This window comes from Bufo gargarizans, chromosome 2 (assembly GCF_014858855.1).
Source record: "Bufo gargarizans isolate SCDJY-AF-19 chromosome 2, ASM1485885v1, whole genome shotgun sequence".
NCBI classification, from domain to species: Eukaryota; Metazoa; Chordata; class Amphibia; order Anura; family Bufonidae; genus Bufo; species Bufo gargarizans.
Genome location: NC_058081.1, coordinates 192617736 through 192689824, shown reverse-complemented (window position 1 = coordinate 192689824; position 72089 = coordinate 192617736). Strand labels below are relative to the sequence as shown.

General features: G+C 44.5%; 2 protein-coding genes across 3 annotated transcripts; one reads left to right on the top strand and one right to left on the bottom strand.

Moving 5' to 3' along the window:
- Positions 1–18355: 18355 nt before the first annotated feature.
- On the top strand, positions 18356–26216 carry ADPGK (ADP dependent glucokinase). 2 transcript variants are annotated; one of them, XM_044283361.1, is made up of 7 exons: positions 18356–18850; positions 19590–19815; positions 21874–21936; positions 22626–22746; positions 22833–23029; positions 23896–23994; positions 25420–26216. In XM_044283361.1, exons 1-7 carry the CDS (start codon positions 18624–18626, stop codon positions 25957–25959), a joined length of 1473 nt encoding a protein of 490 aa, XP_044139296.1. In that variant the 5' UTR covers positions 18356–18623; the 3' UTR covers positions 25960–26216. The 2 variants fall into 2 exon arrangements, with proteins under 2 accessions (XP_044139296.1, XP_044139295.1); XM_044283360.1 differs by having other exon boundaries at positions 25417–26216.
- Positions 26217–37126: 10910 nt separating this feature from the next.
- Positions 37127–63607, bottom strand: BBS4 (Bardet-Biedl syndrome 4). The gene is made up of 16 exons (XM_044283358.1): positions 63502–63607; positions 61427–61472; positions 58754–58833; positions 58123–58186; positions 56941–57052; positions 51923–51995; positions 51176–51229; positions 46353–46480; positions 44987–45041; positions 42645–42713; positions 42331–42483; positions 40529–40700; positions 40346–40415; positions 40101–40239; positions 38705–38912; positions 37127–38609 (listed from the first exon to the last, which is right to left on the bottom strand). The coding sequence occupies exons 1-16, from the start codon at positions 63523–63525 to the stop codon at positions 38518–38520; spliced, it is 1539 nt and encodes a 512-aa protein (XP_044139293.1). The 5' UTR covers positions 63526–63607; the 3' UTR covers positions 37127–38517.
- Positions 63608–72089: the final 8482 nt, after the last annotated feature.

Here is a 72089-nt window from a genome sequence, read left to right as displayed (position 1 = left end):
ATATGGATGTCGTTTTTTTTGCAAAATTTTACAGCTGAAAGTGAAAAATGTCATTTTTTTGCAAAAAAATCGTTACATTTTGATTAATAACAAAAAAAGTAAAAATGTCAGCAGCAATAAAATACCACCAAATGAAAGCTCTATTAGTGAGAAGAAAAGGAGGTAAAATTCATTTGGGTAGTAAGTTGCATGACCGAGCGATAAACGGTAAAAATAGTGTAGTGCAGAAGTGTAAAAAGTGGCCTGGTCATGAAGGGGGTTTTAGCTAGCGGGGTTGAAGTGGTTAATAATGATTTACAGTAATCGAGACGGGAATGGATCAGGGCAACAATGAGAGTTTTTGTTGTTTCCACAGTCAGAAAGGGGTGGATTCCAGAGAGGTTTTAGAGGTGCAGGCATCATGAGTGGGTGGGAGATTGAATATAGGGGGTAAAGGAAAATTTGGTGTCAAACATAACACCAGCCAGAGAGAAAGGAAGAAAACAAGATAGAATGGTGTCCTTAAGGCCGATAGATTGAAGCATGGTGAGGAGGAGATGGTGGTCTACACTGTCAATTGCTGCAGAGAGATCCAGGAGAAATAGTGTAAATTGCATTTAGCTGTCAGGGGATCATCTGTCACTTTGGTAAGGGAAGTTTCGTAGATTGTATGGTGCGAAAACCAGATTGTAATGGATCAAGGAGAGAGTTAGCGGAGAGATAGTGGATGAGGCGAGAGTAGACCAGGACTTTAGAGACGAAGGGAAGATTATTGATAGGTCTGTAGTTAGTTGCCCAGGACAGGTCAAGACAAGGTTTTTTTTTATCTAGTGGGTCTAGCTCCTGGTTCATTACAGTTTGCCTAGCCCATGAAGCCCTTTAAAGTATCACTGCATTTGGACGTGCATGAATATGTTGTAGAGTTAGACCTGCAAAAGGCTAAGTAACTGCAAAGTATTTGAGTGCTAGAGATCCACTGACTTCCTGGCAGTTACCCAGTAATCAACAAGCACAGATGCCACTAACGCCAATGCCATTCCAGCTCCAATGTCTGCAGCCGGCCCTGTTCTGCATCCGCCTACCCTGTAAAAGTACCATGTACAGAACAAAGTCTACTGGGGATTCCTAAACTATTGTGCTATTCAGTTTCAGCCAGGGATGGGATTCAGATTTTTAGCAACAGATTCCCTACTTGTCATGTGGGATGCCTGCAGTGTATTGCCAATTCAGGTTACAACGTGCTACAGAGGTTTGTACTATTTGAAACTACAGTATGACCTAGACAGTGGTAGGCCTCATGCACATGACCGTTGTTGTGTTCCGTGTCCGTTGTTCCGTTTTCCGTGATTTTCTGCAGACCCATTGACTTTCAATATGTCCGTTGAAAACTCGGATAATGCACCGTTTGTCACCGGCGTCCGTGATCCGTGTTTTCAGTCCGTCAAAAAAATAGGACCTATCCTATTTTTTTCACGGAAAACGGTTCACAGACCCATTCAAGTCAATGGGTCCGTGAAAAAACACGGATGCACACAAGATTGTCATCCGCGTCTGTGATCCGTGTCAATTTTTTTCCTATCATTTGCAAGGCAAACTTGACTTAGATTTTTTTTCACTTTCCTTCATGTCTGGTGGTCCTCCAAAAATCAAGGAAGACACACGAAAACAAAAACGGAAACGGATCACGGAACAATGGAACCCTGTTTTGCGGACCGTGAAAAAATACTGTCGTGTGCATGAGGCCTTAAAGGGAACCTGTCACCGGGATTTTGGGTATAGAGCTGAGGACATGGGTTGCTGGGTGGCCACTAGCACATCCACAATACCGAGTCCCCAATGCTCTGTGTGCTTTTATTGTGCAAAAAAACTGATTTGATACAAATGCAAATTAACATAAAAGAGTCATATCTTACTTGTGTGACCAGAGAAGAGTCATATTTTCAAGCTCTGACTCATCTCAGGTTGATTTGCATATGTATCAAATTGGTTTTTTTTTACACAATAAAAGCACACAGAGCTATGGGGACTGGGTATTGCGGATGTGCTAGTGGCCATCTAGCAACCCATGTCATCAGCTCTATACCCCAAATCCCGGTGACAGGTTCCCTTTAAGGATATGATGAGAGTTGTTATTTCACAAACTAGAAAGGCGGCAGAAATAATTTAGCTGCAGACGATAATAGTGATTATACCAATTATTTAAAACCAGTAATTCATAGGTCATGTCTTATTTGACTGGAGTTGTTCTTTCTTTTCTTCTCAAGAGTTTGTTGTCCAAATGTTTTTGGCTCCTAACTTTTTTAAATGTCTTTTCATTAAAATTGTTAACATATTTGCCACAAGACATTTGTGTATAGAATGATTTCCACTGTTATCCACAAGATGTATAAACAAATAATATAAGTAAGACAGAAGAACATAAATCCAGCTATTATCACACTGCATATTGAGGCTCAAAATGTAAACGTAATATGCCTCCCTCCCCCAAAAAGGCTCCTCACTTTTGCGGCATATCCTTACAAATATACTAGCTCTGAATACTGCACACACAATGTATCTCTGGATATAATACTGCCACATGAGAGAGTTGAAAACAGCCTCCTTTCCTCTTGCAAGAAAAATGTATCCTTTAACCTTTAACCTTTAACATGTTTGTCTATAAATTTCTTTCTAATCTCCTGAGACTACTCTCCCCTTAGCTTTCTTTGGTCCATGTTCAGTGTGGTACACACCATGATACCATACAGCAGAGTGACTACTTTTCACCCTTCAAATAGGCAGACAGACTGATTACAAATTTGAAGACACCTTTGATGCGAATTACAGGACACACCTTAGTTTAACATGCCCCTATGGCCAAATTATTTACAGTATTTTCGAGGGCCCCCCCCCCCCCCCCGAGTGATGTCCCCTTTAGTGGCTGATGTCGTCTTAAGTACCCCACACACAGAGACACTCCTAAGTGCCCCCCACACAAAGTGGTGCTCTCTAAGTGCCCCCACACAGTACAATGTCCCCTTAAGTGGTCCCCATATAGTAATGTCCCCTTCAGCCACCCCACAGAGTGATGCCTCCTTAAGAGGTCCCCCAGAGTGATGTCCCCTTATGTGGCTGTATAATACACTCTTGAGTTCCCACTCATAGTGATGTCCTTTTAGGTGCCACCTTACAGTGATGCTATTTTAAGTGCCCCCTCACAGTCACGCCTTCTTAAGTACCACATCACAGCAATGCGCTCTTAAGTGCCCCCTCACAGTGATTTTATCTTAAGTGCTCGCTTACAGTGATGTTCTCATAAGTGCCCCCTCAGATTGATTTCCTCTTAAAGGGGTTGTCCAAGTTATATTTATTGATGACCTATCCTCAGAATAGGTTATTTATATCAGATAGACGGGGGTCCGGCACCCCCGCCAATCAGCTGGTTGAAGAGAAGGCGCGTGCCGTGCCAGCGCTGCCTCCTATTCACTGTTTACCTTCTAGCCGTTGCATCTGCAGCGGTGAGCAGGTGTAATTACACCCAAGCCGTCCCATTCATTTCAATGGTACTGATCGCTCCTATACAGCGATCCGTACCATTGAAATGATTAGGACGGCTTGGGTGTAATTACACCTGCTCACCACTGCAGATGCAACGGCTAGAAGGTAAACAGTGAAGAGGATTCAGCGCTGGCACGGCGCGCGCCTTCTCTTCAAACAGCTAAATTGACGGGGGTGTTGGATAGATGAGGATAACCCATCAATAAATATAACTTGGACAACCCCTTTAAGTTCCTATCACAACGAGTGCAGTGATGCTCCCTTAAGTGATGTAATGCCCCCTTAAACAGTTTTTTCTGTCTCCAGATACTGATGACATTCAGTATACTCAGGATAGGTCATTTATATGTGATTGCTGAGGGTCTGACACCCTGCACCCCTATGGATCAGCTGTTCCCTGCAGCATTTGCGCAAGCGTACCACAGGAAATTGCCCGCGCTTACGTAGTGACTTCAGTGGGTATTGGGCTCACTGTAGGTATAGTACATGTATCTGGTGTAAGCATGCAGTGGGTGACATCATAGATGGTAGGTATGTGTCACTGAGGCTGCTACACTCAGTGATCTAAATCCCGGAGGTAAGTAGTGACCAGTGATGGTAGATCACTGAGTTGGTGGTAGCTGGAATTTGGGTCCGGGATTTAGGAGTGACTGAAGAGCTTGGGTGGGAAGGTCACTCCCATACTCCATCTCGGGTGTTACAGCCACACACACAGGTGTGATGGTGATTTTAAAAAGGACACTGAGAGGAAGACTACTGAACCAAACCTCTTGGCAATGAGGACTTGCTGGGAGAAAAACTGCAGCTGGTGAGAAGCCTGTATCACTGTGTGTTGTTATTTTATTTGGACTGTTCTGTTATTTGAAGAAAGCAAGCCTGAACTGTGCTGTGTGCCTAATAAACCCTGAAAAGAGACTGTTTGAGTGGTCCCGTCTCACATATGGTGGAGGATGCGGGCAATTGGTTGCTAGGAGCAACGACATGAAAACCTGTCAGTGGTGAATGTCGTGGGTTAAGGCAGCAGCAGGTTTGCAACAAGAATCTGTTGAAATGGAAGAGCTCCTCAAGCAGATGGTGCAGAGCAATCTGCAGCAGCGGCAGGCACTGGAGCAGCAGCAAAGAGCCCATGCAGAGGCTTTACAGGCTCAACGGCAGGCTAATGCACAGCAACACGAGACTAACCGTCTATTGACTGAGCAAATTGCGGCCCTCAGAGACGCTGTGACAGCACCACAAGTGGTGCATATGGCTGGGCAAGCTTCAGGTGGTGTGCGGAAAACTGTGCAGTCTGCTTTACAGAGAATGACAAATGAGGACGACGTGGAGGCTTATTTAACTGTCTTTGAACGTATTGCAGACAGAGAGAAACTGCCTGTAGATCAGTGGGCTGAGGTGCTGGCTCCATATTTGACTGGGGAGCCGCAGAAAGCATACTATGACCTGACCTTACAGGATTCGAGAGACTACCGCAAGTTAAAAGCGGAAATACTGGCTCGCATGGGAGTCAGTCCTGCACTCCAGGCCCAGCGGGTACAACAGTGGATCTTTTGCCAGGACAAACCACCGAGGTCACAGATGTTTGATCTGTTCCACTTGTTACGGAAGTGGTTGCAACCAGAGTCATCGTCCCCAGAGCAGATGGTGGAAAAAGTGGTAATGGATCGTTACCTGCACTCTCTTCCCGCGCCAGTACAACGCTGGGTTGCCCAGGGAGATCCCCAGAATGCTGACCAGCTGATAAACCTGGTTGAGAGGTACACTGCAGCGGAGAACCTCCTTGCAGGAGCTGAGAAAATAAAAATAATTCCCGGCAACCCCAAGGTTTATGCGGAACCCAGTAGGAGGGGGTTTAAACCCAGGGGAGAGCGGGGACAAGTGCCCGTGGAAACGAAAAAAGAATCACCAGAAACTGGTTCTAGACCTCCACCCCGCCGTCTTGTTTGTTGGAGGTGTCATAACCTGGGGCACATTGCGGCTCACTGTCCCATGACAAATGAACGTATGGATTGTGACATGGCACGATGGTGCTCCCTGTTTGCCCATCCCGCCTGCAGTGCCATCCAGTACCAGGCAACCGGGCCTCATATGTGCCAGGTGACTGTCAATGCTAGCCCTGTGATTGCACTACTAGACTCAGGAAGCCTTGTTACACTTGTTAGAGAAAATCTTGTTCCCATATTGCCGGCACCTGGACAGGGCATGGGGGTGATGTGTGTGCATGGGGATGTTAAGAACTATCCAGTTGCTCAGGTCACCATAGCCACTGAATGTGGGACTGTATTGCATACGGTGGGCATGGTGAAGAACTTATTGCATGCCATGATAATAGGGCGGGATCTTCCGTTGTTTTGGGAACTGTGGGGTAAAATGTCACCCAAACAAGTAAAATTTGCACCTGCTTATGATGTGTCTCATGTTGAGGAAATCACAAACCAGGCTATGCCTAGTGAACCAGCTGAGGTAGTTGAGGGATTTCCGCTATCTGTCTTGGTGGGAGACGAGAGTGAGACCGTAGAATCCGAGCAGACCGTACCCATTCTGGATATCCCGCAAGGGAATTTTGGGACGGCCCAGGCGCAAGATCCCACTCTAAAAGGGGCTTTAGCAAATGTGACTGTTCTAAATGGTGTTCCCCAAGAGCCGGGTGCTGACCACAGGTATCCGCATTTTGAAATGCACAATGACCTCTTATATCGGGTTACCAAAGCTCACGATGAGGTGATAGAACAGTTAGTGGTTCCCGGGCCCTATAGAAAAATGGTCCTAGAAATGGCTCATACTCATGTGTTAGGGGGTCACCTAGGTACAGATAAAACCCGCGAACGAATATTTCAGAGGTTCTATTGGCCGGGGTGTTATAAAGAAATAGACGAATACTGCAAATCCTGCCCTACATGCCAATTAAAGGCCCCGCGGTCTCATTTTAAAAGTCCGTTGGTGCCACTTCCTATTATTGAGATACCATTTGAAAGGATCGCCATGGACTTAGTGGGACTGTTAGACAAATCAGCTAGGGGACACCAGTATATTCTAGTAGTGCTGGATTATGCTACCCGGTATCCAGAGGCCGTGCCGTTACGAAACTCCTCCGCTAAAACTATTGCTCGGGAGCTGTTTCATATATGCACGAGAGTGGGACTCCCCAAAGAAATCTTGACTGACCAAGGGACCCCATTTATGTCCAGGGTCATGCTCGAGCTGTGCAAACTACTGAAAATTAAACAGTTAAAAACTTCAGTGTACCATCCCCAAACTGATGGCCTCGTAGAAAGGTTCAATAAAACCTTGAAAGCCATGTTGAAAAAGGCCATTGAGAAAGATGGCAAGGATTGGGATTGTTTGTTGCCATATCTGTTGTTTTCAATCTGGGAAGTTCCTCAAGCTTCTACAGGGTTCTCACCTTTTGAGTTGCTTTATGGTAGACACCCTCTGGGTTTGCTTGATGTAGCTAAGGAGACATGGGAGACTGAAGTTACTCCATACAGGAGTGTCATTGATCATGTGGTACAAATGCAAGAGAGAATTGCCAAGGTGATGCCCATAGTGAAGGAACATCTCCAAAGGGCCCAAGAAGCTCAGAGAAGTGTGTACAACCGTTCTGCCAGAATTAGAGAGTTCAAGCCAGGGGATCGGGTATTAATTCTCGTACCTACGGTTGAGAGCAAGTTATTGGCTAGATGGCAGGGACCTTTTGAGGTGATAGAAAAAGTTGGGGAAGTAAATTATAGAGTCCCTCAGCCAGGGAAAAGGAAACCAGTGCAGGTCTATCATGTAAACTTAATGAAACCTTGGAGAGAACGGGAGTCCTTGTCAGCTACGCTCTTATCTCCCACTGTTTCCGGTCCTGAGTTTGGGAAGGTGACAATTGCTAGTTCCTTATCACGTCCCCAAAGACAGGAAACTAAAGAGTTGTTGCAACGAAATACGGACATATTCTCTAGCTTACCAGGTTGCATTAATGTGGTGGAACATGATGTCATCACTGAACCCCACATAAGGGTTAAAGTAAAACCGTATCGCATCCCAGAAGCCCGTAGACAAGCAGTCTCAGAGGAGGTTCAGAGAATGTTACAATTAGGGGTAATTGAAAGGTCCAAAAGTGAATGGTCTAGCCCAATTGTGTTGGTCCCAAAACCAAATGGAAGCTGGCGCTTTTGTAATGACTTTCGGAAACTTAATGAAGTTTCCAAGATGGATGCTTACCCTATGCCTAGGGTGGATGAACTAGTTGAAAGGTTGGGTCCCGCCAGGTATATAACCACGTTAGACCTCACCAAAGGGTATTGGCAAATACCATTAGCAAAAGAGGCCCGAGAGAAAACAGCCTTTTCTACGTCAGAGGGATGTTTCCACTATGTTAGGATGCCATTTGGGTTGAAAGGGGCCCCTGCTACATTTCAAAGGGCAATGGATGACATTTTGCTTCCCCACAGGGAATATGCAGCAGCCTACTTAGATGACATTGTTATCTACAGCCTGGATTGGAAAACCCATTTAAGTAAAGTCCAGGCCGTTCTAGACTCACCCAGAGAAGCAGGGTTTACAGCCAACCCAGAGAAGTGTGCAATAGGTATGGAGCAGGCCAAATACTTGGGTTATGTTGTGGGAAGAGGCATGATTAAACCCCAGGCCAACAAGGTAGAAGCCATACAGAGTTGGCCCCGGCCTCTTACAAAAAAACAAGTGCAGGCCTTCTTAGGGATAGTCGGGTATTACCGGCGATTTGTCCCCAACTTTGCCAGTATTGCTGCTCCTTTGTCTGACCTCACGAAAGGGAAAAAGTCAGTTATGGTTCAGTGGTCCCCGGAGGCAGAAAAGGCGTTTGTAGAACTAAAGTCTGTTCTTTGTAGGCAACCAGTGCTAATAGCGCCAGATTTCTCCAAGGAATTTATAGTACAGACAGATGCATCAGAGGTGGGACTAGGGGCTGTTATGTCCCAGGAGGTTAACAGAGAAGAGCATCCTGTCATGTATCTAAGTAGGAAACTGAACCCCTGTGAGAGGAATTACTCGATTGTGGAACGGGAATGTCTGGCAATAAAATGGGCCCTAGAGTCCCTAAGGTATTACCTGCTAGGCAGAAAGTTCAGACTCGTCTCAGACCATGCCCCACTGAAGTGGATGAGTCAAAACAAGGGAAATAATGCTAGGGTAACAAGGTGGTTCCTGGCATTACAGGATTTTGACTATGTGGTGGAACACAGGCCAGGCAAATTGCACATCAATGCAGATGCCCTGTCAAGAGTCCATTGTTTGGTTATGGAAGGTGCCAAGCCCCCCGGCTTTAGGCAGAGGGGGGGGATATGTAAGCATGCAGTGGGTGACATCATAGATGGTAGGTATGTGTCACTGAGGCTGCTACACTCAGTGATGTAAATCCCGGAGGTAAGTAGTGACCAGTGATGGTAGATCACTGAGTTGGTGGTAGCTGGAATTTGGGTCCGGGATTTAGGAGTGACTGAAGAGCTTGGGTGGGAAGGTCACTCCCATACTCCATCTCGGGTGTTACCGCCACACACACAGGTGTGATGGTGATTTTAAAAAGGACACTCTGCCAGAGAGCAGGGTGTGTGGATGGTGGTCTGAGAGGAAGACTACTGAACCAAACCTCTTGGCAGTGAGGACTTGCTGGGAGAAAAACTGCAGCTGGTGAGAAGCCTGTATCACTGTGTGTTGTTATTTCATTTGGACTGTTCTGTTATTTGAAGAAAGCAAGCCTGTACTGTGCTGTGTGCCTAATAAACCCTGAAAAGAGACTGTTTGAGTGGTCCCGTCTCACACTGGACATTGACGGCACAGGATTTAGCTGAGGCAGATGCTGACATTGCAGGCGGAGTTGGAAGAAGACATCACAGAAGGAGGGGCAGACTGGAAGGCTCAAGGGGAGGTACTGAGTACAATTAAAGAGGCAGATTTGGGCACTTTTAAGAGGAGGGCTTGGGCTCTTGTTGCGCCTGGCTGAGGTAGGTTGGCGGCGTCCTTGTTCCAGTTTTTCGGAACCTGGGCGCCGCCTTCTTCCGGTAGTGACGCAGGGTTTCTCTGTCGCATCACTTCTGGGTATTTGGTTTCAACAAGTTTTTTTCATGTTTTTCTCGCGCAAATTTTATTCATTTTATTCGCATGTTTTCCTCCTGTTGGAGGATTTTTCAGTGACCTCTGCTTTTTAGGGATTTTAGTTAAATCTATAGATTTTTCCTCTGTGGGCGGGGGAGGCGGTTGGCTGATTCCTCCCATTCCCCTATTTAAGAAAGCAGTGTGCACCAGTTCGGTCTCTGGCTGCACATGCTTTTCAAGCTAGCTGCCAGAGTCCTGAGCTTGGTGTTGTTCCACTTGTAGTGTTTTTTCCTCCGATCCTTTTTTCATACCTGCCTCCGGTCTGTTGTTTTCTACCTTTCTTTTGAGATAGGCAATTTACAAATGTCTTATTTGCCCTTTTTTTTCCCCACAGTGATGTCATCTCTGCGGGATTTGGAAGGCAGGAAAGTGACTTCCAAGAGGAAACATCTAGCTTGCTACAATTGTAGCGCTCTGCTGGAGGACAGCTGTCCCTACTCCAGATGTGACAGCTGTTGTTCGAGGGTTCAGCCCTCTAGTGAACCTACGATGCAGGAGATGTATCAGTGGGTGAAGACCTATGAGGATGGCTCTATTAAGGGAGTCATAGGCCTGCTGGATGAGAGGCTTCCTATGCCAGCCCAGGCCCCTATGGAGAGACCTTCTGTGGTCTCCTTAGGTTCTTCCTCCTCGAATGAGGAGGAGCTGACTTCGTGTTTTTCCCCCCCTGAAAAGACAAAGAAATTGCTCAAGTCCATCTGGTCGGGGGACCATGATGTTGACCCGGGAGAGCCTTCCGATCCCGCTAGTCGGGCACCTCGTGTCTTCAAAGCGGATGAGACCCTCCTCTCTGTCATGCGTACAAAGCCGGAGAAAGGTCTGGTTTTAACAAAAAAGTTTAAATCCATGTTCCCAATGGCTAAACCCTTGGTGGATTCATGGGGGTCCATTCCCAAGGTGGACATGGCTATTGACAAGTTGTCCAAGCGCACTCTGGTCCCTGCAGACGATGGGTCTAGTCTGCAGGATCCCCTTGACAGGAAAGCAGAGTGCACCCTAAGACGGGGTTATACGGCAGCTGCGGCTTCCGCTTCCACAGCTATAGCGGCTTCCTCCGGTCTCACCTGAATCAAATTCAAGTCGACGTGGACCAGAGGGTTTCCCGGGACGACATATTGGCTGCCTTCAAGACTATAAACCTGGCTACAAACTTTTTGTGCGATACCGCACAGCAACAGTTGAAGCTAGCGGCCAAATCCATGGCCCTGGTGTCGGCGGCCCGTAGGCCTTTATGGCTTAAGCCTTGGGTCGCTGACAATTCCTCTAAATATAGTTTATGTGACCTCCCATTTGAGCCCAACCGTCTGTTCGGTTCGGAGTTGGATAAAATCATGGAGGGCCTTTCAGACAAGGGGAAGAGCCTTCCCCAGCAGTTCTTTCAAGGGCGGGGAAGACAATACCGTGGAGGTAGGTCTGGCCTGCAAGCAAGGTCTCGAGAGCGCAGCAAACGGGTTTGAGGTGCTCTCGTGGAGGAGCAAAAGATGGAAAATCCACCTCCTGACTACGGGCCTCTTTGAGGCTCTTGGATAAGTCCCATTACTCCTGCCGTCCTCCCAGAAACCTTCCCCATTCCTCTGCCTCATCTACCTGTCGGGGGTTGTCTCTCCCACTTCAGGGAAGAGTGGATCCGAGAGATCTTGGATCCCTGGGTTCTAAACATAATTTCAGAGGGATATCTAATCAACCTCTCCTCTATTCCTCAAGACAGGTTTGTCAAGACCAACCTTCTAAAAGCTACCAGGCAGGCGATCCTGGAGTCCCACATTCAGGACTACATCTGCAAGGGGGCTTTGGAGGAGGTTCCGGCAGGAGAACGGGGCCTAGGGATCTATTCACCAGTTTTTCTGGTTCCCAAAGCTTCAGGAGATCTCCGGATGATTATCGATCTGAGGTATTTCAATCGGTACATAAGGAAGGCGAAGTTTCGTATGGAAACTGTCAAGTCAGTAGTTAACGTATTTAATCCTGGGGACGTGTTGGCAACCCTGGACCTCAAGGATGCATATCTGCACATCCCGATCCATCCTGCTTCCAGGAAATATCTCAGGATCGCGGTCCAAGTTTCCGGGGTCGTCAGGCATCTTCAGTTTGTTGCCTTTCCCTTTGGCATTTCTTCTGCCCCTCACACTTTTACCAAGGTAGTGATTTCTGTGGTGGCAGCTTTGAGACTTCAAGGACTGACCATCATTCCTTATCTGGACGACTGGCTTTTGAAAGCCTGTTCTCTAACGGTCCTATGTCAACATCTTCAAGTAGCAATGTCCTTTCTGTTCCGTCTAGGTTAGATCATCAACTGGCAGAAGTCGAAAGTGAGCCCGTCGACTTCAGTAAGATATCTAGGCTTCATAATCAACTTCGCTGGGATGTCTCTCCAGTTGACCCCAGAAAGAAGATCCCAGATTTAGAACAGGGCAGAATTCCTTTCCGTTCCCCGGCGAGTCCCAGTCTGGACTCTCATGAAGATGTTGGGGCTCATGTCAGCGTCTGCGGAAGCAGTCCCTTGGGCTTTATGGCACCTCCGTCCTCTACAGTCGGAAGTCCTCTCCAAATGGGATGGCAGCCCTGCCGGGCTAAGCTCCCTGTGCTCCCTGTTTTGGCGAACTCTGTATTCCCTCAGATGGTAGTGCCATCTTTAAGACAGGAAGCCTATGACCCAGCCAACCTGGATCATATTGACAACATATGGGTCCCAAGTAGGCTGGGGCACTCACCTAGACGACACTCCCGTTCATGGAACCTGGTCTCCTCAGGAGCTGCTCCTCTCATCCAATCTTCGCGAGATTCGAGCAATCCAGCTAGCCCTCCTTCACTTCGCCCCTCAGGTCCGGGGCAAAGCGGTGAAAGTCCAGTCAGACAATATGAGTGCGGTACTGTACATCAACAAGCAGGGAGGCACAAGATCACTTCCCGTCCTATCAGAGATTGGGGTGATTCTGGATTGGGCAGAGTCGAACCTTTCCCACTTATCTGCAATCCACATTCGAGGCTCCCTCAATATGATAGCGGATCGGCTGAGCCGCGGTCTTCCAACAGTGGAGTGGTCTTTACATCCAGAGATATTTAAGCAGATAGTTCTCAAGTGGGGGAAGCCAGAGGTGGATCTCATGGCAACAAGGTTCAACGCCAAGGTGGAGAGGTTTTGCTCCCTTTACAGGGAGGACAACCCCCTGACGATAGTCAATATCCTGGAGGTTCAGGCTGGCTTACATCTTCCCTCCATTTTCCATGATTCCAAGGGTATTGATGAAAATTCGTCAGGATCAGGCCTCGGTGATAGCCATCATACCGTTTTGGCCGAAAAGATCCTGGTTTACCCAGCTCACTCAGATGAGTCGAGGACAATATTGGAGGCTCCCCCCGCAGCAGACCTTGGTATCGTGGGACACTCACCTCTGCTCAGATCTGCACAGATTCAACCTGACAGCCTGAAGGTTGATCAGTCCCTTCCCGGAGTAGAAGGACTTTCAGAGTCATTCCTGAGAACGCTGTCTCATTCTAGAGCGGACTCTACCAAGAGAGCCTACTCTTGTATTATGAGGATATTTTCATCCTGGTGTACCTCAAAGGAGGAGGCGTCTGCAGATCCGCCCCTCTCTGCTATCCTTCAGTTCCTGCAAGACGGCCTTGATAGGGGCCTTGCCCCTTCTACTCTGAGGGTTCAAGTTTCAGCCATCTCAGCTTGCCTCAACAGGCCTTTTTCTCAGGACTCGCTCATCAAACGGTTCCTTAAAGGAGCTGAAAGATTAAAGCCTAAAGTACTGAGACCTATTCCTCAATGGGATTTATCAGTAGTTCTCAGGGGGTTAGCATCTCCCCCCTTTGAACCGTTAGAGGAGGTGGATTTCAAGTTTGTCTCTTGGAAGCTTGTGTTTCTCCTTGCAGTGACTTCGGCCAAGAGGGTCTCTGAGCTTCAAGCTCTCTCAGCACATGAGCCCTATACGATCTTTTTACATGACCTGGTCCTTCGTAGATTTCTCCCGTATTTTAGACCTAAAGTTCCTTCCTTCCATAACATTAACCAGGCGATATCCCTCCCGGTTCTGTCAACATCTTCCACCTCCTCCGAGGAACCTTTTAGACATCCGCTGGACGTCTCGAGATGTCTCCGGATCTATATGGATAGATCAAAGGAGTTCAGGAAAGATGAAAATCTTCTAATCCTGTTTGCCAGTAAGTTTAAAGGCTGTAAAGCATCCAAACCTTCCATCAGTCGGTGAATTAAGGAGGCTATTAGGGAAGCCTTTGTTTCCCAATCTCTGGATCCTCCGGAGTTTGTAAAGGCCCACTCTACTAGAGCTGTGGCTACTTCTTTTGCCAAGAGGAGTCTTCTGCCTCTCGACACGTTTTGTAAAGCTGCCTCCTGGAGCTCTGAATCGACATTCATCTCCCATTATAGACTAGATGCTAGACTAGCTGAGTTTTCGGCCTTTGGGCAGACTATTCTTAGTTCTGCCAGGCAGGAAGGCCCTCCCTAGGGGTTTCTTCTTGCTATCTCCCCATCTGTGCTGCTGGTAGGACATAAGGGAATCGTTAAATTCTAACGATAATTTGTTTTCCCTTAGTCCTAACAGCAGCACACAAATATCCCACCCTAGTAAGTCTAGTTTTTTTCTTGCTATAAACACAGTGGGCTGGGGGTTGACTACCTCCTTTTAAGGGGATACTTAATTGTTTAAATTGAGTTATTATGCTTGGGCTCATTAAACATTCAGCCGGTCCTACCAGTCCACGGGGGGTGGTTAACCCCATCTGTGCTGCTGTTAGGACTAAGTGCAAACAAATTATCGCTAGAAATTAACGAGTATTCCTGGCATTGTGTTCCTGAATCCTGACCTCAGCTCTGCTCGTTTGATCTCGTTTCTGCTCATCCCCTGTTGATTGTCGTGATCTCCTGGTACTGACTTCCGGCTTGTGTTTGGACTCGCTCTTGTTGCTCTCTTGTACTGATTTGACTTCCAGGTATTTGACTTCGGCTAGTTTGACTTGCTTTGTGTTCGGTTTGTCCTGTCTTTTGTTTTCCCCTGCACTTACTTAAGTTAGGGACTGCCGCCCAGTTGCGCCCCGTAACCTAGGACGGATCGTGCAAAGTAGGTAGGGGCAGAGGTGTGGGTGGCAGTCAGGGGTGCATGCTTCCCTACCCCCGTCCGTGACACCTGGGGAAGAAGGTGTGGTAAGCACCAGAAACAACACAGACGTCATTTGATCCAAACAGAACACTTCAGATCAAACCACATGTTGCCAGTCTCACTGATCTCCTGCCACTTGTCGCGGGAATGTCTGTGACACTACCTTTTAGAGGAGCAGGAGGCTCCTGTATAGCAGCATCTCTAGGATGTAAAAGAGGGGTGGGGGGACACAGAGTCAGGGAGGTTTCTTTAAATCACAGTGACTCAGAACATCCTCCCCACCCCCTGACTCAGCGTTCTACTGCCGATCATATTCCAAGCAATATGGGTTCTACCACCCCTCTCCAACTGTACAGACTCCTCTCGCACCTCTCCATTGTATCACAGTAAAGCACGGCCTGACGGGGGGGGGGGGGGGGGTGATCCAACCAAAATCTCCCACCCCATAAGTGTGCCCCAGGTGGGAGGCACTAGTGATCTTATTGTCATCTACAATATGATGTCTAATTTTCAGTTTTTACATTAATCATGGGTTAACCCCAATTTGTAATTTTAATAATTGTGGCTGTTGCCAACCTCTCTGTCCGGGCACTTGTATAGTCACTTAGAAGAATTGAGAACTTTATGTTGCAGGGGCCACCTAGGGTTTTGGGGATTTTATCCTTAAAGGTCCAGCCCCTTTAGCGTGGCCGCACCTGTATAGGAAAGATTACTTACCTGCTTCCCCAAGCTTACTCCTCGCTCTGCAGTGCCCCGCTGGGCTCTCTCTCTGTAAACATCCGGTTTGACATCGCCGCCAATCACTGGCCACGGCAGAGACTGGATCCTCTTGCGTCATGTGACCATTTGTCATGACGTAAGGGGAGCCGGTCACCCCTTAGGTCAGTGATTGGCGGCGATGTCAAACTGGATGTTTACAGTGAAGGTTCCTAGAGGAGCATCTTGGGCCTGGAGGAGAAGGAGCAGGAAGCCACAGCTGGGAAGCAGGTAAGTAAACTTCTCTTTACAGGTCCAGCCAAGTCCCCATTCTTGCACAATAATAATTTCAAGATGCTGGTGAGGAGGGGGACTATGCAGTTACAGCTGGTTTGAGCTACTCATCAGGCAATTTCCCAATAGTGGTGCCTAGGTTATCATGCCTTCTGAGCTGGGGACAACTGCTGTGAGCCAGGCTGAGGAACCCAGCACAGCCACTACACAATATAACGAGCTTCCTCTTATTTATGATCGGTGGGTGTAGTGGCTTTCGGACCTCACCGATCTGATGTGGATGACATATTCTGAGGGTGGCTCATAAATATAAAGAACCTGGAGAACCCTTTTAAGGTAAATGGGTCTGTTGATGACCGTTTTTCAGCAAAGACCAGGGGCAGACCGGCCATAGACCCTACAGGGCCCTCCTCATGGCTGCTGGCCAGGTACATAACGATCTGATGCACTCAACTTTAATTAATGCTAGGACCATCTGATACTTTTGCACCTGGCCTGTCTGACTGTGCTCATTATGGTGATAGGCCAGTATTTATGCTGCACTGTTGTATTTGGTTTTGCTGGTGAGGTATTTTGTACTGCATTAGGATGTTGCTGGCCACGCCTTCTTCTGTTGTCCCTACCTACTTGTGTTATCCCTGCCTATTTGTGTTGCCCCGCCTTCTGTCAGTTTAGACTCACCTACAACATATCTGTAAAGAATAAATCAAGGCAACTGGAAGTACTGTAGATTTCTTGAAAACGTTTCACTCGCTCTTCCAACGAGCTTTCTCAATTCTGAGTGATTGTACAAAAATTCTGGGAATAAATATGTAACTGAATCCACATCTGGTAATTATACCCAGCATTGGGTCAAAGGTGTTGATTCCATTATCCTAATTGGAGTTAGTAGGTGATAAAGACTTCCCAGAAAAAGGTGTCAAGACAACATTGTATGTGGCAGACAATAGATGTCTAACCCCCCCACCTCTATTCAAGCTTGGCTTCTCCATTTTTACGTAGATAGCCTCCTTCACGCCTCGTTTGTACCAAACGAGGTGGGGGGTTAGACATCTATTGTCTGCCACATACAATGCTGTCTTGACACCTTTTTCTGGGAAGTCTTTATCACCTACTGACTCCAATTAGGATAATGGAATCAACACCTTTGACCCAATGCTGGGTATAATTACCAGATGTGGATTCAGTTACATATTTATTATCAGAATTTTTGTACAATCACTCAGAATTGAGAAAGCTCGTTGGAAGAACGAGTGAAACGTTTTCAAGAAATCTACAGTACGTCCAGTTGCCTTGATTTATTCTTTACAGATATATACCATGACCTGGATAAATGAGAACCTTCACAGACATATCACCTACAACATGGGTCACTGTCAGGTTTTCAAAGTTCCCACTCTGCCCTTGGCAAAGAGAACCAATGCATGCTAACAAAATAGCAGCATTTAACATCCTCCTCCTCCAATTTTCTGACAAGACACATTCACTCAAGTGAATGGGTCTGCAAGAAAAATGAACTGTGCATGGATCCTACCCACGTACAGTCCCTTTAAGGACTCGTCCATAGTCTACATTCAGAACACAGATGGGTTTCCTATCATCTGAAAGGACGTAACAGCCTCTTACCTACTTCCTGAACCCTTTTCACCTGCATTTGTCCACATTCACTTCAGTCCCTAATACTACTGCTGGATATTTGGTGCATTCTCACATGTTGGGCAGGTAAATACACCTTAGGGTCCATTCACACATCCGTGGAATGGGTCTGCATCCGTTATGCAATATCCGGAACGGGGGCGGACCCATTCATTCTCTATGGGGCAGGAATGGATGCGGAGAGCACACTATGTGCTCTCCACATCCACATTTCCAGAGCGCGGCCCCGATCTACCAGTCCGCAGCTCCGGAAAAAAAATAGAACATGTCCTATTCTTGTCCGCAATAAGTTCTATGTGGGTGTCGGCCGGGTGTATTGCGGATCCGCAGTACACCGTGGACGTGTGAATGGACCCTTAGGGTGAGTTCACGTCACATTTTTGCCATCCGTTTAACATATACAAAAAACATATACGTTAACGGATGCCTAAGAGTCAGACTGATGCCATACAGTGACCTCTGTTTCACTGTAAAAGAAGAACGTATATGTATACTCTTCTACTGGATAGAGAAGAGTGGTGTGCTACGCTTTTGTATCCTTTTTTCCCAACGTATATGTTACAGTTGGCAAAAATGTCATATGAATCCACCTTTCCTGTTTTAACCAGTCTCAATATACTGTACATGTATCCTAGGGGACCAATTCAGTATTTACAAGAAGTACAAGAGTGAATTCACCCCCTTGTCTCTCCACCACAGAGCTGCATGTAAAAGGGGCGCTGTAATATTATTTCTGCTATGGGAGTCTCCAAGGATATGGCGCCTAGGCTAGACACAATGGCCTAGTGTTACTGGTACTGCCAACACTACATGGCTACTCAGTAATCCGTGCAAGACTGGTGACGTGGACTTCACCGTCCCGGGTTGTGCGCGTCAAGCCTCGTTTTCATTCGCAGAGTAAGTCCCGCCCCTCAGGTGACCTTCTGGAGTTAATGATTGGAAGATGAGAGCGACACAAGTTACGCTGCGCTGTAGCCGGGGTGGTCGGAAGTGAAAGTAGCGGCGATCCAGGCTGGATGAGCCGTCATTCATTCATTGCCTGTCTCTGGCCACTGTGATTGGGTTATTGATTTGGGGGCAGCAGAGACATGGCAGTAAGCGGCTGATGTGATCGCTGCAGCTGGATGGACACAGGGTTACTCTGCTTCTAGTGTGTGCTCTGCCCTCCGGTAACCCCCTCCCCATTCATTACATAGATCGCTCATTTCATACCTGAACACAATGTGGGCCAGAACCCTGTGTGTGGGCCTGCTGGCCTTCACTGTGGGTCTGATCCATCATCTCCAGCCTGACCTGTCTGAGGCTGCCCTGGAATACCTCTCCTCCTCCCTGCAGAGTCTTTCCACCTGGGAGACCTCTTCAAGTCCATCATTTGAAGAAGCCCTGTCTGCTGCCTGGGACCAAGTCATCACTGCCCCCACCAGACACTGGGGGAAGGTAGCAGTGGGGTGAGCATTTACTGTTATCTGCATATCTATCATCTATGTCATGTCTATGTATCTCGTATATCTCTTTACAATGTTTACATGAATATATCACCTGTATGTGCGAGCCCAGCGTTCAGGGGGCCGCGACGCCTGCGAGCCCAGCGTTCAGGGGGCCGCGACGCCTGCGAGCCCAGCGTTCAGGGGGCCGCGACGCCTGCGAGCCCAGCGTTCAGGGGGCCGCGACTCCTGCGAGCCCAGCGTTCAGGGGGCCGCGACGCCTGCGGGCCCAGCGTTCAGGGGGCCGCGACGCCTGCGGGCCCAGCGTTCAGGGGGCCGCGACGCCTGCGGGCCCAGCGTTCAGGGGGCCGCGACGCCTGCGGGCCCAGCGTTCAGGGGGCCGCGACGCCTGCGGGCCCAGCGTTCAGGGGGCCGCGACGCCTGCGAGCCCAGCGTTCAGGGGGCCGCGACGCACCAGTTTTGTGTTAGAAGATGTTTTCTCTGATCACTTCCGAAGCTAAATTTACAGGTCTGAATTGTTTCCAGAGTGCGGCGCATTATGAAAGTGCAAATGACACCCATATCGCCATAAAATTAGATCACACGAGGACTGACTAGGGAGCGCACATTTCCATTTTGCAGCCGACAGAATTTTGATCAGTACAAAGGCGTCCCTTTACATTTGTGCTGATGGTCAGTATAGCAGGTGAGTTCATACACTACACTAAATGTGCCTCTTCTGGGTATTTTTTTGTCTTTACAGAGTGAATGCATGTGTTGACGTGGTACTTTCAGGGGTGAGCCTGCTGCAAGCTCTAGGACTGCACCCCCAGTCTGGCGGAGATCACTCAGTCCTCACCTCTCAAGAGGAGCTAGCGGCTACATTCCTGCACTACATGCAGCAGGGAGCAGCGGCTGAACGCTTCTATAGTGATGCAGACAGCTTCCAGCACATCTCCCATACTGCCTCACAGAACCCAGATGCCAAGGTAAGCCCATTCTTCACTGTGTCATATCTATGTGATTCCTGTAGGGTGTGTGTGTGTTTTTTTTGTTTTGTTTTGTTTTTTCCTGATGAGCAAAACATTCGGTCAGGCTATGTTCACATCCATACTGTGCAGGATGTGTCAAGCAAAGCTCATGGTACCCCGCCAGTGCTGGATTTTGGCAGATAATGTAGTCCCAAGGGGTTCTTTTGTGGTTGCCATCATTTTAGCACCAACTTCAAATCTGACAGAATTGCTGACAGATCCTTGATTGCCTTACTGGACTGTATTAAATATTACGTATAATTTGTACAATACTGGGATATATCTGATAATCTGTATACGGTTATATCTCTAAAAAAACAAAAACATATATATTGCGCAAGCTCTCAAAGGGGGCGTCCAGTTTGTAAATATTATCATTGCGAATATGTCACACAATAACATACCCCTGACACACATGAGTAGGCCCCGGAGCTGTATCTGCGTGCTGTGTAAATAGTGATCAATCATCCCATGCAGCTTCTATAGGGCATGCTAGCGGTGATGTGCCTCACCCACGTCACAACTGTCTGTACTGCCCTTGACCAGATACTGTAGTCTTCGGTTCCAGTTCATGTATTCAGGGGTATCACAGACAGCAGTGGTTAGCACTGGTACCTTGCAGAACTGGGGTCCTGGGTTCGAATCCGACCAAGGACAACATCTGCACGGAGTTTATATGTTCTCCCCGTGTTTGTGTGTGTTTCTCCGGGTTCTCTGGTTTCCTCCCACACTCCAAAGACATATTGATAGAGGACATAGATTGTGAGCCCCATTGGGGACAGCTTGATGCTAATGTCTGTAAAGTGCGGAATACAGTAGCGATGTAAAATAAAGCAAGTCACCAGCACCTTGTTACACCCTATGGGAACTTGGGGGGGGGGGGGGGGGATGATTGTTTACACAGACCTGGGGGACTACTTATGCACAACGGGGGTAAGTTTACAATCAAAAGAAGACTTCACCAAAGTAAATACAGAGGGTTCACTACAAGATGTAAACCATTGGTGAGCCTCAAAAACAGGAAGGCAAGATTAGAGTTTGCCAAACGACATCTAAAAAAGCCTTCACAGTTCTGGACAAACATCCTTTTCTAAGGAATTGTGTGTTTTTTTTTTTTTTTTTTTTTTTTTTTTTTTTTTTTTTTTTAGTTGTTTTGGGTCTGTAATGCACAGGTGTTTTTTATAACAGGTTGATGAGTGCCTCGTTCGGTGATAGACATGGAAAGACCCCTTCCCCCACCCGGCTGGGCGGGTTTTTGGAGGAGGGCAATAGACTTTAAAATCCCTGACTTGACACTCATCAATGTTACGACTAAGAACAACATGTTCGAAACGCGTGAACAATTGCCACAAGGTGTATGGATTCTGTCTTTCTATGTAAACTGGTTACCGATGAATAAAGACGAAGAACGACACAACTTGAATGTGAGTGCTGGAACTTTCTTTGTTAGTTATGTACCCAATTCTGCCTCTGGACGTGAAAAATAATGTTTTTGTTTATCTGCAACAGACTCCTATCTTGAAAATGATGAGGAGCTGAAACTGTATATTAGAAAGTTGTAAGCAGATTGATAGGTAGTTTTATGGGAAAAGAGTCAGTAAAACTTGTACTTCATTTATTTAAATTCCTGCTCATTCTGGGCTTTAAAGTCAAGTAGACGGTCCCATCAGTGACTGACAGCCTTCCCTCTATGGCTGTGTATAGAGAGAGAGCGGTCAGTCACTAATAGGACCGTCTCCTCGACTTTAAAGCCCAGAATGAGCAGGAATTTAAATAAATGAATTGCAAGTTTTACTGACTCTTTTCCCATAACACTATGTCATAATCTGCTGCCACGCACAGGTTAGGGAAATTGGGGTTGACGGCTTCTAGGCCTTACAACTCCTTAATGATATAAAAGGTGATTGCGTGTGTTCAAAGATAAATAGATCAGTTCCTTACTAGTGTATATTTTCCTGGCCTTGTGATAAAAAATGCATTATAAGTACATTACAGGTCTGTCTCTTTCCTTTCTAGCATTTTGTTGGTGGAAATGCTGCTCTTATCGCTCAAAGATTGGCTGGCCACCCAGATATGGAGGTAAAATATTCTTCCCTGTTCCTCAATACTTAGCCCGCAGACACTATGTTGATCCCAAAAATATATGTATAGCATCATGTGCTGATATACAAGGTCTGTTCTAAATATTTTACTCTCTTACCCCATCTGAGCACAAGAACAGGGGTACCGTGTACCAGTATGGAGCAGCAGGTCAAGCACGCTTGGTGCCACAATAGTATGTATATCTTAGCTTGGCCTGCGCCATTGCGTGCTCTGGTATACAGCTGGCACCTGGCTTTTACTGCCAGTATCAGAGGTAACTCCAACCCCGGCCGCTTAACCCGTCAGATGCCACGATTAGTAGCAACCATGGCATCTGAACAATTAGACAGTGGGAGGGAGTTCACTTTTGTCTCTAAATTGCACCGTGAATGCAATTGTGGGATATTAAGACTGTGTCATGGCAACTGGAGGTCTTCTGAAGGTCCCTAGGCTGCCATGTCTCAGCCACTATTACAGTATATCCTGGCTCTGGCAGAATATAATAGACTACCTGTGAAAACCACTATTTGTATCATACAAGCAATTAAACAAATCGCAGGTTCAATTGTGAAAAAAAAAAAATTTAAGAAAGTTTTTAAAAATGTTCAAAACCACAAATCTATCAAATACAAAAAAAAAATTTACTTTATACAGACACCTTTTTTTTTAAATTATATCTACCGCAGGTTCTTCTTTGTGGCCCAGTAGGCCCTAAACTTCATGAACTGCTAGATGACCGTATTTTGGTACCTCCAGCCTCATTACAAGAGCAGGATGAATATCATCTGATCTTGGAATACAAAGCAGGTAAAGACTATGTATAATTGTACATATGATGCACATGTACAGTAAGATAAGAGCAACCCTCATTAAACTGGTGTTCGGCCTTTTAGGAGAGCAGTGGGGCTCGGGACGTGCTCCAGCCGCCAGTCGGTTCATTTTTTCCCATGACTTGTCCAATGGTGCCATGACATCATTGGAGGTTTTACTTTCAAGCCTAGAGGACTTCCAGCCCAAATTATTGGTTCTCTCTGGATTGCACATGATGGAAGGATTAAGTCAGGAGAAAAGAGCCAGTCGTTTACATGAGGTAAGACAGTAGCTTCCATGTACCCGTTTCTGAGGAGTTCATTCCTGGTTTCAGCCTCTTCTTAAAGGGAATGTCACCAGTCTTATGTTTTTGTAACAAACGTCAGCAAAAAATAAAATAAAAATGACAGATCCCCCTTATCAAAATGCTGGTTCACTTTTATTTAATTGCCTCACCAGTTTTGCTAAAATCTTGTACTGAACAGCTCCTGCGCATGCTGATGAGTCCACCCCACCGGTTGCTGATCACAGTAGGAAAAGACAGTCAATCAGTGGTGGCGAGAGGCAGGAGCTCAAGAATATGAGGACTCATTGGCATGCACTGGAGCTGATAGGACTTAGGAGTTAGGGCAGCATGAAACTGGTCACAGACGCCATTTAAAGAAAAATGGGGATGATGACCTGGAATGTGTTAAGTCGAAGTTCTGTTTTGAAGACAGTACTCTGGGCTCAAAAAAGGAGTCATTTGGACAGAAGCCACAGGCAGTTGTCAGAATAATTGTGAATGTACATTAATCCTGCTTACATTCATTGTGGTTTTATAAAATCTGCAAAAAGAGTAAAGGCATTATAAATCGGGGCCTATGAATAAATTGATAGCCCCTGCAAACTCAAACACTGTCCAATCAGAGTTCAAACTGTGCACAAAGGGAATAGTATCACCCAGTTGTCGATTCCTAAATCTTCAGGAGGAATAACAGGGGAACGGCACAAAGCTATGAGAAATGATTTTGCAGAATTGTTAGTTCAAGTAGAATACATGTCTTTACTAACATGTCCACTTTAATGCCCAACTAAGAGGTCAATGAATATGGTATTTATGGTAAACTGGCCAACAGCTGTATCTCTCTTTGGAACAACTTTTAGGCTGCCAGTGCTTTGTCAGATGTTCCTTCAGATATCCTTATTCATTTGGAGTTGGCAAGTATGACAGATGGAGACCTGATGAGAGGAATCATCTACCAGGTAACCCATTAGCTTGGCAAATCTGAAGTATGTGTGAGGAATGGGTAGTCCCAAAAACTAGAATATGTTAGAAAAGACCTTTATACAGGTAGTTACATAGATAATCTTTCTTCTTAACCAAAACCATTCATAAAAAGCCTACATTTCTAGTATTTTGGAAACTTTAATATTTGTTTTTGAAGTTAAATGGTTTTCCCACCATCATATCTCATATCCATTTTGAAAATCACCGGTCTTAAAAAGGCATTATAGCTAGCAGTGGATTGCCGAAGTTATGTAGCGACGTCGGCCTTCAGCGTATCCAGCGCTGATTCTAAATGTAAAGCAGCTTCCTTGCCGTCTTACATTTAGACCATTTTCTATGCCTAAACCAGGCGTAGAAAATGATGAATGAGATGGGCCTGCCCCCTACCCCGCTATGCCCACTTTTTTAGACCTGGCATGAGTGGGTAAGAAGTCGCAGATTCTGCCGTACCATGGCGTGCGACAGAATCTGCGCCATATATACCCCATAAAAGTGGCGTATATCTGGTCATAAATGATCCCCCCCTTCCCTTTCATTTATGGTAATCTTAATTTTTTTTAATTACTTTTGAGTCCCTGAAATTAGGAGGTTTTGTAGAAAAATGGTTGCAATTCCTTAACGTTTCACAGGACATTTTTGTTCATCCCCTTGAATAAAACCCGGAAGTCTACACTTCCATTGCATCTCAGTTGTTTCACTTCAAATCCAATGTGGTGGCATGCAGAGCCCACATTGTGTCACTGCCCAAATATTTCTGGTCCTAACTTGTATATGTGAAATACACTATCTATATGTTTATTTCTCTATTTATTAAATTGTGAAAATTATACAAATAAGGCTACTTTCACACTAGCGTTTTGGCTTTCCTTTGTGAGATCCGTTCAGGGCTTTCACAAGCGGTCCAAAACTGATCAGTTTGCCTCTGTTCAGTCTCCATTCCGCTTTGGAGGCGGACACCAAAACGCTACCTGCAGCATTTTGCTGTCTGCTTGACGAAACTGAGCCAAACGGATCCGTCCTGGCACACAATGTAAGTCAATGGGGACAGATCCATTTTCACTGACACAATCTGGCACAATAGAAAACGGATCCGTCCTCCATTGACTTTCAGTGTTGTTCACGACGGATCCTTCTTGGCTATGTTAAATATAATACAAACAGATCCGATCTGAACGGATCCGTCTGTGCAGCTCTACGATGGATCCACACTAAACGCGAGTGTGAAAGTAGCCTAAGTCTGATGCCAGTAAGATTCCCTGAACATAGTGTACTGCCCACAGTTTACATAATAGTTTCTGCTTGGGTTTTCAGGATGCTCTTTGTTACAATCTTTATTTAACACCATGAGAAGGGTTGCCATCTTTTTATAATGAGGTTCTGTTTGTTCTGTTGGTCAGCAGGTCCTCCCTCTGGTAAGTTCTCTTGGACTCAATGAACAAGAGCTCCTGTTTCTGACCCAGTCAGCAGATGGGCCTCATTCCACCTTGTCTGCCTGGTCCGGAGTTCCAGATGTCGGAATAGTGAGTGACATTTTGTTTTGGATGCTTCATGGTTCTGGTAGTGAAGGCTCTAGTCTTACCAGAGTCCACTTTCACACACTGGCCTATCATATTATTGCCACTATTGATGGCTTTTGGGGAAACCAGGTTTCAGCAGTAGCTGCAGGTGCCCGGGTTGCTGGAGCTCAGGCGTGTGCCAGTCAAACAATTGACCCTTCAAGAGTAATGCTTAAAAGCCCATTGGAGTTTATGACATCGCGAACAGAGACTGGTTTTATAGCTAGGGTTACTGCTAAGGAACCAGTAGCAGTGTGGAGTAAAGGAGGAGTGACCTTCCATTTTACACCTGTCCTGATCTGCAAGGATCCAGCTCGGACAGTAGGGTTGGGAGATGCTATATCAGCAGAGGGACTCTTGTTTTCGGAGTCCAAAACCCAGTAAGGAAACAACTCTGCACTACAGGAACACAGGCGACATCTGGTGCTGTCAACACAACTGCGACTGTTCCTATTTATAGGGGTCAGAAAATCCAAATCCTTTATATGCTAGTACGTTACAGAAATGTTACAAATGTTACACATTAAATAAGTAATTTATTCACTATGTAAATCGTTTTGCATCCCAAACCTTAAAGGGAACCGGTCACCTGGATTTTGGGTATAGAGCTGAGGACATGGGTTGCTAGATGGCCGCTTGCACATCTGCAATACCCAGTCCCCATAGCTCTGTGTGCTTTTATTGTATAAAAAATATTTTTTTATATTTATGTAAATGAGGCTACTAACGTTTCCAGAGCCCAGCACCGCCCGCATCGTCAGAATCTCCTCCTTGCTCTCCGACGTCACAAAGCTAGAGCACCGTAATCTCGCGATGCGCGAGCTAGCGCATGCACAGTTCGTTCCCTGAGGCTAATGCCAGCACAGGGAAGGAACACAATGCCGACACTGCGCATGCGCTAGCTTGCGCATCGCGAGATTGCGGCGCTCTAGCTTTGTGATGTCGGGGAGCAAGGAGGAGATTCGGAGGATGCGGGCGTGGCTGGGCTCAGAGTCAGAGAACGCTGGACTCCTCTAAGGTTAATTTACATATCAATACATTTTTTTTTTTTTTTACACAATAAAAGCACACAGAGATATGGGGACTGGATATTGCGGATGTGTTAGCGGCGATCTAGCAACCCATGTCCTCAGCTCTATACACAAAATCCCGGTGACAGGTTCCCTTTAATGAGGATTTTTAAAATCTGAAATTGGGCATACATTAGTATATCAGTAAAGTAAAAGCCTTAGCCAACGTTTGGTAAATATTATTTTATTTTTTTACTTTTTATTGTGGCGTCCATATTAGAATAATCTGAATCGGATCCAATCATGTCAAATAGGGAAAATCTGTGGTGAAATTCTGCAGAAAGTCTACAATGCATGTCATGTTTTTTGCACTATGTGGATTTGTTAAAACCTCATCCACTTTGTTGTAAATGTAATACACTGTGGATTATCTGCCTGCAAATTCAGGAAGAAAATCTGCATTGTGTCCGTTTTCTGTGTATACACTACTACCACCGCTTTCACAGGGCCGTGATAGAGGCTCTGCGGTGATGACAGTTGTGTTCAATAGGACCATGGAGAAGCTGGGTTTTGTAGACCTAAGGCTTTGTTCACAGTTGCGTTGGTAATCTGGCAGACTAATTCGCTAGCCTGTTCCGGCATAAATGCCAACTGTCGGCCAGACAAAACCCGCTGCACTCCACGGTATTTTTCCTGGCCAAAGCCCGGGAGCCAGCCGGATCCTATTATAGTCAATTGGGATCCGGCAGTACGTGGTCGTGTCCAGAAAAGCCAGATTTGGTGAGCTATGTCGGATCAGAAAGAAAAAAGACACAATGCAACAGCACTCTACATAGTCCTGTTGCATTAGGTTTTTTTTTCTTACGTCTTTCTAGCCATGGCGACGTGCACCTGCGCATTGGGGTGTGCTGACTGACCCCCTTTTTCTATGTCTATCAGGCTACTGATTACCAAAACAACTGTGAATGAAGCCTAACGTGGAGCGTGGCTGTGTGAAAGCGGCCTACTGGTGCATTTCGGAGTTGCTCTTCATGCAGTACTTCTTGTACCTGTAAACAGATTGCCATTTTGGGGGAGCCATACTGTGTTGAGTTATACAAGTTGGAAACCACATAGCAGGTTTTGATCTGCCTGGCCATCGGCTCTTACTGCCAATAGCCAGATAAGACAGGATACAGAAAAAAGTATCATCAAATGTGGGACCAAATTCTGTTTCCATATATTTGCAGAATACAACGAATACCTCCATTCTGTGGCCCAAATGTTATGTGCTCTGATACGGTATGCGATCTCGTACAATATATGTTAGCTAATGAAGTGTAATCCCAATACCTTACCTGGTTTCCATCAGATTTGCAGTACACAAAAGAGCATTCTAATCCTTCATTAAAACTTGTTACTGGTAACCACCATTATATTGACCCTGATTTTTTATACGTAATATAAAGGCAGCCTAAAAACTAAATCCAGTAGTAATGAAGGAGTTAAATATAGTTCTTCCATTGGTTTAGAATCACCCCTTCTCCTGACAGTCATATGCTAGCACTTGTGATCCCACAACTCCAGATGATTGGCCCCATCACGTGTCCTACAGTAAATATCTTTACAGTTCTCATGCTCTGGGATCTTGTGATGACATATTGATTTAATCTTCGCTGGGTATTACACACCCCACTTAACCTTTTACATGCATCAATCTCTTATAAAGGGGTTGTCTCACTTCAGCAAGTGACAATTATCATGTAGCGAAAGTTAATACAAGGCACTTACTAATGTATTGTGATTGTCCATATTGTCTCCTTTGCTGGCTGCATTAATTTTCCCATCACGTTAGGGGTTATGACCACCCTGTAATCCAGCAGCGGTGGCCGTGCTTGCACACTATAGGGGAAAAAAAAAAGCACTGACCTCTCTGGTGGCCGGGACTGTGGAAGCGCACATAGGCATGTATGCACAGTAAGTCCTGGCCACCTCAGATCTGTGCTGCAGTGGTGGCTGTAACCCCTAGATCCTAGCAGTGTATAATGTGATTAATGAAGGAAGCAATATGGACAATCACAATACATTAGTAACTTTGTCTACATGATAAATGCCTCTTACTGAAGCGAGATTACCTCTTTAAGCTCTGGTGAATTTTTATTGGGACCAAAAATATTTATGCCTTTTCCGTATTGCGCTGACTTTTTTTTTTTTTTTTTTTACATGTGGCTATTTCCCAGGACTAGCTAGCTTAAAATAAGTGTCTCTTTTTGTACCTCTTTGTTCTTCTTTGTATTTTTTTGCAGGGACAACTTCTATTTAACGCTTACGGACATTGTTGTTACAGTTTTATACCAAAATCATTTGAGCTTTTATTTATTGCAGTCTTTCAATAGAAGGGCCTTAAATAACCAACTAGAACATGTTTTAATTGGTGCCCATGTGAGGAATCATTGACAGTAATATCAGGAAACTGGCCCATTACTGTAGTGAGTGTGTGCTTAAAGGGGTTGTCCAGGATTGACTTGTTACCTAAATTCCACTCCTGCCGCGCCAGAGATGTGAAGGGAAGCATACTTACCTGCACCCTGCTTCTTGGTTCCAGCTCTGTGGGTCCCCAGCATGTAAACTGCTGGCATGAACAAGGCCACATGTGCCGCTGCAGTCAATCACTGGCCTTGGGGGACACGTCACTGCTGAGGTCAGCCATTAGTTGCAGACACAAACATGACCCGGTCCATGCCAAGTTTACCAGCAGGGACCAAAGGGCAGCGAAGACACCCATTGGCCCAGTTAAGAAGTATTCTTTAAATGCAGACTTGTAAATGGAAGCAGTCAGTTCTAGAATACCCCTTTAAGTTATAATTGAGTGTAACAGAGTGGCTTGTTAGTGCATGTATTTGTTGGTTGGGGGGGATTCACAGTGTCTGGTGTGTATGTACAGTAAGGCCCCCCACACTGAAATCCTGAGTCATGTCTAAGTGAAAGCACTGATAACTTTTCTCACGTAACTGGTTAAATATATTGTCCATATGCTTTTTATCCACTCAATTGCCTATTTTCTTTGGCTCAGAAAGGACACTCAATTTTGTAACATATTTGTGATAGACTTTTTTCCTTTTTTTAAAAAAAAAAATGAAAATAAAAAAATTTAATAAAATGTGTTTTCTTAACAAGTTTTGTATTGTATACCTTTACTGTTATTTCCTATGGTATATTATGCTTAGGTTCACACATTCTTGTGTTCATGGTGACATTCCATAGACATGACATACATATATAAAATACTAAACTGCCTGGTTCTTGAGCTGGAAATACTCCATGAACACATATTTAGCTCAATCGAGTAGATATCAGATTTAATTAGGGACACCACCTACTTATCCCACTGGAAAGGTTAAAAATCTAACAGGTGCAATGCCTGTGATCCCATACACATTAGGCCTTATGCACCCGACCGTTGCAAAATGGGGTTCCATTGTTCCGGGATCCGTTTTCCGTTTTTGTTTCCGTGTGTCTTCCTTTATTTTTGGAGGATCACCAGACATGAAGGAAAGTAAAAAAAAAAAAAAAAAAAAGTCTAAGTCAAGTTTGCCATGCAAATGTTAGGAAAAAAGCAGACGCGGATGACAATCTTGTGTGCTTCCGCGTTTTTTCATGGACCCGGTGACTTGAATTGGTCCGCAAACCGTTATCCGTGAAAAAAATAGGACAGGTTAAAAAAAAATTGACGAACTGGAATCACGGACACGGATGACAAACGGTGCCGAGTTTTCAACGGACCCACTGAAAGTCAATGGGTCCGCAGAAAATCACAAAAAACTGAACAACGGACACGGAATGAAACAACGGTCGTGTGCATGAGGCCTTAGGCTGAGTTCACACTTCAGTTATTTGGTCAGTTGTTTCCATAAGTGATTTTGAGCCAAAACCTGGTGCGAGTCAACAACACAGAAGAGATCTTTCACTTATACCTAAGTAGGTTTCACTACTGGTTTTGGCTCACTAAGGGCTCATGCACACTGCAGATTGCGGTCCGCAATGCACAGGCACCAATCATGTGCCTGACGTCTGCGGACGTGGATCCATTCACTTGAATGGGGTCCGCGATCCACATCAGACGGTCCGCACTGCAAAAAAGTAGTGCATGCACTACTTTTTTGTGGTGGGGAGGCACAGACAATACCCACGGAAGCCTCTGTAGTGCTTCCGATCCATGCCTCCGTTCCACACCGCATCTCCTGGATTGTTGACCTATTCAAGCTGTTTGCAGGCCACAATACAGGCAAGGCTGGCACAGGGTTGTGTGCATGAGCCCTAACTGATTGAAATTATTGCCCGGCCGTGCCCGTATTGTGGCCTGGAAACAGCGGGTCCACAATACATGGGCTGTGTGCACCCTGCATCACAGAGCCATTCACTTGAATAGGTCTGCAATCCGAAAGGTCTGTGCGAAACGGAAGCGCTACTGAGTGCTTCCGTAGGGTTTCTGTTCGTGCCTCCGCACCACAAAAAGTAATGCAAGTGAATGGGTCCGTGTCCGCATGCGGAGGCCCTACGGTCAGTGCCTTTGCATTGCGGACTGCAATTTGCGGTCTGCAGCACGGGTCCGACAGGCACATGAATGTGTGCATGAGGCCTTAGACTGTTGGAGGTTCTGATGGAATCCAACAAAAATCTAATGTGTGTGGTCATCTTTACTATCTGCATTTCCTAATGGTTCAGCTTTAATGTCATAAGATGGTTCTCCATTACATATTCCTCATGAGACACTAGACCATCTGTCATATTTTAAAGAGAGCTTCTTGTGTTAAACCAGCCAAAAGTTTCAGGGTTACTTATAGGAACCAAATACATCAAAGCTTTAATTTTCAAACCTGCAGTGGAAAAATGTAAGTATTAATCAGATCGGTGGCTATGGCTAACAGTGACTATTAAAGGGGTTGTCTCATCTCAGACATTCATTGCATATTGCTAGGATATGCCATCAGTGTTGAGGCTCATGCACATGGCCATTCTGTGCATTGGGGACAGCCGTGCAGATTCCACGGACTGATCCAGACCCATTCAGTCCGTGATCTATCCGCACCGCAAAAAAATTAAATAAAAATAGAACGAGGCACAGAGACCTTCCGGATTGCGGACCCATTCAAGTGAATAGGTCCGCCTCTGTGATGCAAAAATGTCTGGGGCCCGTAAGATAAGATGCCTTTATTGTCACTGTACAATACAACGTAATACAATGTACAATACAATGAAATGTTTGGAGCAATTCTAGATGTCATGGACAGAGGAACAAGAACTGACATTTAAACTAAAGCATTACACTAGAAAAAAACAAAACATTGCACTAGAAGGCAGTACTATTCACAGTTCACAGCATATATATAGCAAGAGCAAAGTAGGAAGTGCTTATGAGTATATACACACTGATTCAGACACCATTGCAGACAAGAGATCATCATGGGTTCATGAATGCAGCAGTCACTTTCAGTCTGTGGTAGTTTCTATCCTAGGAAGGGGCAATAATCTCCAAGCATTTAGGAGACTGATTGTTTTTGGGTAAAAGCTGTTCTTCAGCCTAGTGGTGCGGGCATGTAGGGCTCTAAGGCGCCTACCAGAGGGTAGGGGAATGAAAAGGCTGTGGCCGGGGTGAGTTGGATCCCCGCAGATAATTTTTGCCCTGTTGCTGCAGCGAGCAGTGAAGATGTCATCCAGTGATGGTAACTGAGTACCAGTGATTCTGCCAGCCATTCTGATGATGCGCTTGAGGGTCTTCTTGTCCTCAGAAGAGCAGCCAGAGTACCACACTGTAATGCAGTATGTGATAACAGATTCTATGGTGCACCTGTAAAAATTGACTAGCAGCTGTTTTGGGAGCTGTGCTTTCTTCAGACTCCTCAGAAAATAAAGCCTCTGAAGGCCTTTTTGGTCATTTCTGTTGAGTTTTTTTTATCCATGACAAGTCCTGACTAATATGAACTCCCAAGAATCCAAAACTTTAAACTATCTCCACGTTTCCACCATTAATGCTAATGGGATGGTGTCCATTTTGTTTCTTCTTCCTAAAATCCAGAATTAGCTCCTTTGTTTTCTTGGTATTGAGTATCAGGTTGTTGTTCTTACTCCATCTCTCTAGGTTCTCAACCTCTTTCCTATAGGCTGTTTCATCATTGTTGGAGATTAGGCCTATTACGGTCGTGTCATCTGCAAATTTTATAATGGTATTGTGAATAGGTTTACAGTCATTTGTGAAGAGGGAGTAAAGGAGAGGGCTCAACACACAGCCTTGCGGTACCCCAGTGTTAAGGATGAAGAAAAGTGCTTGCCCATGCATACGATTTGTAGTCTTTTTGTAAGAATATCCAGTTGCACAGGTGTGAGCTGAGACCCAAGTTGTTCATAAGCCAGCCATGCAGACCCGCAATACGGGCATGGTTGGCTTATGTTAATGTGCATGAACCTTTATATAGGTTCAAGTCCCAGTGGTCTGACTTGAACCTCTCTCTAGTATACCTCCCCCTTCAAGTAAAGGAGAGCAAACTGCGCAAGTGCAGCCACCTACCGTTCCCACTATGTGACCTACTAATATAGAAGAGTGTTGGCTTGGCTAATTCCAGCAGTCCAAAACAGGTGAATGGAGAGGTGGTCACGCATGTGTGGTGTGCTTTCCATTCACCACTATGGGATGCTCTGCTATTTTCAGAACTCCCATAGCAGTGAATAGAGATCACCCCTGCATGTGCAGTGTGATTTCCTTCACTTCGGGGTCCACATTATTGAGACAGGAGCAAGTCCCAGAGGTGGGACCCTCAGCTATCTGCTAGGATATGGCATCAAAGTCTGAGATGGGCCAATCTCTTCAAAGGGAAGGTGTCATCAGAAAATGACCCATTGTTTAAGTCAAGTTTATGTTAATTGTATTTTTTTAAAGAATATTTGATGGTTTTTAATTTTCACTAAACCTAATATTAGGCATCACTTCTTTGTCCGTACAGATCACTTGTCCTGATAGGCAGGATTACAATGACAAATATTACTATGTGTGTGTATATATATAATATATTAAAGCACCATTCATTCCATGGCGCTGTACATATGAAAAGGGGGTATACATACATGCATAATACAAACAATTGCACTAAGCATGAACAAGATGAGTTACAATCTACATGGTATGGGAGAAGGACACAGTAGGTGAGGATAAAGCTGGTCATGGCGGTATAGAGGCAGCAGGGTCACGGGATGTAGGCTTGTCTGAAGAGGTGGGTTTTCAGGTTTCTTTTGAAGTCATCCACAATAGGCGAGATTCTGCTATGTTTGGGTATCGATTTCTGGAGTATGGTGGATGCACGGGAGAAATCTTGGAGGCAATTGTGGGAAGAGGCAAGAAGGAGGTCTTGTGAGGATCGGAGATTGCGTGTGGGGATGTATCAGGAAAGTAGCTCATTCTCAAATTATCTATTCCCTCCTGACCTCTGCACAGATCATGCAAAGAAAACTCTCCCTTTAGAGGTGGGGGTCATTTATTAAAGACTGGTGTTTTACACCGGTCTTTGATATCCCCTGTTGAAAAAGTCACAAACTTGAAGCTAGCAACTTTTATGCCAGTTTGTGGTGTAGGGGGTAATAACAAGTGACGCTCCCTCCCCCCAATAAAGTCCCCTTTAGACTATTGTGTCTATAGTCCATTATGGCTTCTGTAAAGCTGTTAACAGCTCAGGAAACATAGCTGCCAGCATAAGCATGCTTAAAAAAAATCTACAAAAATAAAAACAGATTAGAAAAAAAGAGGAAATGTTTTTTTTTAAAAAACAACAACTATATGTCACATAAAGAGCACCTGCATTTTGGTCAGGAAATGAGCATTCCAGCTAAATGTAACCATCTCCAGATAATTCAGTACCGTTTGAAACCTCTCTTACCTGTGTCTGCCCTGGCTGATAAAACACGAGAAAGCAAAGTGCCACGGGCCCCAGACACTGCTTGCAATAATTGCACTATGAAAACGGCCTAAAGTGTATACCACTGGGAATGATACTCACAAGAGGATTAACAGGATGGAGTAAGAAAGCAGAGTAACCACGTGGGGACCATGACAGGAAAATGTCTTGTTCCCCAAGGTGATATGTACTGTGTGTTTTATTTGTAATACCTATAATCTATGCATTGCATTATGAAAACCCCACAATCTCTTGTGTTGCCCTTTGTCCGAACTGTTCACTTGAAGACAAGATTATAGACATCAGCATTCTTGGCTTCTAAACATGTCATATATGTAAAACAATGGAAACGCCAGGTTGATGCATGTGATATAGCTTCACTGTCCTGAAGGGGTTCTCCAGGCCATTTATGAAAACTGTCCTAGGGTAATATATATATACACACACACACACACACACACACACACACACACACACTAAATCCGGACCCATTCATTTCTATGGGGCTGTGCACATGAGCGGTGATTTTCACACATCACTTGTGCGTTGCGTGAAAAACGCACAATATAGAGCATGCTGCGATTTTCACGCAACGCAGGCCCCATAGAAGTGAAAGGGGCTGCATGAAAAATCGCAAGCAAGTGCGGATGCGGTGTGATTTTCATGCATGGTCGCTAGGTGACAATTGGGATGGGGACCCAATCTTTATTATTTTCCCTTATAACATTGTTATAAGGGAAAATAATAGCATTCTTAATACAGAATGCATAGTAAAGGAGGGATGGAGGGGTTAAAAGAATAAATAAATTTAACTCACCTCAGCCACTTGTTTGGACAGCCTGGCTTCTCTTCTTTCTTCTTCTTTGATGATCTGGGAGGAAAAGGACCTTTGGTGATGTCACTGCGCTCATCACATGGTCCATCACCATAGTGATGGACCATGTGATGAGCGCAGTGACATCAAAAGGTCCTTTTCTCCCAGGTCATCAAAGAAGAAGAAAGAAGAGAAGCCAGGCTGTGCAAACAAGTGGCTGAGGTGAGTTAAATTTATTTATTCTTTTAACCCCTCCATCCCTCATTTACTTAGCATTCTGTATTAAGAATGCTATTATTTTCCCTTATAACAATGTTATAAGGGAAAATAATAAAATCTACAGAATACCTATCGTCTGGCTGATCTGTTATTGTAATACTAGTCTAACTTTGTATAAAACAGTACAGGTAAATATAAGAAATTGTTTTTCTGCCCCCACCGCTCTTTCATAAACCCACATTCTCTAAACAATTCTGTCTTGTGAGCCTAAGATAGGCTGTCTTATATTTACATATGTAATTTTTTTTTTTTTTTAATACAGTGACAAATTACATTTTCAAGTGCAATTGTGCACTAACCCAACTACAGCCTGTTGGGCCCATCTGTCCATGTTTCACTGACACTGAACAGCTGAAAAAAAAAATTCAAAGCATCTCTTCTTAATGATCCATGGAACATCCGTGGTTTTCACGGACCCATAGACTATAATGGACGTGACGGATCCGTGAACACAGACAAAATAGAGCATGCATCCGTGCTAAAAACACTGACCCATGGACTGTGCTAAAACACTGATGTCCCCATTTATTTTAATGTGTGTATTCAGACGTGTGCTGTCTGGGGAGAACACGTACAGCACACATCCATGAAACACTGATGTGTGAATGAGGCTTAACAATATGGCAATATGATCTGGTTGTATTATCTTTAACATACCCAAGACGGATCCGTCATGAACTCCATTTAAAGTCAACGGGGACGGATCCGTTTTCTATTGCGTCAGAGAAAACAGATCCGTCCCCATTGACTTGCATTGGGGGTCATGATGGATCTGTCTTGCTCCGCATCCCAGGACGGTAAGGAAACCGCAGCATGCTGCAGTTTGCTCTTCGGTATGAGAACAGAACGAAATGCATTTTGGAGCATTACTTTCTGTTCAGTTAAGTTTTGTCCCAGTGAACAAATAATGGGGACAAAACTGAAGCATTTTTTTTCTGGTATTCCTATGATGGATCTGAATACCGGAAAATATTAACGCTAGAGTGAAAGTAGCCTAAGAAGATGATTTACGGTTAAAGTGATAAACGCATCTATGAATTACACTGTGTTCTCTTCTATATTACTTAGCAACCTTTTACCTTGCTCTGAATTGGTGTTTAAAGGCTCCGACAAAGACAAATATATGAAGTGCATACATTCATAGTTTATTTTTACTATTTTATAGAAAACAGTCTATAGATCAGCCTACCTAGGGTTAAGAAGCTCATATGTCATACCAGAATGAAATACAGTCAAAACTATAAAAACAAGTTATAGGGCATCTGTCAGCAGATTTGTAGCTATGACACTGGCTGACCTGTTACATGTGCGCTTGGCAGCTGAAGACATCTGTGTTGGTTAATATATGCAAATGAGCCTCTAGGAGCAACAGGGGCGTTGTCATTACACTTAGAGGCTCAGCTCTCTCTCTACAACTGCTGCCCCCCTCTCCACTTTGATTGACAGGGCCAGGTGTGATCACGTCCCCCGTTGCTCATTTGCATATATTAAAACATAATTTTTCTCAGCAATGCGGGCACCTATAAACATGGGACCAACACAGATGTCTTCAGCTGCCAAGCGCACATGTAACAGGTCAGTCAGTGTCATAGGTACAAATCTGCTGACAGATGCCCTTTAAGCTAGCCATACATGTTACGTTTCTTACACTGCAGGTTGAACAATAATGTTAAGACATTACAATTGTCACTTAAGACAGTCTACCAGTACCATAAAATGATGTACTTGATTTAATTTCTAAAACCCTAGAATATATCATCTTGAAGCATACCCTTTTAACCTAGCAATGATTGTCTGAAAAGAAAATTCCTTTAGTAGCAGAGGGAAATACTGTTGACTACTGTGTACAGCCCTGGCTATGCAGAAAGTCACCTTTCATTCACACAAGGGATCCAGAACTCCAGGCTCTGTTACCAACTTGCATCAGTAGGACCTGGAAGAGTACTGCCAATGTAACAGTTTCTAAATCTTTTTGTTTCGATGGACGTCTGCCAAGTTTGACATACATTGGATTGGTAGCAGATCACGTAATAAACCGCTCATGTCTCTTATAAACAACCCCAAAACCTGGAGCTGATCACAAGGGTTTCGGCTGCTTGCACCGCTGTCAATCAACAGTTTTTGCTGGAAGAAGCTGTCCGTACATCTTAATAAGTAGATGTAGTATTACAGATCACCCAATGAAGCCAATAGGTGAGCAACTAACGCATGGTAGTGCCAAGTCTTCCACAGAAAGGCTGTTCTTTTCATATGCTCTTTCACAGCAAATAGAGGGGGGCCTCAAGCAGGGGAACCTTTTACGTATGCTCTAATGGGGCATAGGGGCAGGGCAGTCTGGGTGGACATACCCTTTGATGTTATCAGTAATATAAAAAAGGTTACTGTTCACCATATGTAGTTAAATCAGATGCACTGAGTTACATTGTTTGAGTATTTGTTAAAGTTGTTCATAGATGCAGTGAGCGGAAAGATGCAATAGATATGCTGGTACAGTCAGGGCACTTTTCCAAACTAAAAAGTTCATTAAATAGAATAAAGTAAACATAAATATAATAGACCTAGTATAAATGGGCGTATGGCCCCCTTCCTCAGATACCTATCAGAGGAAGGAGGCTGTAAGCCTCTGAAAACGCATTCATATTAGGCCTATTTTATTCTATTCAATACATTTTATTAGTTTGGAACAGTGCCCTGGATGTACCCGCTTATCTATTGCATCTTTCCATAATTTACAAGGATCCGGTCTGGACCCTGCGGCAGGTCCATCTTTATACTCACCTACCATGCTTTCAGCAGAGTTGTGTCTGTATTACTGCACAACTATCTTTGGTAAGCATAATTGTTTTTTCGCGTTTCCATGCGTTGACATTCTACACATTGGAGCGCCTCTTGGTTTCTCTTATGAGCATTAACAGGGTCACCTTCTGTATTCTGTGGTGGAACCAGAATTTGAAGAATCCTCTGGTTCCAGTGGTAGAGATGGAGGTTTTGAGACTGTAGCAGTGGACCCTAAATTCAAACAAAAATGTATGAATTCTCATCTAAGTAGTTTAGTTTAGAGTTAAAAATGTTTTTGTTTTTTTTCCGGTTGCTCCCCGTCTTACCCGAAGGCAGGGAAGGAGCCTTACTGTATCCTGCTGCAGAAGACATTGCCCTTCCTAGAGCTTGGTTAGAGCCCAATGGCGTCTGCTCTGCACTAGGACCTTTAGCTGCTGCACGCTGCTTTGCCTTCTGGTCTTTTGTCTGCTTTGTCCACACCAGACTCTCTCCAACTTGCAGAGCAGCCCCCAACTTCTGTGCCATGTCAACCATCTGGAGAAAGAAGAGCAAGTGTGGAGTAGGTTTTATCAAATGGTGACAAAATGAATTGATGTTCAGCAGGTAGTTCCCACCAAAACAAGCTATGGTAATCTGAATCAGTATAATACAATTCTTTATTCTAGCCTGAAAGAGATATTTTTCCTATTTCTGCCCATTGTCCCTATCTGCAATAGCTATGTTAGGGTGTTTTGCATGCTTCCCTCCCTTATTAAAAAACATCATGAAATTCATGTTTTGTTTTAAAAAAAAAATTGCGGTGGTGGTGGTATTTTTTTATTCATTTTACTTGCACTTTATTCAGAACTTTTCCCCTCCTGAAAAAAAAGGCCACAGCCAGAGCATGCTGTGATTTGACAAAAATAAAAAACAAGAACCAACCTTAAACACCACTGTGTTTGTAGGTAATTTTCTATTTTACTACTGGCCAATATGTCCTTAGGATAGGCCATCAATATAAAACCCTTGCACAACTCCTTTAAAAAAAAAAAAAAAAAGGCTAGAAATGTCAAGGGAAAGAAGGATAACACTGTTGTGTTTCAACATGTCCAGTCCTTACGTTCTCAGGTGACATAAGCCACTGCCTGAGGAGTCTAGGTGCACATTCTACTCTTCCCATTCAGAACACATGCATGCTCAGCCAAGCTGTATGGGCAATTGGTAGGAATAGCGTTCGGTCTGGCCAAGTTTACAGTAAAATGTATGGGCCAGATTTATCATGACTCTGACAGCTCACTCCACTTTCACATATGGCTAAAGTCAGCTTTAGCCAAGTCAGATTTATGATCGGCCCTTTAAGACTGTAATAAATGTGGTTTGACGGTAGCAGTTTATCTGTCAGTAAGCAGCTTTACAAAAGTCGCACATCTTTACGAAAAAGTCGCACGCTTTTATGAAAAAGTCGCATGTTCTATTAAAAAGTCTCATAAGATAAGCATGGTCCTCACTGGAGTGAAATTGCGACTTTTTAAATAGTCCCAATAGTAGATCTGTCTAGAGATTAATTTACATAAGAAAACACGCCCACTTTTAGAAAACTGCCGAGCATAGTGCAGAGCAGAAAAAAAAATTGTGCGCAGTTTTAGCGTTTGGGACTTTTTGGGGGACTTTTTCACTCCATTATTCTGACCTGAGTTAATGATAAATCTGGCCCTATGTGTTTTCTTATTGCTTCATTCGCACCTCAGGGTCAAATTCACTTGAAGTCTCTCGGAGAACGCCAACCTTGCGCTCTAGCTCCTGGTACTGGGCCAGTGCTTCCTTCTTATCACCCTGGTTATAGAGCAGAATAGCAAAGTTCAAATTCACAAGGGGGTCCGTCCTGAGGGGGAGAGAAGTTGGTATAGGAATAAAATATCGAAGTAAGAACAGTCACACAAAAAAAGGTACGTGATAAATAATGGCAAAGCAATGTCACGTTCACTCACTGGTCAAGACTCGCTGCCTGCTGATATGAGCTCTTGGCATTCTCCGTATCTTCCAGGTAGGTAAGTGACACTAAAAGGGGAAAATGTGGGATGAGAATACCAGTAAGTATTAGTGTAACAGTACCCCCCAAGTGATGTCTAGTGAGCGTGAAGAGCTGTGACGCCAAGTTCTGTATATATCACCTGCCAATAGCATGTAAAGTGTCGCATTTCCATGGTGTAGGGAGATGGCTGCACTCAGAAAATGGAAGGCTGAGGCATACTGCTGCATGCTGAGATGGACAAGCCCAAGATTGTACAGCACTCTCCAGTCAAATGGGGAAAGGTAAAGGGCACGCTTCAGACAACTGATGGCCTGGAACAGAGATCCCACCAATATGCATACATGAGTCAGATAGAGAAGAGATGATGTTTTTATTATTATTTTATTTATTTTTTACACAAAATTTTCTTCAATGTTCCCCCCTCCACGAGCACATAGTATAGACGATGCATCCATGAGACAACCACGCTAAGCACATTTCTTAGTGAAAGCAATAGTGGCCACAATGCCGATAACGGGAAAGGACAGAAATGGGAAAAGTAGGGGTGGTATATAAAACACAACTTTGCCTGAATGCATAAATAATTAATACATAGGTACAAATCTGCTGACAGATGCCCTTTAATCTTTGTGTCCTTGTAAAACATTGTGCGTAAATGGCTATAACAAGGGCCTACAATGTGCCATATATTGATCACATCTGTACATGCAGAAGGATCGTAAATAATAAACCGTTTTGAATCAGGTAACGTCATACTCTTAGCATTATTCTATGATGAATGCATCCTAAGGGTACGAGGCCACAGGGTCATTTCCTGATGCAGTTTTGGAAGCCAAAATCAAGAGTGTACCATAAAAGGAGAGAAAGTATAAAGAACAGACACTACTTCTCTTGAATTCCCATCTGATTTCCAAAACCCCATGCAGAAACCAGACTGTGTGGCCATACCCTAAGAAAGGCTCACACTTGGAGTGGTGTCTTGCCCAGGTCTCCTCCCACTTTGAGGTCTATCTTTACCTTTCACGTGCCAAATCCCTTTTAAAAGGTTATCCCACAAAAAATATTTATCACAGGATATTGAGAAATACTTGATCATGGGGTTGTCTGACCTCTGGACCCCCCAAGAGCCTCAGATAGAGGCGTCCTTCTCTAAAGGGTGCAGTAGTGCGCATGTCATTGTCCACTGTGTTCCTTTCATTTCTACAGAGCTGACAGCGCTCCGTCAGTCCCATAATAGATGAAGTGGTAGACCGAAATGGGCACTGCTGCTCCATTCAGACAGGACTCGGGGACCACTCATTCTCCGGATCATAGAGGGTCCCAGAGGTCAGACCTAACACACACAATCTGATATGTATTACTTATCCTCTGGAAATACTTTTCTTGGGATAACCCCTTTAATAGTTTCTAAATGACCAACCAATTGCCGCTTTTTGAGGTCAAGACAAATGAAAGAGATTGTCTCACTTCAGAAAATGGCATCGGTCATGTAGGCAAAGTTAATACAAGGCACTTACTAATGTATTGCGATTGTCCATATTGTTTCGTTTGCTGGATGGATTCATTTTTCATCGCATTATACAATGCCTGTTTTCATGGTAATGACCACCATGCAATCCATCAGCGGTGGCCGTGTTTGCACACTATAGGAAAACGCACCAACCTATGTGAGCTCCCACGGTTCTGGCCGCCAAAGAGGCCGGCGCTTTTTCCTATAGTATACAAGCACGGCCACCACTGAGGGAAACGAGCAGTCCATATTGCCTCCTTTGCTGGCTTCATTCATTTTTCATCACATTATATATTGCTCATATCCAGGGGTTACGGCCACCCTACAGTCCAGCAGTGGTGGCCATGCTTGAGACAACCCCTTTAAGCATTCCCAATATTTAATGTATGGTACATCACAAATGAGAATAAAAGAGAGGCATCCATTCTTACCGCAACATATTTCTTCTTCCCATAAAAGCACATTCCAATGTTGTTCCATAGCGGCGAGCTCTCAGGAACACTAGAAGCAGCAACACGATACTTACTGAGGGCAACATCATAATCCCCATGAGACTGCATCATACAGCCAGCCGCTAGTATTCCCTACAAAGTAAAGGAAAACGGTCACAAACTCGACAGTGGATTTCATGTGTCAGTTTTATAGCGTATACTACAACTCCACTAGTTCATTTGAATGCAATGCACAAACATGTCAGTGCATTCTGCATGCATCCACTATAGATAAAATACACACATTCCTTTACCTTATAATTGCTGGGGTCATACGTGAGAGCGTTCCCAAGGTACTCAAACGCTTTTTGATATAGACCATTCTGTAGTAAAATGTAAAGAGTGAGAGTCTAAGCAATCACTATACAGTATTACATACATTCTTGAAACAAGACAGAGAACTGAAGGAACCTACAGACATCAACTGCATGTGAAATTCTCATCTACATCATTGCTACTGTAAATGCTGAAGACATCCCACACGCAATTACGCAGGGAAAAGTTTGCAACGTTTATGCTATATGTAGAAGGGAGGGGATGCTATCAACAAATATACATATGAACAGGTGTCAGGCCACTTTCACGCGGTCAGTAGGTGTAATCCAAAACCAGGAGTGGAACCTACAGAGAATATGTATAATGGAAATAATTATGCCTTTTTGGGGTTTTGGACAACAATTCCCAGAGACAGGCAAAACTATAGAAAGGATGATGTCACACAATGTTTTTAGTGGTGTTTAAAAATAAAATAAAAATCACAGTGGCCAGATGCTACTTTAAAGCAGTATTTCTAGATTTTGATATTGATGACCTATCCTGAGGATACATAAATAATATCAGCGGGACCCCCGCTGATCAGTTGTCTGGAGGCCACGGTGCTCCCATGAGTGCTGTGGCCTCCTCATAGCTCACCAAGCACAGCACAATCCATAGTATATCGGCTGCGTTTGGTATTGCAGCCCATGCCTATTCACTTGACTGAGATTGAGCTGTGACTTAGCCAAATGACTGATGAGCATGACGTCATATGTCTAGGAAGAGGCTGCGGCGCTCACCAGAGCACCGCAGTCTCTTCAAACTGCTGATCAGCTGGGGTCCTGAGAGTCGGACTCCAGCTGATCTGATGTTGGTGACCTATCACTATCAAACTCTCAGAAAACCCCTTTATAGAAAAAGTACTGTAATGTCTATATAAGGCTACTTTCACACCAGCGTTCGGGGCTCCGCTTGTGAGTTCCGTTTGAAGGCTCTCACAAGCAGCCACGAACGGATCCGTACAGCCCTAATGCATTCTGAGTGGATGCGGATCCGCTCAGAATGCATCAGTCTGGCACCGTTTGGCCTCCGCTCCGCTCAGCAGGCGGACACCCGAACGCAGCTTGCAGCATTTTCGTGTCCGCCTGGCCGTGCGGAGCCAAACGGATCCATCCAGACTTACAATGCAAGTCAATGGGGACGGATCCGTTTGACGTTGACACAATATGGTGCAATTTCAAACGGATCCGTCCCCCATTGACTTTCAATGTAAAGTCAGGAGTCCCTATTAATATACCATCAGATCGGAGTTTTCTCCGATCCGATGGTATATTTTAACTTGAAGCGTCCCCATCACCATGGGAACGCCTCTATGTTAGAATATACCATCGGATTTGAGTTACATCGTAAAACTCAGATCCGACAGTATATTCTAACCCAGAGGCGTTCCCATGGTGATGGGGACGCTTCATGTTAGAATATACTGAGAACTGTGTACATGACTGCCCCCTGCTGCCTGGCAGATGCTGCCAGGCAGCAGGGGGCAGCCCCCCTCCTCCGGTAATTAACTTATTGGTGGCCAGTGCGGCCCCCCCTCCCTCCCCAGTATTAATTGTAGCCAGAGCGGCCCCCCTCCCTCTATAGTCATCGGTGGCCAGTGCGGGTTCCCAGTATTAAATATGACCAGTGCGGCCTCCCCCTCCCTCCCTCCCTAGTATTAAATATGACCAGTGCGGCCTCCCCCTCCCTCTATATTTATTGGTGGCCAGTGCGGATTCCAAGTATTATGACCAGTGCGGCCCCCCCCCCCCCCCCCCCCCATCATTGGTGGCAGCGGAGAGTACCGATCGGAGTCCCAGTATAACTCGCTGGGGCTCCGATCTGTTACCATGGCAACCAAGACGCTATTGCAGTCTTGGCTGCCATGGTTACTTAGCAATAAATACAAGCATTATACTTACCTGAAGAGCTGCGATGTCTGACCGGCTGGGCGCTCCTCCTACTGGTAAGTGACAGGTCTGTGCTATAGGCAATGCGCCGCACAGACCTTTCACTTACCAGTAGGAGGAGCTCCCGGCCGGACACAGACATCGCAGCTCTTCAGGTAAGTATAATGCTTGTATTTATTGCCAAGTAACCATGGCAGCCAAGACTGCAATAGCGTCTTGGCTGCCATGGTAACCGATCGGAGCCTCAGCGATTTAAACTGGGACTCCGATGTGTACATTTTTCTCTGGAAAAATGCCTATACAAAATGTCTCCAAATAAGAAAAACACCCCCAAAAACGTATGGCATATTTTACAAGCATAGACCTGCATTGGATTCAGTCTGTGTCATCACCTGTAAATACACGAGCCCTAGTGTGGTTAACAACTCCGTGCTCTCTGGAGACAACCTAACAAAAAAAGAAAGTTCTGTTTAGCTAGTTTTATTTAAATTTTAGTCATGTATAATAAAAAGTTCTGCAGTATTCTAATATACTTTGTGCATGAATTCCTCAGCCTTGGCAAGATCTACGCTTTCTGTCAGTGAACAGGAAGACTCACTGCAAACGTTCAGAGACTGAAAACCCATCCTGTGTACTGCTCACACAGTTGCAGACCTGTGAAGGAAAGCATACTTACCTGCTCCCCAACCTTGGCTGCTTCACTGAACTCTATGGATGTAAACTTCCTGTTTGACGCCACTGCAGCCAATCATTGGCCACAGTGGTGATCTGCTCTTTTGGGAAGCGCTTTCCTTCATGGCACATAGCGGCATTGAAGATTAAGGTCGAGGCTGACCGAAACGTTCACAACCAATTAGCCACCATATTATATCCAATACTTTTGGATGAAATGAAACACCTGATATATGCACTATTTGAATAAAACTTTATTTTCACTTTTTACGTCATACATTGGAGAGTGCTGGATTATTTTTTGGATTATAGAATTTGGTCTCCCATAATCTGGCTACTTGATTCTGCTCGCCTTGTGTCATGTGACCATTTGTTTTGATGCAAGGGAAGAGAGTCGCCCTGCGGCCAGCAACTGGCTGCAGTGGCGTCAAACAGGAAGGTTACATCCACGGAGCTCAGCGGAGCAGTCAAGGCCAGGGAGTGAAGGAGATGGGAGTCAGCTCCACAAAGCAGGCAAGTATGTTTCCTTTCACAGGTCTGTACAGGAGGGGAGGTTTGCCAAAAAGCTCACCAACCCCTTTAAGCTTCCCTCTCTAAGGGACGCCTGCAGTGGTGTTAGACACGCTGACTGCATGGTGTTTTTTTCTTTGGAAAATTTCTGTAATCTGGCCAAACTAATTGACTAATTGACTGCAGTGCACTTTTCCCATAGACTGCAATGAATTACCAGGTAGATTCAGGTAGGGCAAGGTTCTATAGTGACTATCACTGCCGGAGGCTCGAGGCTACCGCATTGAAGAACAGCTCCCTTGTCCACAATTGACCACAGCATCTATAGGGTTAAATTTCCGTGATCATGAATATTGCCTCTGCGTGTCTGCTGTTTAAAACAGTTAGCGCGGTTAGCTCCTGAGCAGGTGCCATGTTTCAAACCCTGGACTTCCGCCGTACATATACGGTGGTCATGTTTAATGATAAGACAAGTACTGTATAGGGAAAGATTATCCACTTGTATCAACAACTTCAGAAAAAGGGTATTCTTTTAGAAATCAGTTTAACAAGGAAAAAAAAAAGGCAAATACTCACTGCAGCGCCTGCAAATAGGTCTGGATAGCACCATCTGTGTCTCCCTCCATAAGCCGGATCTTTCCCAAGGTCATGGCGCTCAGCTCTTGCTTGTGCAACTGAAGAGCAAGATTCAGCTGCTCTTTACTCTTCAAAGAAAATTGAAATAGTTTAATGGATAATTTCACAGAATTGTCTAGAAGCAGTAATAAACACATTAAAGAGAGTCCGTCAGCAGCTTTGACCATGCTAAACTGCTAACGGAACTAGGGACGGGCCAGGGACGTCAGTACAAACATACCTTTTGTAGAGCTTTTATCATCAGTGGTGTGAATATGAAGTTTTATTCTGTCAGATTCTGCTTCAGCAAGAGCATTGGATTTGGAACTTCACTGTAAAGTGCTGTCTGCATACCAGTAATAAAAGTTTTGTCCTACTCTTTCTGGCCCCTACCTAGTGTTGTCAGCAGTTTTTCACAGTCAAAACTGCTGACAGACTCCCTTTATTCATGCAGCCACTGCTATTCTCCCACACAGGCTTTCCGCTATCAAATCTCTGTTGTGCTCTATTTGATGTGTTAAACACTGAAAATACCAATACATACAGTTAGTCAACACTCCACGCTGAGAGCAAGGGTATGGTGCACATCTACCGCATTGTTTAAACGTCAAGGTTACAATCAAAGGCAAGCAAAGGGACAACACATGTCCTGTCCCACCACGGAGTCAGTAGCCGGTCCTAGTTTTTTGTAACTGGTTCTTGTCAGTTCCTTGCTGGCAATATGGCAAGGATCCAGGAACTTTACTTCTAAATACAACTATTGCGATGTGAAGAAGTCCTGGCAAACAAATTATGGCTGCTTAACCACCTAGCAGTGGGAAAAGTAGCTAACTAGAGGGGGAGGGCTGCTTTAGATGCTGCTATCTCCTGAATGGTAGCAACTTTTCTTGTTTGAAAGCTGACATTCCAAGCTTTCAGACAATACCAGAATGACAGCAATCTGTTCAGTACAGGGGAAGATATCACTGATAGAAACCGGGATACTGTGAATGCAGCTGCACCTGCGATTAATCCAGACTCGATTTCTAACAGTGATTTCTCCTCTGTTGCTTGGACTTTAGCTGTCACTTTGTCAGCTTTCAAACAAGACCAGTTGCATGTTTCTAGCTGCTACCATTCGATAGATAGCAGCATCTAAAGCAGCTCTCCCCCTCCAGTAAGCTACTTTTCGCACTGCTGGAGCTGGACTCGGGCAAAACAGTTAGGGGGTTAAAGAGCAAATTACTACCTAGCGAATATCTCAGGACTTAGAATATGTTCAATTAAATGGATATTTCCATCAAGGGTATTAATGGCAAATTGCTAGGATATGCCATCAATGTCAGATAGGAGTGAGTCCCACCTCTGGGACCCTCTTTTATATCCAGAACAGGCCCCCAAAGTAAAGGTAGAGCAGCCACACATGCATGGCCATCCGCCTTAGTTCCCAAAATAGCCAAACTCTGCCTTGGCCATTTTCAGCAGTCCCATGGCGGTGAATGGAGAGGTGGCTGCACTTGCGCAGCATGCTCTATATTCACTGCTATGGGACTTCCAAAAAGAGCCGAGTGTTCTAGCTCGGCTATTTTCAAAAGTCTCATAGCAGTGAAAGGAGAGCAAGTTGCGCATGCACACTGTACATTTCTTCACTTCGGGGTCCAGTTCTGGAGAGAGGTGTGGGTCCCATTGATGGCATAACCTAGCGGATATGCCATCAATGTTCCAGATGGGAATACCCCTTTAAGAGAGAGCTCTATGTTATTATCAGCAGGTCCCAATCCAATAATGTGTGACATAAACCCAAACAATCACCCATGTTGCTTGCATGAAATGTCATGTGTATACGCTGTTTCATGTGCCCACAACTTCACAAAAGCAAAACAAAAAATTGACATTGTTGAATTGAACTTAACAACTTCGAAATTGTGGGCACATGAAACTGACTATACACATGCAATGTCATGTAACCACCATAGGTTTACTACAGCATGCAATATCACACTCATACAGCCTGATCACTGTGGCATGTAAAATTGCACAGGAATAGTAGAAGAAAAGATACAAACAAAATTGGGGTTAGGTTGTTTAGCACCAGCCTAGTTTTTGTTGTTAACTGTCATATATCAGTCTCATGGGGGTCTGAGGGAAAGGGTCAGGGATACTTCAAGGATTATTTGGTAGGTTTTTAAATGTATGTGCTCCTTTCCAACTTTTTTTTGCTAAAATGCATCATGCCGCTCAGTCTGTGGGTTACAGGGGATTTTCAGGGAATATTACCCTATTAGTGAAGACTCCATGCCTGAATTGCATCCTAAAAAAAGTCATGTTTTCCTACTTCGAGCCGCTCGAGTCCCGACTCTCGTTCCTCTATCTTTCGGTTCCTGGCTTGTTTTTGGCAGGAACATGGACATGAAGTATTTCATTTCATGCAGCGCCACGTGGCCATGTTCATGCCCCGGCCGGAATGATAACAAGCCAAGGATTGGAAGATGGAGGAACAGATGGCAGGGAGCTGGTAAGCATGACTCTTTACAAGGCGATTTTCCAAGATTTTAATACTGGGGACCTAACCTCTGCATAGATCATCAGTATCTGATTGGTGGGGGGCTGACACTTGGGATGCCGGCCGGTCAGCTGTTTGAGAAGGCACTAGCGCTCCTGTGAGCTCCGAGGTGTACATTGTATAGAGGCTGTGCTTAGCATCGTGCTCAGCCACATTCACTTCTATGGGGCCGAGCTGCGCCTAGGCCACATGACCGATGAACATGTCGTCACTGGCCTAGGAAAGGCTGTGAGAAGGCTGCTGTCTTCTCAAACTGCTGATTGGCAGGGGTCCTGAGCTTTTTAATCAGGTACAGACATTTCTTGTACATTGTTTCATATGACAGCTTCATAGTAAAATAAAGTAGTGTTATATTTAAAATAATGCTTATCTTGTCATTATTACAAACTTAAATGTTCCAGAAGAAACTCAATACAAATGTATCACATATAACAATAATACCTGCCACCCCACCCACTCCCAACTTTTCTTGTGGAGAGACGACCATCCTAACCCATATTGGGAAAACATTCTATTATAATGCTTGAGAAGTATAGTGTATCCCTGTATGTGTAATTAGTTGTCTAGTCCAGAATGTCGGTATTGTCCAGTGCCAATTATTCAAGTTATATTAGTGTTCCCCTCGGCTCACAATGTTTGCTCTAGCACAGAGAGCTGACCCCGTAATCCACCGATCAGATACTGATGACCTATCCATAGGTCATCATTATAAAACTCAAGGAAATCCCCTTTAAGGGTCCATTCACACGTCCGCAATTTCGTTCCGCATTTTGTGGAACGGAATTGCGAACCCATTCATTTCTATGCCGCAGCACTATGTGCTGCCCGGATCCGCACTTCCGGGTCCGCAATTCCGATCCTGAAAAAAATAGAATATGTCCTATTCTTGTACGCAATTGCGGACAAGAATAGGCATTTTCTATTAAGTGCCGGCGACGTACGGTCCGCAAAATGCGGAGCGCACATCTCCGATGTCCGTGTTTTGCGGATCCACGGATCTGTGGATCCGCAAAACACACATGGACGAGTGAATGGATCCTAACAGTTAAAGGGTTGTCCAGTATCAGAAAAATAATGCTGATTTCTTCCTGTCCACAGGTTGTGTGTTGTATTGCAGCTCTGCCCCATTCACTTCAATAAAGCTGAGTAGTAATACCAGACACAACCCATGGACAAGTGTGGTGCCATTTCTGGAAGAAAGCAGCCACATTTTACTAATCCTGGAGAAAACTTTAAGGACCACTGCCCATCACTCAGTGCAGCCCTTTTGGTTCCTGAAGCATGCAAGGGTTTGTTCCTGTTCAGTTTGGCATAGATCTGGCTTGTATACTAGACCATACCTTCTTGTCTACTGCACATCCTGACCGCTTTCTGTTTACCACTTATGCCGGCCTCAGTCTGTGTCTGAATATAGTTTCTGTCCTGGTAATGCAACATGGTGTCTTCAGCCCGCTTATGTGTCGACCGCATCACTCATAATCCACTTTATGGGGATTACGAGTAACAAATACATAATCTCTTAGACTTTGCTCCCTGGTTTAGCCCTAGCCAAATGCATTAGTCAGCTAGTGCATCCACATCTCCTGTTGGACTTGTTACAATTGCAAACGCCCATTGAGATCTGAATCTACAGGTCCACAAACAGGCATGTCAGGGAAACCCGGTCATGAGAATAAAAAAAGCAATGATCAATCAAAAATATATACACGCATCTCAATAGATTAGAATCTCATTGAAAAGTTAAAAGGGTATTACGGTTGTTCTAAGTTATCCCCTATCAACAGGATAGGGCATAACTTTTAGATCGGTGGAGGTACTACCACTGGGACCGCCACCAATCACAACAACAGGGGCCCCCTTATCCCTGCAATAAACAGAGCGGCTGGTCTCACATGCGTGCGGCTGCTCCATTCATTTCTATTGGAGTTCTGGACATAGCCAAGTACAGCGCTCTGCTATCTCCGGAACTCCCACACAAATGAATAGAGCGGCCGCCCACATGCGAGACCAGCCACTCCGGTCATTTCAGGGGAGCAGCAAGCGGCCTGCAGTGGGCACGGGGCCCCCGTTCTAATGAATGGTTGGGGTCCCAGCGGTAGGACCCCACAAACCTGTAGTTATCTCCTAACCTGTGGATAGGGGATAACTTTTACCTACCATAATACCCCTTTAAGTTACTCTCTCTTCTCTAGAGGGTTTCCAAAAACAAGCAGACTGATAGCATCAATTCCACATGTCTTACTTTGCTGAGGTCTTTCAGATACATGTAACAAACTCCCAAGTTGTGACAGATTTCCTAAAGAATAAAATGCAAACAGGAGTAAATAAAAGAAATTATATGATACAATGTATAATAACTAAAATACCAATAAAACCTTCAGTGAGATTTAATATTAGTGCACTGAATATATCTAAAGTTCCAGTCATAACAAGGAAAGATAACAGCACTTTTCACTCAGAATCACAATCGTGCAATAATAGGGCTCGTTTAAATACCCGGAAGAGACCGTATCAAAAGATGTGCAATGGCACTGAAGCCCCATTTCAGGTGTTATCAATTCAATCATGGCAGGCTAGGTAAAGTGGTATTGGCAGTCAGCCAGGGGCCCCAAATCTTGTCAAAACATCCTCTGGTGGTAAGGTATTTAATACTCTTCTGAGGCCAGAACTCAAACTCCTCCAAAGGGGGACCACCGCTGACCAAATTACATTCTTGTCCTTTTCACCAAACACTACAGAGAAGTATTTCCATGCAGCCATATTAGAGGTAAAGTGTCCTATGGGGTATATCCCTACCTTATAAAATAAATTAGCTAGATCAGACTTGGACTTTAACTTCTACAGTGCCTCTGTTTTTTCAGTATACTAATATTAAACATCTCCGGCAGTGGACATCTGAACGTTTTAACTTCTCCAGTGCCGCTGCTTGTGTGTGCACAGTACAATGTAAATCAGACTTCTAGTAAGAAAGGAGATGTCCTCCTCGTACCCAGTCTTTATGATTGAGTCTAGCTGCCTCATTGTAAACCTCGATGGCTGCCCTGTGCTTCCCCAGCAAAAACCTGAAAATACAAATCAATAAGAAGTCATACACATTAGGCATCAATAACAAATCGGGTTTTCTGAAAATAAAAATGAATTCATATATAATAAAAAACATATGTAACTTTCTAACATTTTATATATTTTGTTTTCTCACTGTTTTCAAGAAGACATCCTGGTTTATCTTCAAGTTTACAACCCATACAGACCTAATATTCCTTGTAGTTGAGAGCCTGACCGTTGTATTCAGTCTAGACAGTGGCTGTGAACTACCCTGTTAGGCCTCTTTCACACTACAGTTTTTTGCGTTCCGTATACGGTCCGTTTTTTGCGTTCCGTATACGGTCCGTATACGGAACCATTCATTTCAATGGTTCCGCAAAAAAACGGAATGTGTTCCGTATGCATTCCGTTTCCGTATTTCCGTTCCGTTGAAAAGATAGAACATGTCCTATATTTGGCTGAGAATCACAGTCCGTGGCTCCATTCAAGTCAATGGGGCTGCAAAAAAAACGGAACACATACGGAAATGCATCCGTATGTCTTCCGTATCCGTTCCGTTTTTTGCGGAACCATCAATTGAAAATGTTATGCCCAGCCCAATTTTTAATATGAAATTACTGTATACTGTATTTGCCATACGGAAAAACGGAACGGAACAACGGAACGGAAACGGAACCACAACGGAAGCAAAAAACGGAACAACGGATCCGTGAAAAACGGAACGCAAAACACTGAATGCAACATACTGTAGTGTGAAAGAGGCCTTACATTGTATCAGTATGGGTGAAAATCTAAAATCAGCCTAGAATACAGCCGGTTTAGATCAGAGAGAACTGCGTAGACTGAATAATGAGATCTATCCACCACTCAGACTCTTCAGCCTACAACTGAGCAGAGAGTATCTTACAAGGTATACCTCTGGCTAAGACGTATTCCATTCTATGGATGTAATAAGCTAAGAGGCTTCCATACCGTTGGAAAAACAATATTTTGCAGTATACGGAATAGTGTAGTCTATTGTGCAGTTCCAGACCGCAAAAATGGAGTACACGGTGTACTGACCTGATGGAGGCCAAATGCATACTTATATCCCGGGAGCTTTTCACAGTGTTTAAGCCAAATAAATGTGAACATCCTGAGCTATGAGCAGGACTACGTCTGTAGGAGCTTTGGGTGGCAATACCAATGTTCCCATTCACTGATAAACAAGTTTTCTATATAGTGAGGAATTAAAGAGGTATTCTATTTAAGAGGACCCACCACCTCTCCTGACAGGTCTGATTTAGTAGCTCCATGCATTCACTATCTAGCAACAATTCTGGAGAAGTTTCTATATTATTCCTACTAGAAGTTTATGAATGAATTGCTAACAGGGGCATGCCCCAAACTGGTAACATCCAGATGGACCTTTATCGCAGACTGCAGGCAATTCATTCATAAACGTATAGTAGGAATAATAGAGGAATTGTACAATATAGATTTATATGATAAGATTCTACAGAACTGGTTGGACATAGGAAATGCAAATAGGTAAAAACAGACATTCCAGCAGAGTGCCTGGTCCTCTTTAAAAATAAGTTATCCCCTATCCACTATTAGGGGGTTTTCACGGATTCTGGCACATTTTCCTTGCTGAAAATTGCACAACTCTACCATTGTTTTCAATGGTCGACCATGCTCTAAGGGACTGCTTAAGATCGCTAGGTACAGCACTTGACTATTTTCTGCAGTCCCATAATGAGTTTGAATGGAGCGGTGGCGCATATGCTGAACCACCGCTCCAGTCGAAAGGGGGGCATGGGACCCTTGTTCTCATTATTGGTGGGCGTCCGAGCAGTCAGACCCACCCGTCCGACAGTTATCCCCTTGTTACCGGAACACCCATTTAAAGTACATATGAATGTTGTATGACCTTTCATGAAAGAACAATTCAGCTTGAAAAGTAATGCTAAAGTCATGTACTTTTAGTGTCACTGTGACACATCCCTAGAACATGCTAATGGGAATTACATAGTAAATGTCATGAGACAGTAAAGTGTGGGCGATCCCCATTTAATGGCAATAGAACTTCAAAGTAACTGGCTATCGAAGGAAGAATAGCCTTTGAACTGTACACAAGTAACAATGTAAAGGAGTAGTTGGAAATGCAGGCATAGTCGTCTTTGGACATGTCTGAAGTACCCATAAGACGATCAAACTGGTGTAGGCTATTGGGGCCATTTATTATACTGAAATACGCCTACATTAGGCGCAATGGTTGGTTGTGCCGCTATCTGCGACTTCTCCCCGCTCACGCCAGGTCTAAATCTGTGGGAGTGGCATGGGCGGGGAAAGGGATGGGCCGGCAGGCCCGCCAGATTTACAATTTTCTACGCCTGGTTAAGGCCTCATGCACACGACCGTCGTGTGCATCCGTGGCCGTTGTGCCGTTTTTTTTTCTTGAAAGTCAATGGGTCCGTGGAAAAATCGGAAAATGCACCGTTTTGCAGCTGAGACCATGATCCGTGTATCCTGTCCATCCAAAAAATATGACCTGTCCTATTTTTTTTTACGGACAACGGTTCACGGACCCATTCAAGTCAATGGGTCCGTGAAAGAACACGGATGCACACAAGATTGGCATCCGTGTCCGTGATCCGTAGGTTACTTTCATACAAAAGGATCCGAAGATCCGTCTGCATAAAAGCTTTTTCAGAGCTGAGTTTTCACTTTGTGAAAACTCAGATCCGACAGTATATTCTAACACAGAGGCGTTCCCATGGTGATGGGGACGCTTCTAGTTAGAATATAAAACGAACTGTGTACATGACTGCCCCCCTGCTGCCTGGCAGCACCCGATCTCTTACAGGGGGCTGTGATCCGTACAATTAACCCCTCAGGTGCTGCACCTGAAGGGGTTAATTGTGCGTATCATAGCCCCCTGTAAGAGAGTCGGGGCTGCCAGGCAGCAGGGGGCAAGACCCCCCTCCCTCCCCAGTTTGAATATCATTAGTGGCCAGTGCGGCCCCCCCTCCCTCCCTCTATTGTAATAAGAACATTGGTGGCACAGTGTGGCCCCCCCCCCCCCTCCCTCTAATGTAATAAGAACAATGGTGGCCAGTGTGTGGCCTCCCCCGGTCCCCCCTCCCTCCCTTTATAGTAATAAGAACAATGGTGGCCAGTGTGCGGCCTCCCCTCTCTCCCCCCCGATCATTGGTGGCAGCGGAGTTCCGATCGGAGTCCCAGTTTAATCGCTGGGGCTCTGATCGGTAACCATGGCAACCAGGATGCTACTGCAGTCCTGTTTGCCATGGTTACTTAGCAATAGAAGCATCATACTTACCTGCTGGCTGCTGCGATGTCTGTGTCCGGCCGGGAGCTCCTCCTACGGGTAAGTGACAGTTCATTTAGCAATCCGCCGCACAGACCTGTCACTTACCAGTAGGAGGAGCTCCCAGCCGGACACAGACATCGCAGCAGCCAGCAGGTAAGTATGATGCTTCTACTATTGCTAAGTAACCATGGCAACCAGGACTGCAGTAGCGTCCTGGTTGCCATGGTTACCGATCGGAGCCCCAGCGATTAAACTGGGACTCCGATCGCTGCCAATGATCGGGGGGGAGAGAGAGGGGCGGGCGCACACTGGCCACCAATGTTCTTATTACAATAGAGGGAGGGAGGGGGGCCGGGGGGGAGGGGCACACTGTGCCACCAATGTTATTAATACAATAGAGGTAGGGCGGGGGTGTCGCACTGGCCACCAATGATATTTAAACTGGGGAGGGAGGGGGGTCTGCCCCCTGCTGCCTGGCAGCCCTGATCTCTTACAGGGGGCTATGATACGCACAATTAACCCCTTCAGGTGCGGCACCTGAGGGGTTAATTGTGCTGATCACGGCCCCCTGTAAGAGATCTGGTGCTGCCAGGCAGCAGGGGGCAGTCATGTACACAGTTTGTAGTATATTCTAACTAGAAGCATCCCCATCACCATGGGAACGCCTCTGTGTTAGAATATACTGTCGGATATGAGTTTTCACGATGTAACTCATATCCGACAGTATATTCTAACATAGAGGCGTTCCCATGGTTATGGGAACGCTTCAAGTTAAAATATACCATCGGATTGGAGAAAACTCTGATCCGATGGTATAAAAGGGACTCCAGACTTTACATTGAAAGTCAATGGGGACGGATCCGTTTGCAATTGCACCATATTGTGTCAACGTCAAACGGATCCGTCCCTATTGACTTGCATTGTAATTCAGGACGGATCCGTTCGGCTCCGCACGGCCAGGCGGACACCAAAACGACTTTTTTTTCATGTCCGTGGATCCTCCAAAAATCAAGGAAGACCCACGGACGAAAAAACGGTCATGGATCACAGACCTACGGACCCCGTTTTTGCGGACCGTAAAAAAAAAACGGTTGTGTGCATGAAGCCTTAGGCGCACTCCGCGTGCTGTCCGCATTCGTTGCTCCGTTCCGTGGCCCCGCAAAAAAAAATAGAACATGTCCTATTCTTGTCCATTTTGCGGACAAGAATAGGCATTTCTACAATGGGCCGCCCGTCCCGCAACGGAAGGCACGCGGGCGGCTTCCGTTTTTTTTGCGGACCGCAAAAAACTGAACGGTCGTGTGCATGAGGCCAAAAGCTGATCGGTGGGGGTGCGGGATGTCATGTCCCAACTGATCGGATATTGATGACCTATACTAAGGATAGGTCATTAATATTACAGAAGCGGACAACCCCTAAAAAAATAGAGAAGAGATATAAATGTATACATTACATGTTTTACTGAAGCTTTTCCCATAAAATTATACATCAATCTGCTCAGCTCCTCCTGCTCTATAACCTGCTGCCTGCAGATTGCACTGCACTTTGTGGTGACAGGTCTTGTTTAATAAAGACATGAAAGGTAGTACATTAGAAAACACTGGAGTTGTACAAATCATCATATAAAGATATAGTATCAGGAATCTTACAAGGATCGAGCTACTTGTTTCAGGTTATCTGGACTGGTTGGATTTAAGATTGCACATGTTTGGAAAAGTTCAAGAGATTCCTGGATTTTCCCCTCCAATCTTAGGATCAATGCTGAAAGAAAAAACAGCAAGTATGACATTCTTACAATATTAACCAGAGTGATTACTGCAGCCGATTCCCCTTTTTGGTGTTTACATTCTCCAGAGAAATACATTTGTTTCATATACATACGAGACAGCAAGTTTCCCATTGGGTTATCCTTTTTCCAACGTGCCCAGGCTTCCGGCCCTAACTGATCAGAGCCCTTTCACTTTTCTCTGTAATGTCCTTCCTCTCTCCTTCCAACTTCAATGATCACTGCCCCTAACAGATCCCAGCTCCTTGCACTGTAATGTCCTTCCTTCCTTCCAATGTCGCTCTTTCCGCCATCCAAATTTCGCACAGATGCAGATTACCATAAAGTCTGAGTATTACAACACATACTGTGGGCATCAGCTTCTGCTCGACTGCCCGCAGTATGTATCGTAAAGCGTAGGCACAGGCTGCGTGGTGACCTCAGAATGAGAGGGGAAGGACATTAAAGCACAAGTGCGAGGAGTTGGGATCAGTTGGAAACACTGAAAAGGGAAGCAAAGGCTATGTTTTAAATGATGTTTCATCTATTGGCGGTAGTTTAAAGGGAACCTGTCACCTGGATTTTGTGTAGAGAGCTGAGGACATGAGTTGCTAGATGGCAGCTAGCACATCCACAATACCCAGTCCCCATAGCTCTGTGTGCTTTTATTGTGTAAAAAAATTGATTTGATACATATGCAAATTAACCTGAGATGAGTCCTGTCCCTGACTCATCTCACGTACAGGACTCATCTCAGGGTAATTTGCATATGTATCAAATCGTTTTTTTTTTACACAATAAAAGCACACAGAGCTATGGGGACTGGGTATTGCAGATGTGCTAGCGGCCATCTAGCAACCCATGTCGTCAGCTCTATACCCAAAATCCAAGTGACAGGTTCCCTTTAATAGGCAAAATCAAGCCAGAATCTCCTAAACTGTATACACAGCAGGGTTATTACATTATAGAACTGGCATAAAATATAATAAATTATGCATAAATCTAGTGGTAAGCCAGTAAATATTCTAAAGAATAGCTGATATGTAATGTAGGTGTCCCTTCTTACCTTGCACATAGACTGCGTATTCACAGACACCCTCTGTAGCCTGGAGCTGTTCCTTAATCAGAGCCTGAAAACACACAGGATATGTCCATGATCATCATCATGGCCATCACTGCTCTAAACCACCAACGCCTACATCAGGATACAAGTATACGTTACATTTATACACAGCTCTGTTCCCACTAGTGTCATCACAGCATGGCAAATCTGTTAGGATGCATTCTGATCCTTTTCGCAGACCTCCCCATTGTATTAAAATGGATCTGCCATTTTTAAGTGCATTAAACAGCTTAAAGGGGTTTTCCAGGCTTTTAATATTGATGACCTATCCTCAGGAAAGTTCATCGATATCAGATCGGCAGGGTTCAGACACCCGGCCAATCAGCTGTATGAGGAGTGCGCATGTGCACTCTCCCGTCTCTCTTCCTGCTCGCCGCCTCATACAGCTGATCGGCGGGGGTGCCGGGTGTCTGACCCATCCTGAGGATAGGTCATAAATATTAAAAGCCAGGACAACCCCTTTAACAGATCTCCCTATTCTAGTTATCAAAAAGACACAGAACTCTGTGCAAGTGTGAACAGAGATTTACACGTCTAGATTAGACTGCACAATAAAGAATCCATCACAACTCACTTTACAAGCCTCGTAATCCTTGTGGACATAGTGCAGATGAATGAGCCAGTTGCGTCTTTCGGGGATCGGTAGGTCTGGAGCTGCAAACCACAGTTCATGAAAACAGTTCCACAAACAACAATGTACACTTCTCCATTTCTGCAGATATGTTTAGAACATTGAACAGTAGCATCACTGTAAAAACGGCAGAGACAGTTGGTCCAGTCTCATTATAAGATGCCATATTATGACGTTTTATTGCCTATTCTGATGCTATGCAACCTGTGGTGTGTTGCTTTATGTACGGTATATGCTTTGGTATTATTTTACAGTGCTTGCTCTGCCTTAAGGCTGCTTTACGCTGCTCAACTGAGCAGACGATTGTTGGGAAGAAGAGTTCCTTCCTCGTCAGTGAAGGAGGCCGCTGCTATTACATGCAGAGATCTCCTCCACAGTATAGGTAGGAGTGTGGCAAGTGAAGCAAACCCTGTGAAACTCTGCAGAGCAAAGCATGCTGGGTTTGGTTAGAAAACCCGGCAAGAAGCAGGAAGTCCTGCATGTAAACATCCTGCTCAGATGAAATGATGCAGAAAACAGGAGAAGGAAAAGTACTTGGGGTGTAAATACGTAGTGTTTGGAGTAATCTGAGCAGATTTAAAAAAAATGGTAATTATAAAACGGTAGAACCCCTTTAACTGTAAGGGTGGTAGGCAATGTTACGCCCAGGACTGTATGTTTATTTCTTTTTCTCACCTTGCATCGGTCTTTGTTTCCCCCCAGAACTGCCAGAGGATTCAGCACGAAGCAGGTGCCTCATCATAAATTAAATGCACCTCCGGAAGTCTGTGCGTCTGTTTCCGGGCGACTTTTTTTTTTGTGATGCCTCAGGTGTAGCTTGCTATGTAAATTACCCCCTTTGTAGCAATATTTCGTTGCCACCAGCCAGACAGCAATGTGGTTTATGTATCTGTACGGCTACGCGTTTTTGCAAAAAAAAATATATAATCCGATTTACTTTTTTCTAGCGATAACGTATTCCTGATTTTTATTTTTTAGCAACTTATTATTTTTTTGGGGGGTGGTAATGGCAAAAAAATACAGATCTGCCATTGTTTTTTGCACTTGAAATATTAGACTTTCACGGTGCGGCATAACTATCATGTTATTTTTTTTCTATTCTATAAGTCAATATGATTACCGAGACACCAAATATGAATATTTTAGTTTTTTTGCACAATAATAGCATATTTCATGCAAAAACATTAGTTTTTTTATGTTGCTGCATTCTAAGAGCCGTACTTATTCATTTTTCCATCAATGTCCTCATATATGGGCTTGTTATTTTAAAGGACGACATGTAGTTGTCATTACTACATTGTGCTGTACATGGGTCCTATTGATTAACATTTTTTATTTTTGTATTTTTTTTGGATGGGGGTGGGGGGTGGGGGGTGTTGTTCATGGGCCAGATTAAATAACACTATATTTATTACAGGGGGTGTGGAGAACAAGGTGATATACCCTAGACCGCAGATCTACAAAATAAAACCATTTTTTTAAATTTAAATTTTATAAAGTTTATTAAAATTCCTTTAATTATTATTTATTTATTTTTTGTCCTACTTGGGGACATTACTTTTATAATGCAGTGGTATACCTTTTATACCAATGCATTATACCCTGTTACTGTAAGGATACGCTCACTCCTCCAAAAATCGGTTATGTTTCTTTGTGCAGTTTGCAGCTTTATTTATGTGCTTTTATTGCGGCGTATTTCAAAACTGCATTTTCTACTTGTGGTTTTTTCAGAGCAGATCGGGGAAAAAATAAAAATGTGCGGGTGCATACGGCATGTTTTTGCCACTTTTGCCATTTTAAATGGGAGATTCAGCACCAAGAAAGGGCCTGCTGCCTCCCACTGAAATGAAATGGGATGTTTTTAGGTAATGATGTGGGAAAACATGCCAAATCAGTGCCCAAAAACGGTGTGTGAAAGGGCCCTAAACGTGACGGGCAGTCTATTTGGCTGTGTCAGTGACATAGTCATGGCAGACCTAGGGCCTGTGTTAGGCCTTTAGCTGCCATGGCAGCGCATCGGCACCCTGCGATTGCATTTGCAGGGGGCCAATGATGACATGGAGCCCCTTATTTAAACAGTCTAGATGTTGCGGTTGCTATTGACTGCAGCATCTAGGGAATGTTTACTACCAGGATTATAGTTAGCTCTGTTCCTGCGGTTATAGCAGGAGACCACTACAGTCAGTGCTCGAACCCCGCTGGGATCCCGAGTGCTGTATCAGCACAACCTGTGCACGTTTTTTTCAGTCCCTATCACCCACGCCAGGGTTAAAGGTGCAGGAGGCAGGGACTGAACACACTATACTGCATTTCGGACAAAAAATGATTTTTCAAAAAACAACATACATTTGGCCCATCTTTAGACTTTCTATTCTAATTTTACACTAACTAGTAGACAGGATTAGTAAATCTATTCTGTAGAACTGAAGCTTAGACCAACAACCTCCAGTAACCAATGACAAAACTACAACAATCCTGCATGTTGGGAGTTGTAGTTTTCCATAGCTGATGGGTCACATCTTGGAGACCATTACTGTAGACAGTAATTTGTGACCTGTGCCTATAAGAGTACAACAGGAATTATATGGCAGAAGAAAAGAAATAAGAGGCACTCACCTTTTTTAACACGTGGTTTTCTCCCATTTGTAGACTCAGACGGGACCTGGAAAATAGGAGAAAGGTCACCAGTGCTGGACTGGGCATGCTGCCCTATTTTGTCTGGTACAATTATGGCCTCCCTGACAGAAGGACGTCATTATGGTCAAGGTTTCCTTCAAGTTAGGCATGCGGCTGATTCATCCCCCACCGCCCAACACCTCAAAAGAGAAACAAGGCAACGGTGATGGACCATGTGATCTGACGTCACCACAGATCCTTTAGCCGGCAGCTCATGATTAAAGAAGTAAGAAGAGACCGACAACTACACGATCAAGAGGAGAAGAAGGCGAGTTAATTATTTTAATTTTTTTAACCCTCAATTGACCACCTACTATGCATTCTGTATTAAAGAATGCTATTATTTTCCCTTATAACCATGTTATAAGGGAAAATAATACAGTGAATAGACTGTCTCCTCACTTGATTGCGGATGCTTGCGATTTTCACTCAGCCCCATTCACTTCTATGGGGCCTGCATTGAGTGATAAACGCACAGTATAGAGCATGCTGCGATTTTCACGCAACGCATAAGTGATGCGTGAAAATCACAGCTCATGTGCACAGCCCCATAGAAATGAATGGGTCCGGATTCAGTGCGGGTGCAATGCGTTCACCTCCTGCATTGCACCCGCGCAGAAATATTGCCCGTGTGAACTCAGCCTTAGACCTCTTGCACACGGCCGTTGTGGGTTTTATGGCAATTTTTTTTATTTTCCTCCCCATATTCCAATAGCCATAACTTTTTTATTTTTCCGTTCACATATTTTTTGCGGGACAAGATGCATTTTTTTTGTGCCACCATTTAATTTACCATGTCTTGTTTTGGAAAATAGGAAAAAAATTCTGTGTGTGGCAAAATTGGGAAAAAAAATTAAATACATAATTTCACCAAGGTTTTGGGGGTTTTGACATCACTGTGAACTTAAAATGACCTGACGTTTTTATTCTGCAGCTCAATACGAATGCAGCGATACCAAACTTTAATAATCTTTTTTTTTTGTTTTACTACTAGTAAAGTAGTAGTTTTTATTAATACCATTTTTGTAGTACGTACGACGTTTTGATTACCATTATTCAATTTGTTGGGGGGACAAGATGCCCCCCCAAAAAAAGGCAAATCGCAGCTTTTTCATTTTTTTTTTTCATGTTACGGCCTACATTTTCGGACGCAGTGATACCCAATATGTTTATTTTTTTATTGTTTATATATTTGTATATGTAAAATTGGGAAAGGGAGGTGATTTAAACTTTTAATATATTGGTGGAGTTTTTTGTTTTACTATTAGCCCCCATAGGGGCCTAGTCCATGGGATCTTTTGATCCCTTCCCCTATTCACCTGAAGGCCTCCTGCACACAAAGGTGTGCTGCCCATTGCCGTATTGCGGACCACATTTGCGGATTCGCAATACACGGGCACCGTTCCGTGGGCATTCTGCAGCACAGAGGCGGACCCCTTCACTTCAATAGGTCCGCAAATCCGGAGATGCGGAATGGTGCGGAACAGAAGCACGGAACGGAAACCCACGTGAGCACTACAGAGTACTTCCGTTGGGTTACGTCCCGTACTTCCATTCTGCAAAAAGATAGAACATGTCCTATCTTCTTGCGGAACGGCCGGATCACAGAACTCCAGTCTCTTCACACACCTGGGAGTCGGAGTCCTAAGGACAGATCATTAGTATTTTACACCCGGAAAACCCCCATTAATGTGAATAGTGGCCACAAGAAACGTTGCAATCTACAAGCCATAGACATGTCTCACCTGAACCGCCATAACTGGGGAGATTTCCTATAAACCTCTATGCTCAGCTCTGCGTGCACTAAGCTGTGGATCTCCCTAATCCTCGTCATCTGACAGGTGCATTACATGGCTGCTGACTACCCCAAAGCGGGTGGGCTGCACGCTTAGCGCCTATGTCCCTCCGCCCCATCACCAATTATATCCCAATCACTCATACCACAAACAGCCTGCAGTCAGCACCTGACAGCCATTCTACCCTTCCTCACGGCTAATGTGACCGCCATAAATTACCGTTGTCAGGGTGTCCTCCGCCATGGCGACAGCTTATCTGGCTAAAGAAGCGGTTTAGTTTCCAAGACAACATAGTTTACATCACTTCCGGCGAATGCACCCCTCCTTCTGTCCACCCGGGAAACGAGGCTTACCAAATCTGGTTCCGCTGTGAACTAACGTTCCCTGCTGACAGGAGCAGTTGCTTGTATTCCACTGCGGTTTCCAGGTCTGTCACTAACGAGCCGAATGTGTATACTGCTTTATGAGGATGCGGCAAACTGAGCATGTGGAGCCTGAGAGGCCATAGTTCTGGTGGGCAGCTGCACAGACAGAACCTGCCATTCTTTTGCAAATATGAAGAGGTAGGGTATGCGCAGAGGGCATCACATTGAAGCTGAAGAGCAGGGAGCTGATTTTAAGATTAAAGGGGGTTCTGCACTTTGTTTTAACTGATGATCTATCCTCTGGATAGATCATCAGCTTCTGATCGGCAGGGGTCCGACACCCGGGACCCCCGCCAATCAGCTGTTTGAGAAGGCAGCGGCGCTCCAACAGCGCCACGTCCTTCTCGCTGTTTACCGTCACGACTAGTATCACTGGCCTGGGCAGGGCTAAGCTCCATTCGAGTGAACAGAGTTTAGCCCCGCCCACGCTAGTTGATACTAGTCGTGACGTCACTCGGCCGGTGGTAAACAGTGAGAAGGCCGTGGCGCTGCTGAAGCACCGCTGCCTTCTCAAACAGCTGATCGGCGGGGGTCCCGGGTGTCGGACCCTCGCCGATCAGAAGCTGCTCTCTCCAGAGGACAGATCATCAGTTAAAACAAACTGTAGAACCCCTTTAAGTAGAAGGAAAAAAGTGTGGTGGAAAAAGGTGCACAAGCAACAGGGATAACCTCAGCCTTCAAAGGATTGTCGAGAAAAGGCCATTCAAGAATTTGGGGAAGATTTACAAGGAGTGGACTGCGGCTGGAGTCAGTGCTTCAAGAGCCACTACACACAAATGTACCTAGGACATGGGCTACAACTGTCGCATTGCTTGTGTCAAGCCACTCATGACCCAGACAACTTCAGAAGCGTCTTACCTGGGCTAAAAAGAAAAATGACTGGACTGTTGCTCAGTGGTCCAAAGTCCTGTTTTCAGATGAAAGTAAATTTCGCATTTCATTTGGAAATCAGGGTCCTAGAGCCTAAAGAAAGAGTGGAGAGGCACACAATCCAAGTTGCCACAATGATGGTTTGGGGAGCCATGTCATCTGCTAGTGTTGGTCCATTGTGTTATATTAACCCCTTAAGGACACAGCCTTATTTCACCTTAAGGACCAGGCCATTTTTTGCAAATCTGACCAGTGTCACTTTCAGTGGTGATAACTTTAAAACGCTTTGACTTATCCAGGCCATTCTGAGATTGTTTTTTCGTCACATATTGTACTTCATAAAACTGCTAAAATTGGGTCAAAAAAGTAATTTTTTTGCATAAAAAAATACATAATTTACCAAAAATTGGGAAAATTTGCAAATTTCAAAGTTTCAGTTTCTCTACTTCTGTAATACATAGTAATACCCCCAAAAATTGTGATGACTTTACATTCCCCATATGTCTACTTTATGTTTGAATTATTTTACTGATTTTACATACGTCATTAACCCTTTGAGTGTTGCACAAGAGTTATTGGCAAATGGGGATGAAATTTGAGAATTTAATTTTTTTTGTCTAATTTTCCATTTTAACCCATTTTTTCCTCTAACAAAGCAAGGGGTTAACAGCCAAACAAGACTGTATCTTTATTGCCCTGACTCTTCCGTTTACAGAAACACCAAATATGTGGCCGTAAACTACTGTACGGCCACACAGCGGGGCGTAGAGTGAAAGGTGCGCCGTTTGGTTTTTGGAAGGCAGATTTTGCTGGACTGGTTTATTTACACCATGTCCCATTTGAAGCCCCCCTGATGCACTTCTAGAGTAGAAACTCCCTAAAAGTGACCCCATCTAAGAAACTACACCCCTCAAGGTATTCAAAACTGATTTTACATACGTCGTTAACCCTATAGGTGTTGCACAAGAGTTATTGGCAAATGGGGATGAAATTTGAGAATTTAATTTTTTTGCCTAATTTTCCATTTTAACCCATTTTTTTCCACTAACAAAGCATAGAAACATAGAATGTGTCGGCAGATAAGAACCATTTGGCCCATCTAGTCTGCCCAATATACTGAATACTATGGATAGCCCCTGGCCCTATCTTATATGAAGGATGGCCTTATGCCTATCCCATGCATGCTTGAACTCCTCCACTGTATTTGCAGCTACCACTTCTGCAGGAAGGCTATTCCATGCATCCACTACTCTCTCAGTAAAGTAATACTTCCTGATATTACTTTTAAACCTTTGCCCCTCTAATTTAAAACGATGTCTTCTTGTAGCAGTTTTTCTTCTTTTAAATATTCTTTCCTCTTTTACCTTGTTGATTCCCTTTATGTATTTAAAAGTTTCTATCATATCCCCTCTGTCTCGTCTTTCTTCCAAGCTATACATGTTAAGGTCCTTTAATCTTTCCTGGTAAGTTTTATCCTGCAATCCATGTACTAGTTTAGTAGCTCTTCTCTGAACTCTCTCCAAAGTATCAATATCCTTCTGGAGATATGGTCTCCAGTACTGAGCACAATACTCCAAATGAGGTCTCACTAGTGCTCTGTACAGCGGCATGAGCACCTCCCTCTTTCTACTGGTAATGCCTCTCCCTATACACCCAAGCATTCTGCTAGCATTTCCTGCTGCTCTGTGACATTGTCTGCCTACCTTTTAAGTCTTCTGAAATAATGACCCCTAAATCCCTTTCCTCAGATACTGAGGTTAGGACTGTATCACTGATTTTATATTCTGCTCTTGGGTTTTTACGTCCCAGGTGCATTATCTTGCACTTATCAACATTACATTTTAGTTGCCAGATTTTTGACCATTCCTCTAGTTTTCCTAAGTCCTTTTCCATTTGGTGTATTCCTCCAGCAACATCAACCCTGTTACAAATCTTTGTGTCATCAGCAAAAAGACACACCTTACAATCGAGGCCTTCTGCAATTTCGCTGATAAAGATATTAAACAATATGGGTCCCAGAACAGATCCCCGAGGTACCCCACTGGTAACAAGACCATGGTCTGAATAAACTCCATTGACTACAACCCTCTGTTGTCTGTCCCTCAGCCACTGCCTAATCCATTCAACAATATGGGAGTCCAAGCCCAATGACTGCACTTTATTGATAAGCCTTCTATGTGGGACAGTATCAAAAGCCTTACTAAAGTCTAGATAAGCGATGTCTACTGCACCTCCGCCATCTATTATTTTAGTCACCCAATCAAAAAAATCAATAAGATTAGTTTGACATGATCTCCATGAAGTAAACCCATGCTGTTTTTTATCTTTCAATCCATGGGATTTTTAGATGTTCCACAATCCTCTCCTTAAGTATGGTTTCCATTAATTTCCCCACTATTGATGTCAGGCTTAATGGCCTATAGTTGCCCGATTCCTCCCTACTACCTTTCTTGTGAATGGGCACAACATTTGCTAATTTCCATTCTTCTGGGACGACTCCTGTTGCCAGTGATTGGTTAAATAAATCTGTTAATGGTTTTGCTAGTTCACCGCTGAGCTCTTTTAATAGCTTTGGGTGTATCCCATCAGGCCCCTGTGACTTATTTGTATTAATTTTAGACAGTTGACTTAGAACCTCTTCCTCTGTAAAGACACATGCGTCAAAAGATTCATTAGTCTTCTTTCCTAATTGAGGTCCTTCTCCTTCATTTTCCTTTGTAAAAACTGAACAGAAGTATTCATTGAGGCAGTCAGCTAGTTCTTTATCTTCTTCTATATACCTTCCTTCTTTAGTTTTTAATTTGGTAATTCCTTGTTTTAGTTTCCTTTTTTCATTTATGTATCTGAAGAATGCCTTATCGCCTTTTTTCCCTGACTGAGCTAATTTCTCTTCTGCCTGTGCTTTAGAAGCTCTTATAACTTGTTTGGCCTCTCTCTGCCTAATCTTATAAATTTGTCTGTCATCCTCGTGTTTTTTTTTTTTTTATAATTCCTAAAATGCTATCTTTTTGTTTTTAATGATTTTGGCCACTTCTGCCAAGTACCACAGTGGTCTCTTCCTTTTTTTGCTTTTACTGACAAGCCTAATGCAATTTTCTGTTGCCTTCAATAGTGCCACTTTTAAGTAGTCCCATTTCTCCTGGACACCAATGAAACTGTTCCAGTCTGATAGGGACTTGTGTACCACTAATCTAATTTTAGAAAAGTCAGTTTTTCTAAAATCTAAAACTTTAGTTTTTGTGTGGTGTGACTCAGTCACTGTACTTATAGTAAACCACACTGACTGGTGATCACTAGATCCCAAGCTTTCCCCTACAGTAATATCAGATACCAAATTCCCATTTGTGAATACTAAATCTAAAATGGCCTCCTTCCGAGTTGGCTCCTCCACTACTTGCTGTAGAGATAATCCCAGTAGGGAATTTAGAATATCTGTACTCCTGGCAGAACTAGCTATTTTGGTTTTCCAGTTTACATCTGGAAGATTGAAGTCTCCCATAATGATAACTTCCCCCTTCAATGTCATTTTAGCTATTTCCTCAACTAGTAGATCATCTAATTCTTTGACTTGGCTAGGTAGTCTATATATCACACCTACACGAGTTATCTTATGATTATTAAGCTGCAAGGTAACCCAAACTGACTCTAAATTGTTCTCGCTAACTTGTATCAAATTAGATTTTATGTTATCTTTCACATACAGGGCCACCCATCCGCCCTTCTTGCCTTCTCTGTCTTTCCTGTATAGAGAGAAACCTGGTATTGATATATCCCAGTCATTACTCCCCTTGAACCACGTCTCAGTAACAGCCACTACATCTATATTCTCAGATGCCATTAGAGCCTCAAGTTCATTGATCTTATTCCCTAGACTGCGAGCATTTGTAGACAAGACTCTGAGCTTGTCATTTCTTAACCTTTGTGCTACTGGCGTCTTCTGGCATTGTTCCGGGGGGCAGTTGGACTGCTGGATTATCACTCTTTTGCCCCCCTTTCCTAGTTTAAATGCTTCTTAGCAAATACTTGGAACTGTTCACCGAGGACATTCGTTCCCTTGAGAGAAAGATGCAAACCATCTTTCTTGTACAGTTCTTTTCCATTCCAACAAGAGCTAACATGAGACACAAAGCCAAACCCTTGGTTCAGACACCATTCACCAAGCCATACATTGAATTCCTTAATGCGCATCTTCCTGTCATGCTGAAGGTTCTGCACAGGCAAAACTGCAGAGAATGAAACAGTTGATGCAACCTCCCGTATATCCTTTCCAAGTGTATGAAAAGCTTCTTTCACCTTTGAAACCTCATTGCAAGCCAGATCGTTTGTCCCAAGATGGAGAATAACATCCACTTCCCTTTCCTGCTTTGCTTGCCTAACAATATTTAGGATCAGTCGTCTATCCCTGCTAGCGGTAGCACCAGGGAGACATCTCACAACACCATTCTCCTTAAACTTCACACCTCTTATGATGGAATCGCCCACCAACAGCTGCTTACTATCAATCCTCACCTTCTCCTTTTTGTCTTTGGCTGCAGTCTTACATACTTTAGGCATGGGAGATGATTGTTTCTCACCCACTGTGCTTGAGCCATCCTCCATGTTGCTCTTGCACGCTGAAAGTGCTGAAAATGAATTATGGAGAGCCACAGACTGTGGGACATGCCTTCTATCCACAACTCTCAGTCTACCTGAACCTACAGTAACCCATCTTCCATTTCTAGGGGGCCTCTGTGGCAGTGGCATTGCAATGTTCTCAGCCTGAGTTTGTTTAGTGGTTAATTTAAAAATCTCATATTTCAAAAAGGTAATTCCCTGCTGCATTATGGAGAGCCGTCTACAGATCAGACAGTATCCAAACCTCTGAAGAGTGGAACCTGAAAAAAAGCACAACAATTCCTGCACAGAACCAGGTCTGCCATTGTAAAGAGGGGAAAGATTTTAAACAAACAAATCTTACTTGTTTAGATTGTATCCACCTCCAGATTACCTCCTGAGTATCTCCTGAATATCTCCAATGCACTTATAACAAGCAGCACTTGAAATAGCAGCCTTGGAAAAGCAGCAAGCAAGGGTTAACAGCCAAACAAGACTGTATCTTTATTGCCCTGACTCTGCCGTTTACAGAAACACCCCATACGTGGCCGTAAACTGCTGTATGGACACACTGCAGGGTTCAAAAGGCATGGACCGCCATATGGCTTTTGGAGGGAAGATTTCGCTGGAATCATTTTCAGGTGCCATGTCACATTTGAAGACACCCTGAGGTACCCCACAGTGGAAAACCCCAAGAAGTGACCCCATTTTGGAAACTACACCCCCCAAGGAATTTTTTTAAGGCATGTAGCGAGCACTTTAACCCAACAAGCGTTTCATAGAATTTAGAAATATTTGGCTGTAAAAAGGAAAAATTGTATTTTTTTATAAGAAAATATCTCTTTAGGCCCACATTATTTATTTTCACAAGGGGTAACAATAAATTACACCCACAATTTGTTACCCATTTTCTCCTGAATATGGCAACACTTCATATGTGGCCGTGAACTGCTGTATGGGCACACTGTAAAGTTCAGTGTACTGATAAGCATCACCTGATGTATTCCGTATCCTACAAATTTTATATATATATATATATATATATATATATATATATATATATGAGCTTTATATGGTAGGACATAGTCGCCAAATATAGCAGCTAAAAGAAACAAGTGTCTCAAATTATATCAAAGAAATATGTTGTATATTATATGTCATCACATTGCAGAGGCACTGAGCTACCAGAACATACAAAGTTCTAGTCCCCTTTTGTAAAACAACACCCGTCAAGGTATGTACGGACGTCACCAATATATATTATTTTTTTTCAATAAACGTCTAACTTGCCCTAAAACAAGAGCTCTAACCCTAATAACTCAGGAACAGAAGGTAAGCGAGTGGATCTCCAGCCTGCCAGCGGCGATCGCTCGCTGGCAGGCTAGAGATGTGATTTTTTTTTAACCCCTTACAGGTATATTAGACGCTGTTTTGATAACAGCGTCTAATATACCTGCTACCTGGTCCTCTGGTGGTCCCTTTTGTTAGGATCGACCACCAGAGGACACAGGTAGCTGTGTAAAGTAGCACCAAACACTACACTACACTACACTACACCCCCCCCCCGTCACTTATTAACCCTTTATGAACCACTGATCACCCCATATAGACTCCCTAATCACCCCCCTGTAAGGCTCCAGTCAGAGGTCTGTATGATTTTTATGGATCCACGGATACATGGATCGGATCCGCAAAACGCATACGGACGTCTGAATGGAGCCTTACAGGGGGGTGATCACGCATATAGACTTCATGATCACCCCCCTGTAAGGCTCCATTCAGACGTCCGTATGATTTTTACGGATACATGGATACATGGATCGGATCCGCAAAACACATACGGACGTCTGAATGGAGCCTTACAGGGGGTGATCAATGACAGGGAGGTAATCACCCATATAGATTCCCTGATCACCCCCCTGTCATTGATCACCCACCTGTAAGGCTCCATTCAGACGTCCGTATGATTTTTACGGATCCACTGATACATGGATCGGATCCGCAAAACACATACGGAAGTCTGAATGGAGCTTTACAGGGAGGTGATCACCCATATAGATTCCCTGATCACCCCCCTGTCATTGATCACCCCCCTGTAAGGCTCCATTCAGACGTCCGTATGATTTTTAAGGATCCACTGATACATGGATCGGATCCGCAAAACGCATACAGACGTCTGAATGGAGCCTTACAAGGGGGTGATCAATGACAAGGGGGTGATCACGCATATAGACTTCCTGATCACTTCCCTGTCATTGATCACCCCCCTGTCATTGATCACCCCCCTGTAAGGCTCCATTCAGACGTCCGTATGTGTTTTGTGGATCCGATCCATGTATCAGTGGAGCCGTAAAAATTATACGGACGTCTGAATGGAGCCTTACGCCAAACACCACACTACACTACACCCCCCCCCCCCCCCGTCACCTATTAACCCTTTATGAACCACTGATCACCCCATATAGACTCCCTAATCACCCCCCTAATCACCCCCGGTGATCAATGACGGGGGTGATCAGGGAGTCTATATGGGTGATCACCCCCCTGTAAGGCTCCATTCAGACGTCTGTATGTGTTTTGCGGATCCGATCCATGTATCAGTGGATCCGTAAAAATCATACGGACGTCTGAATGGAGCCTTACAGGGGGGTGATCAATGACAGGGAAGTGATCAGGAAGTCTATATGCATGATCACCCCCTTGTCATTGATCACCCCCCTGTAAGGCTCCATTCAGACGTCCGTATGCATTTTGCGGATCCGATCCATGTATCAGTGGATCCGTAAAAATCATACAAACGTCTGAATGGAGCCTTACAGGGGGGTGATCAATGACAGGGGGGTCTATATGGGTGATCACCCCCCTGTCATTGATCACCCCCCCCCCCCCCCTGTAAGGCTCCATTCAGACATTTTTTTG

Coding starts and splice junctions, on each gene's coding strand:
- ADPGK (XM_044283360.1), top strand. CDS start 18,624: ATGTGGGCCAGAACCCTGTGTGTGGGCCTGCTGGCCTTCACTGTGGGT. Junction 22,747..22,832: donor GATCTTGGAATACAAAGCAG/GTAAAGACTATG, acceptor TCGGCCTTTTAG/GAGAGCAGTGGGGCTCGGGA. Junction 23,995..25,416: donor TGAGAGGAATCATCTACCAG/GTAACCCATTAG, acceptor TCTGTTGGTCAG/CAGGTCCTCCCTCTGGTAAG.
- BBS4 (XM_044283358.1), bottom strand. CDS start 63,525: ATGGCGGAGGACACCCTGACAACG. Junction 58,187..58,753: donor AGGATTACGAGGCTTGTAAA/GTGAGTTGTGAT, acceptor GTGTGTTTTCAG/GCTCTGATTAAGGAACAGCT. Junction 51,996..56,940: donor AAACAAGTAGCTCGATCCTT/GTAAGATTCCTG, acceptor TTGTATTTTCAG/GTTTTTGCTGGGGAAGCACA.